This window comes from Solanum stenotomum, chromosome 5, assembly GCF_019186545.1.
Source record: "Solanum stenotomum isolate F172 chromosome 5, ASM1918654v1, whole genome shotgun sequence".
Lineage (NCBI taxonomy): Eukaryota > Viridiplantae > Streptophyta > Magnoliopsida > Solanales > Solanaceae > Solanum > Solanum stenotomum.
The window spans coordinates 38215770-38287858 of record NC_064286.1 but is presented as its reverse complement, the minus strand read 5'-3'; the positions used below and the strand labels follow the sequence as shown (position 1 = coordinate 38287858).

At 32.5% G+C, this 72089-nt stretch overlaps 4 protein-coding genes across 4 annotated transcripts; all 4 read right to left on the bottom strand.

Annotated features, from left to right (window-relative positions):
• Positions 1-439: 439 nt before the first annotated feature.
• LOC125865869 (beta-ureidopropionase) lies at positions 440-3673 on the bottom strand. The gene is made up of 6 exons (XM_049546123.1): positions 3523-3673; positions 3289-3396; positions 2241-2429; positions 1923-2150; positions 1633-1857; positions 440-1102 (listed from the first exon to the last, which is right to left on the bottom strand). The coding sequence occupies exons 1-6, from the start codon at positions 3640-3642 to the stop codon at positions 740-742; spliced, it is 1233 nt and encodes a 410-aa protein (XP_049402080.1). The 5' UTR covers positions 3643-3673; the 3' UTR covers positions 440-739.
• Positions 3674-19271: 15598 nt separating this feature from the next.
• On the bottom strand, positions 19272-23000 carry LOC125863920 (exopolygalacturonase-like). Its single transcript, XM_049543891.1, has 4 exons — positions 22869-23000; positions 21710-22006; positions 19610-20125; positions 19272-19508 (listed from the first exon to the last, which is right to left on the bottom strand). The coding sequence occupies exons 1-4, from the start codon at positions 22998-23000 to the stop codon at positions 19272-19274; spliced, it is 1182 nt and encodes a 393-aa protein (XP_049399848.1).
• An 8961-nt stretch (positions 23001-31961) lies between these two features.
• LOC125863919 (exopolygalacturonase-like) lies at positions 31962-34277 on the bottom strand. Its single transcript, XM_049543890.1, has 4 exons — positions 34146-34277; positions 32876-33175; positions 32273-32794; positions 31962-32189 (listed from the first exon to the last, which is right to left on the bottom strand). Exons 1-4 carry the CDS (start codon positions 34275-34277, stop codon positions 31962-31964), a joined length of 1182 nt encoding a protein of 393 aa, XP_049399847.1.
• Positions 34278-51786: 17509 nt separating this feature from the next.
• LOC125865860 (uncharacterized protein At4g38062-like) lies at positions 51787-55472 on the bottom strand. The gene is made up of 2 exons (XM_049546115.1): positions 55366-55472; positions 51787-54665 (listed from the first exon to the last, which is right to left on the bottom strand). Exon 2 carries the CDS (start codon positions 54543-54545, stop codon positions 51975-51977), a length of 2571 nt encoding a protein of 856 aa, XP_049402072.1. The 5' UTR covers positions 54546-54665; positions 55366-55472; the 3' UTR covers positions 51787-51974.
• Between the last annotated feature and the right edge of the window lie 16617 nt (positions 55473-72089).

Here is a 72089-nt window from a genome sequence, read left to right as displayed (position 1 = left end):
ATTACCTCCACATTATGATAATTTTCATCATTTGCTCCCCCCACCCCCACCCCCCTTGTCAGATTATTTTATTTAGAATCGATTGGTCTATCAGACTTCATGCATATCGTAGACTTAGTCTTTCAGGAACTTTCAATAAGAGCATCTCCAACTCTTGATCGTTTATTATCCCCCGTTTTGTTAGACAAACTAACATAACATATTTCTCAATCTATTTTGAATAATTCATCTTTGTGCATCATGGTATATTCATTAATTTTATACCGCCCAATCAAAATTATGAGATAAAAAATATTTGGCCTCTGACCATAAATCAATTGAGAGAAAAATTGATCTGATGTTGATATTAATCAGGCATGGTTACTTAGAGGGCTTGAAAGCACAAATTTTAACATGTTCAGGTGCTTTGATGGAATTGTAAAGCAAGAGGGGAAAAATATCAAAACAGAATAAGTAGAAGTTTTCAATTAGGTTCTTTGACCAATCCTTTTTTTTAACATAACCATCCTTAACCAAGGCTATGTTAAAAGTACTGATTAACACAAGTAGTTATTCCAAATTGATGATGTTAACACCACTGTGAATTCAGTATTTGTACAAATTCCACAACTTCTTTTATTGTAAATATGTTCTTGAACGTACACTTCATGGTCATGAAACATGGAAACTTTGTGATACTCAACAGATAGCCCGAAAGCAATTTTACCTGTTTCTCTTCCTTAATGATCAAGGTAGAGCTTTAAGCACTCTTATGTAACAAGGGATCAGAAATGACTTGTGGCTCAAAATCCTGTTTCACATAACGACCAAGTAGATCAGCATAGACGTCATAACGAGCAGTCATTCGAAATCCCCACTTGTCCTTCAACTGCCGGCAAAGGTTGAGATCCATGTCAGATATCAACAATCCATCCTTGTGACGGGCCAGAGACGGTGTACATGAAGCATCTGGTGCAGAAAAATGACTCGAACCATAGAAATGCCCAAAATCTGCATGTTGTGGCTTTCCATCTCCTGAAGTGAAGGGATTAGGGAAAACTTCTGTTCCGACACGGTTAATTGAACCAACAAAATAACTATTTGCTATTGCTGCGTTGCGAGCCTGTTTCCAACACAATAACAAACAAAAAGTCAAGAAACTAGATGTTGTTTACCAATGCCCCTGTTTCCAACATAATAACAAACAAAAAGTCAAGAAACTAGGTGTTGTTTACCGACGCCCCTGTCAAAAAGTGATATCATTCTTTATACCATTTCACAACCCAAGTTTAGGCATTGGTCAATATGAGTATTTATTACAATTTCTTGTCAAACTCAGATTTGATTCTCTGTAACTGACAGTGTTATCATTAGTTAATCATTCTTCCTTGGAGTTTTAACATCTCTCTGCTCAAACTACTGTGATCCCTAAGGCTAAACACTAACTGAGTACAGTTGTAGCCTTAGTTGCGCGGACTCTTCACTTTTGATGCTGCACCCGTGTCGGATTCACCAAAAATACACTACTTTTGGCGAATCCGACACGCACCCGTTGACATTNATCTCTCTGCTCAAACTACTGTGATCCCTAAGGCTAAACACTAACGGAGTACAGTTGTAGGCTTGTAGCATAACAGATAAAGGAAATAGTACCTCTATGGGCCACATTGGTTCACTAAGTTCACCAACAGTAGCTGACGGGTTGAAAACAATTTCTGCACCGTTTAACCCAAAAGCTAACCAGTTCAGAGGATGGTGCCTTCCATAACATATATTAACAGCAATCTTGCCATATGCTGTCTCAAACACGGGATGGCCAGTGTTCCCTTCCATATAATATGTACTCTCGTTGAAGTCCCCAACTCTAGGTATATGATTCTGCAAATTTCAAAGTATTAGTTCCTGGAGAATACCAAATGTTGTATTTGGTTATCGGGATTTACCTTCCGATGTTTCCCTATTATGTTACCATGATTTCCAATTATTACTGCTGTGTTCCACAGGGTTTCTCCATGGTTCACGTCCCTCTCAAGAATTGGACTAATGATAACCATGCTATATTTTTGTGCAAGTTGCTGAAGAAACTTTGTTGATTCTCCATCAATCTCTTCAGCAAATTCACACCATTTTTTTTCGCGAGTACAAAATGCAAATGGCATCGTCCATGCCTCCTACATAGGAGTAAAAGAGAATATCAAAATGAATAAACTTTGAAAAGGACAATAAATTCATCACACTTACAAAACCAAGTCATAACTCACTTGCAAGCATAGAATGTTGACTCCTGAAGAGCCTGCAGCATCAATCATGGGAATTAACTTTTGAAAGATGGCCTCCCTTTGGTTTAGGAAAGGTTCAGTTGTGGGTAGAACAATAGAATTCTGAATGAGGCCAACCCTCACAATCCGAGGTCCTCTAAGTGACTCTTCGTCCGCAGAAAAACTAAAAGCCTGCATTTATGTGAAGAAAATTGATGCATTAAACTATGTAAGATAAAAATAATGGTGAGAACTGAGAAATTTTAGTCATGGACCAAAATGGTGATTTTGTTCCCTCCTCCGAGGCAGTTGTCCTGTGATCTGCCCAATCAGCTTCATGCATACTACCATAGAAAAGATGATTTCTCATTCGAAATAACAACAAATCGGTTAAGGAAACACAAATCTTTTCATTTTTCCATATATATCCACCACTGATTGTCATATCTACTTGAGTTGTGGCAAAGCTAGAAATTTTGCTAAGCACATTCAAACCCTTGGTATATATTTCTAAAAATTTGTTTAAAACCTATAGACACAATATAATTTTTCAACGAATAGCGACCACCCAAGGGGTCAATGTAGCTACACCAATGCTTGAGCATAAATAAAACAATGTAAGATTCAAGCCACTATGAAATCCCAGAATCGACTGTGCTTCTGTTATTTGAAACCAGAAATCATTCCATATATCCCTTATCCATCCTTTACTTTTCTTGTTCTCGTGATCACCGGAAGAATCACTACCCATCCTTTCCATTATGCTAATTCTGAAAATTAGGTGTACATAATCCCCTTTTCCTAATCTTTTTTACCAAATAGATAATGTTTTTCAGGTTAATTTTTTTTACTACGTTATGCACATGTTCGAAAACAGTAATGGGAGGAATAACTTAACATACTACTTGAATCTACACACTTGAATGTTTTAAAGCAAAATCCGACTCACTACCATTTAATTGAGTCAAATTCAGCCTGCTTTTCTTCCTACTAAAACAGAATTTAATAAACCTAAAATACTAGCTATGGAAGTAGAGATGTAAGTGGCCACCTGAAGATCAAAGTCGTGATTAGCAGAGAGAGCTTTGACCGGCTGCGGAAGAGCAATAGACTCAAGTTTCTTTCCACAATTTAGGCCCAGAAGTATTCGATTGACTTCCTGCAGAGATTTGAGTTAGTCCTTGGCTAGACAAATCACAAAAGCTTCAATCTCAAACTAGTTTTCAATCCCCAAATTTCATTCGCAAAATTATTTTCATATAAAATTTGAGAAAGTGGATCTGACCTGGAAAAGTTGGGGGCTGAGAGAAGTTTGAAGGAGATGATAAAGAGAGTCAAATCCACAAATGGAACCCTTCTCTTGGGTTGTTCCATTTTCTGTCTCTTCGCCCTCTCTCTTCTCCATTTCGGCTCTTTCTTCTTGTGATGATGATGATTTACTCAATCAAAAACAAGTACATATAGTTTTTAACATTTATGCAGTGTTTGAATATTTTAATGAACACACATGCCCCCAACGCCAATCCCTTTTAGCTTTTTCGCGTCTTCAAGGAATAAGGGGAAAGTGAGATTAAGGGTGTGTTTGTTAACGATTTTTTTTTTCAACTTTCTTATGTTTGATTGGTTTAAATGTTTTGGAAAATATTTTTCAAATCAACTTATATTCTTCGAATTTAAGAAAAATAACTTTCCCTAAAAAAGTAAGAAAATATATTCCAAAATCATTTTGAAACTCACACCTCAACTTGCCATTTTAACTTTAAGTCTCGGATATCGATTTTCGATACTAATCCTAGATCCGACTCATAATTCTCGATTTGAGAATCGAATCTCGACCTCGATTCAAGACCTAACTCTTGAGTTCTGGATTGGGGTGGAGTCTCATATCGGGTGAGGGGATCAAATTCCATTTTTAAGTCAAGACCTGAGTCGAATTAGATCTCAGGTCGGGTGTTGAGGCTGGGTTCAAGTCTCGTGTTGGAGACTGGTCCAAGGTCGGGTATCAAGTTAAGGCCTCGGGTCTCGGGATGGGGTTGGGTGTCACGACCCGATTTATCAAGTCATGATGGCACCTACTATAACCTACCAGCAGGTAAGCCAACCCGTAACCCGGAACAACAAGTATTGGGTCTGAGGGTAGAAATCAAACAAGAGTAGGCAAATAGCAATATAAACAGGCAGAAGCAAACCAAAAACATATATACAAATAAAGATCCCTCCCAGAACCTGGAAGTCACTAGTATAGAGCTACTACAAAATGAGTACAAGTCCCAAAAGTGGACAACAGAGACTGGACTGTCTCGAAAGGAAGAAGACAAGTCTATATATACAGATGGAGACTGAAATAGTACAAAACGCCATGTGCTCACCCCCGTCTCCAGATAAGTCTACTCCAAGCTCGATCAACGTTGACTACTAGTGCTCGGACCTGCATCACGAAATAGATGCAGAGCGTAGCATGAGTACCAAAACAACAGGTACCCAGTAGGCATCATAGGCCGACTGAGCAAGATAAGCAAAAGTGAACTGAAATGCAAATAAAGGGTCACATCAAGTGCAAAGAGTAGTAAATGTGGGTATGTACACGAGCGTACAGGCAACAAAGACAAGTAATCTAACTAACTCCGTCTGGCTCCCATAAACCCGACAGGTACGCTCGTGCACAATAAAAGAAACCACCTGCACGGACCCCCATAAGCCCGGCAGATTCACCTGTAGTTGAAGTAAAATAATGGAGCTAGAAGGTCTATCACAACATTACCAATTTCCGGACTTTTAACTGAACCATTCACAATTATATTCCAAGATCTCATTACGTCCCGGACTTTAATCGGAATCTCTCCAACCTCCAAAACCTCAACCTACAGATGAGAATAATCAAGACTAACTGAAGCTTTAGGGAGGAATTGGGAAGACACCACGTGCAAGCTGGACCACGGACTCGAACCGGGTACTATAGCTAATGAGTCAACCTATATGGACTGGACCATGGACTCGAACCGGGTGCTGTAGCCAAAGGTCGGGCACAGGTGGGCTGGACCACGGACTCTAACCGGGTACTNTTAAGTCATTTTTGACTTATTTTAAATCATTTTTACCTTGCCAAACACTTCGTAACTTCTTTTAGAGAAAATACATAAAATCCCCCCTGAACTTGGCAACAAAACTTACTTTAGCACTTTAACTTTACATATAATTATTTACCCTCCCTAATTTCATTTCAAGTTAATTTAAATTCACCCTAAGTTTAAAAGACCAATCTCACAATGGCAAGTGTATTCCACACGCGTCATGTCATCAACACGTCAGTGCCACATCACTGCCATGTCAGTGCCACGTTGATAATTATTTAAATTTTGAGTTTTTTATTCCTTTTTTGTTTTCTTAATTCACAATTTTAGAAAGGAAAAAATAAAAATAAAATTAATTCAAGATTATAAAATAGAAAAACAAAAAGTAAAAAATTCTCAAAAAAGTTCAGACTCTATAAATCCAAAATTCTCAAGACATTTTCACTAAAAACATTCAATCTTTAAGGCACATTAATAAGTTGTTGATTTTTTTCTTTTTTTTCGTTATTCATCACATCTAAAAATAAGTGAGAATAATTTGAATTTAGTGATGGAAAATAAATGGGGGTATGAAGAAGGAGAAGGAGAAGGAGATAGTGGAGTTCGAAAAAACAAGAAAGAGGGGTGCGGATGGAGGGTTCGAAGAAGGAGAAATAGGGTGAAGGTGAAGGATTTCGAAGAAAGAAAAAGAAAATAGAGAGTTCGAAAAAGAAAATGAGGAGGTGGTGCAGGTGGTGGTTGAGGGTGGCAAGGGGTGGTGGGGTGTGAGGAAGAAAAAGGGCTAGGGTTGTTGGTGGATAGGGATGGTGGGGTGTGAGGAAGATGAAGAGAAAAATTCTTATTGGCTAAAAAAAAATAAAAGTAGCCCAATTATTTCTCTTTAATTTTTAACTTTTTACGCGTTTTTTTTTAATTATTTGCCACATCAGCCATTAAAGAGGTATTTAATTCACTTGAAAGTTGTTTAGGGGGTATTTGAACGCCCATGTAGTTAAAGTACTAAAATAAGTTTTGCAGCCAAGTTCAGGGGGGATTTGATGTATTTCCTCCTTATTTTAAGTCATTTTTTACTTATTTTAAGTTATTTTTTATATTTGTCAAACACTTTCAGAAGTCAAAAACGGACTTAAAAGTAGGTTTGACCAACTTTTAAGCCAATCCAAACGGGCTCTTATACTTTCCTTTTTAGTCAGTCCCAAAAGAATGAAACATTTATATATTAAGCAACAGTTTGACTTTAAAATGCTTATTATACCCTCAATAAAATGATTTATAGTCACACAAATATCTATCACTCACTACTAAAAAATTGTCAAAAAACGACGGCCAAAAGCGACAGACTGCATCGCTTTTTTGGTCAAAATCGACGGAAAAGCGACGCAGTCACTTCCGTCGCTTTTTAGCTCGACACTTTTCAAAAAGTGACGGACTGCGTCACTAAGAAATCGACGAACTGCGTCACTTTTAGAGATGGACTGCGTCTCTTTTAGTGACGGACTGAGTCGCTTTTCTGGAAATTTATTTTTTGAAAATCCCAGAAAAGCGACGGATAAAAGGACACTGTCCGTTGCTTTTCTGGAAATTTTATTTTTAAAAGTCCAAAAAAGCGACGGAAAAATCCACGCTATCCGTCGCTTTTATGGAATTTTTTTTGTTTATAAACCTAAAAAAGCGACGGAAAAAACCACGCTGTCCGTTGCTTTTCTGGGTTTTTAAAAAAATTAAAACCCAAAAAAGCGATGGACTAAACCACGCTGTCCGTCGCTTTTTCTGCAATATTTTTTACAGTAGCAGATCTCAGCTTCTGCTGCCCACCTGCAAATTCAATTCAATTCAATTCTACACTATTCAGCCCAATCAAACACACACAATTATAAACAATCTAAACAAAACATAAAATAACAAACTTAAAATAACATTCAAAAGAATCTAAATCATAAATTAAAGACTTATAAAGTCTTTTAAAATTCGTTTTAAAATTTCAAAAAGTTCATAAATGTCCAGAGATCTAAACTAGGGAGTGAGATCTACATAATCATCCTCATCACTCTCGTCGTCGGTGTCATCGGGAGCCGAAGTAGTAGGTCGACGAGCGAGGTTCATCACTTGTTCTTTGATTTGCTGAACGGTCTCACTCATGCTTTGNAAAAAAGGGTCTCAATTGCGTTATACTAACACATTACACATAGATAAATATATATTCAAAAGAAAGTATGAACAACTCCTTTAGTTAATCAATTATATTTCAATCAAAATAGAGTAGCCAAAGTTTTAACTTCTAAACATTTAATTTATACTAATACTCAGTTGAATATTTGTTAGTATTTTAATACTCACTCTAACCAAGTTTATATGACTTAGAGCCCGTTTGGATTGACTTAAAAAAAATAACTTTTAAGTTAAAAATAAATAGTCAAACTTAAATGACTTTTAAGTCAAAAAATAAAAAGTAGGAGGAGCCCTACTTTAGGTTTCTAACTTATTTTAAGTCATTTTTGACTTATTTTAAATCATTTTTACCTTGTCAAACACTTCGTAACTTCTTTTAGAGAAAATACATAAAAACCCCCCTGAACTTGGCAGCAAAACTTACTTTAGCACTTTAACTTTACATATAATTATTTACTCTCCCTAATTTTATTTCAAGTGAATTTAAATCCACCCTAAGTTTATAAGACCAATCTCACAATGGCAAGTGTATTCCACACGCGCCATGTCATCGACACGTCAGTGCCACGTTGATAATTATTTAAATTTTGAGTTTTTTATTCCTTTTTTGTTTTCTTAATTCACAATTTTAGAAAGGAAAAAAGAAAAATAAAATTAATTCAAGATTATAAAAAAGAAAAACAAAAAGTAAAAAATTCTCAAAAAAGTTCAGACTCTATAAATCCAAAATTCTCAAGACCATTTTCACTAAAAACATTCAATCTTTAGGCACATTAATAAGTTGTTGATTTTTTTCATTTTTTTAGTTATTCATCACATCTAAAAATAAGTGAGAATAATTTGAATTAAGTGATGGAAAATAAATGGGGGTATGAAGAAGGAGAAGGAGAAGGAGATAGTGGAGTTTGAAAAAACAAGAAAGAGGGGTGCGGATGGAGGGTTCGAAGAAGGAGAAATAGGGTGAAGGTGAAGGATTTCGAAGAAAGAAAAAGAAAATAGAGAGTTCGAAAAAGAAAATGAGGAGGTGGTGCAGGTGGTGGTTGAGGGTGGCAAGGGGTGGTGGGGTGTGAGGAAGAAAAAGGGCTAGGGTTGTTGGTGGATAGGGATGGTGGGGTGTGAGGAAGATGAAGAGAAAAATTCTTATTGGCCAAAAAAAAAATAAAAGTAGCCCAATTATTTTTTTCTCTTTAATTTTTAACTTTTTACGCGCTTTTTTTTTAATTATTTGCCACATCAGCCATTAAAGAGGTATTTAATTCACTTGAAAGTTGTTTAGGGGGTATTTGAACGCCCATGTAGTTAAAGTACTAAAATAAGTTTTGCAGCCAAGTTCAGGGGGGATTTGATGTATTTCCTCCTTATTTTAAGTCATTTTTTACTTATTTTAAGTTATTTTTTATATTTGTCAAACACTTTCAGAAGTCAAAAACGGACTTAAAAGTAGGTTTGACCAACTTTTAAGCCAATCCAAACGGGCTCTTATACTTTCCTTTTTAGTCAATCCCAAAAGAATGAAACATTTATATATTAAGCAACAGTTTGACTTTAAAATGCTTATTATACCCTCAATGAAATGATTTACAGTCACACAAATATCTATCACTTATTTTAGATCACAAATTTCAAAACTCTTCATTTCTTTCTTAAACTCCGTGCAAAGTCAAACTAACTAATATGAAATAGTACATGGGGAGTAAAACAAATGTGCTATTTCTGTAACTTTATATTTTGGTATTTTGGTATGTTGTTTCTAAATACCAGATATCGTACCGAATACCATTTTTTAAAAATGTATACCATATACCATACCAAATATCATATTAACAAAATCACAGTATCAAAAATTTCGATATGGTATATTAATTTGGGATATACCATATCATGCCCATTCTAGTCTCGGGTCAGGTTCAAGTCTCGAGTTGAGGTCAAATTTCAAGGTCGGAGTCTCGGGTCGATTGTCAGAGTTATGTCTCAGGGTCGGGTGTCGGGGTTAGGGTCGGGTCTCGAAGTCGGGGTTAGGTCTAGGGTCAAGGTTAGGGTCAAAGTCTCGGATTGGGTGACAGGGTTAGATTTCGCTTCAAAAGTTAGATCCTGAGTCTGATGTTGATGATGAGAGTCGTGCTCGAGTCAGGGTCAGTATCATATTTCATTTCGAATGTTGGGTCTTGGATTGGGACTAGGGGTTAGGTCATGGGTTGGGTCTTGGGATCGTGTCCCGATTCGGGGCACGGTCAGGGTCGTGTCCTAGTTCGAATGTTGGATCTGTATCGGGAGTAGGGGTCATGTCCTGGATTGGGTGCCGAAACGATTATTTCTTTATTTTCAGGTCATAAATTATTTTTCCTAAAAAGTATTTTCTACACTCTAACCAAAAATAAAAGATATTTTCTAAAAAAATATTTTTCATTCACTAATAATACACTAGAAAATATTTTCTGGAAAATATCTCTCACCCATCAACCAAACATGAGAAAAAAAGTTTGAAACCAACTTATTTTTCAAGAAAACATTTTTTAGAAAAATATTTTTCTTGGAAAACATTTTCCTTCATACCAAACACACCCTAAATTTCTTAGATATTCACCCATATTTGAAAATTTATTGAATAATATCACTTTTGTTTATTTTAGATCATAATATAACCTAGTTATTCATATTTTTCTTAAAATATACCTGACACAATAAAAATAACCTTCTCTTTCTAAATGAACTTTCATGTCACATTATTTTTATTTTTTTTAATAATAAGTCGATATTTTATAATAAATTGATCAATGCTTCACTTCCAAATTAGTCCGTGACTAAGTTTGTGAATTTTATTTACGTAAATTCTTCTTCTTGGATTTCTTGTTAATCATTGTAAAAAAAAATAAATTCACAAGCTATAAACAAACAGCAAGAACCATCTGATAAAAACAAGTAAACAAAAAAATCCTAAATTTTAAAAATTTATATTACTCCAATACCAGGTTGAGCATTCAAATTATTTCATAGTTTACACTTCTAAAATAAAAGAATCAGAAGAAAATTTTAATTTTACCTCGCGGTGATCTCTTTGATCGACATCAAGCGTATATAGCAGGTCAAGGAACAACTCCTTCTGAAAATTCATTAATTTATTCCTCGAAGAAATGGAAGAACCCATATTTTTCCTCATTGAACTGGAGGAATCCATGGTTGAATTTATCCTGAGAACCATAAAGTTTTTGGGTAGAAAATTATTGCTTCTCTATAATAAACTTAATTTTACCATATAGGATATGAATGATTAAAAGATTTGTAATGATCGTCCATGTCATTTTTTTTTCCATTTTTTGATCTTTTTGGTGTTTAGAGCTTTCATGTAGCGATCCTAAATCATTTATGACTTGTTGGACTGACAGTTCAGTCACCGGATCGTTCATATGAGTTTTGTGCAAGTTTCTGTGTTTTGGAGCCTTTGAAACTTGAACGGTTGACTTCGGTTAAAGTTTCTAAAAGACGGCTTCAGAATGCAATTTTGACATTTCATCGGCTCCGAAAGGGTCATTTTTGGCTAGGGACATGGTTGGTTTGGGCCTCAATACTTTCGATGCGAATTTGCATCGTTAGGCGTTTTAACTTGGAAGCTTAAGTGAAAATTTGACTTCGGTCAACATTCTTGGTAAATATGCTCAAATGAGAATTTTGTTAATGTGGTTAGCTTCGGAATGTCAAGTTTGGTCTAGGAAGAGTACCTTTTGTGCCGAGACTTCTGTCTCATTTCAAACCCTTTTTATTGATTTTAGATAAAAATGGAGCTTGAGTGAGAGACCTAGTTTTCATCAATACGACCTCGGATGGAAGTTTTGATGGTTCTGCTGAGTCTGGAATGTCAAAATTTGTAGGGTTGCATAGTTCATTTGCGTTCACTGGGTTCTGAATGATGAATTCCGAGTGTCCATTAAAAGTTTGGAGCATTGTGCTCCAAACTGTTGTCCAGCAGTGCCGATGCGATCATGCGACTACTTTAGCGCCCCCTTAACCGTTTTCGCGATAGGAGCCTCTTAGGGTTGATTCGCTTTAAGTGGCCTGGGCGTTGCTTTACCAATAGGAGCCTCCTGGGGCTTGGCCGCTTTCGCGGCCTAGGCACTGCTTTCGCGGTCATCGCTAAAGGTTTATATTGTTTTTCAATCCGTTTTTCAACATTCATCCAAATATTCATACTTTGATTTCCGTGATAGAAAGCTCCATTTTAGGTGATTCAAGTTGCATTTCGTCTGAAATTGGCATAGATCCATGTGAGACTGACCGGGGAAACATGAGAGTCAATGAATTGAGGTAATTTTCACCCGTAAATGGCTGTCTTGTCTCTTTAATTTGAAGACTTCCAACACGTATGAGAAAGAGAGTTCATGATTCTACAAGCCTTAACAAGGTTTAGAAGTGAACTTGCCTTAATTCAATCAAAAGTCAATCCAAAACTTGAGATTTTTCCTTCCGAACAATGTACAAATCACCACAATCTAGTAAAACAAGTATTCACAATGAGATTTCGGAACTAACAACACTCAAATCAAGCAATTGGAATAAATTAATCAAATCAGCTCAAAAATCCAATTCTGAAAACAAGGTTTGAATCTGAAAATTGTTACATGAATATGTTACCTGAAGTATTCAATATCCATTGATGAAAACTATTTCGAAAACGGAGTTGTATTCAACTCATAATCGTCATTTTTCTTAAATGCCCAAGTTCTTGAAAAGCCCCAAGGGTTTTGAGTTCAAAATAGTAATTTAAGTGATAAAATATTGCCATAATCAAGGAATAACAATGAAGGGGAGTTAAAATTCATTACCAAAATGATTTATTTTGAAAACCCACTTGAAATCGCCTCAACCGAATCCTCAAAGCTCAAAAATATAAAATGGGGGGAAACCCCCAAAATTTCAAACCTAAAAACCCTCTCAAGTCTCGCAAAAGTGAACTCTACTTTGCTTTCACGAACATCTCGATCACGGCTTTTGGTTCGCAAAATTGAATGCCAGAAAAATGTCTCGCCTAGTTTTCGCGAGCCAGCCTTCTCTTATCAAGCTCGAGACCTCTAAACATTCAACCAAGACCTCTCCTAAGCCTAAAATCATCCCACGAATCCAACGGAACTCTCGAAATTTCAATCCAAGCACCCAAACCTCGAGTGTTGACCAAAGTCAACCCAAAGGCTAAAGTTTCACAATTTTCTAACTTCGGACCTCAAATCCTCAAAAAGACTCGAATCTGAAACCGACAACTCTTCTTAGACCAATTTTCACATTTCGGGACTGATTGAATCGATGGAATTCCATTCCTTCACATAAAACTCTAAAAGATACCAACTGTTGATATCCTTTAAAAGACTCAACGTCGTGGTGACTAAAAAAAAATAGGCAATTTTAGAAGAATAAAAGAATTTTAAAGGAAAATGGTTGAAAGGGAGTCGCCACCTAATATTAGGAAAACTAGGAAACCAATTAATAATTCAACTTAAAAGAATGTCTACGAAACCAATAGATTCGACGTAGGAGGTTCAAGTTATTCCGAAGGAAAGGTGTTAGGCATCCTTCTCAATCCACAATTGTGGGTTCCGACTGAATTCATTTTTTCAAATTGAGGAGGAGACAAGTATAATAAACATGCAATATACACAAATAATAAAACAAAATAATAATATAGTAAACGGCCTAAGATTTGGCTAGCGTCAATAATATATACAATAACAAATCAAAATATCATTTGAACTCCATTGAAGTAGCTTTCTCGAAAAGCAACTCCGGGTACGACACTTAGTAAAAGTGTTAGTAATGAATAAAAATAATAACTTATAAATAAAACCCGTCTTATTAACATGGGGATACCTCGAAAACCGACGGATAAATTTTTTCATTGGCCATTTTTAAAATACTTATCAAACAATAGTAACAATAACTATTAAAAGATAAAAATGGTAAAATAATAATATAAAACCACATTTTAACATAGAAATAGAGATAATGAACCAATAACACAATATACAAACACAGGACAAAAAAAACAAAGAATGGCAACATAATCTAAAATAATTTCCAAGTAGCAATAATGAAGCCTGAACATATAAATAATAAAAAATAATAGAGTAATAAATAATCCAAATATTTCCTATAACACCAGCAATAGAGTGAATAAGTATGAAATTAAGCAAAGTGGAATAATATAAAATAGCAAAACAAGGAGTAATAAGTAAAACATAGCAAAATGGTAAAAAGAAAAAGTGAACAAACGGTCACCACAAGGACGTGCAAACAGAAAAATAAAAAATAAAAATAAGTTAGCCAGCCATTTGATGGATTCTTTGATTCAGTGGAGGTCAGCGAGTCCGGTGGTTGTTTGTTGTTGGAGCTGGTAATTTTATCTTCTCTCGAAGTTGGTGTCGTACCTACAAAACATAAGCAAACCGTAAATTAAAGGGAAAGAGAACCAACTATATATATATTGGGTCTGATTTGCTCCTCGAAGTGGCAACGTAGTGAACTTTGGCGAGCTCGAAGAGTTTGTAGTTGTTATTGTTTCTGCTGGCAGAAAACAAATTAAAGAGAGAGGGGAAAGGAAGAGTTTGTAGTTGTTATTGTTTCTGCTGGCAGAAAACAAATTAAAGAGTGAGGGGAAAGAGGCTACGGTTCGTTGGAAAAAAATGGTAGCTAGTTTCTCCGGAAAAGCAAGAGGGGGTGGACTTTGTAAAGCAATATATATATTCGTCATACGAAAATATTCTTGAGCCTTTAATTTCAGATCCCCAAGTCATGAAAGAGACAGCTTTAGCTGCTGCCCGTGCTGGGGTATATGATATCCGGATGGCGGATTGAAGTTAAACCCACGAGGTTTGTTCACCTCATAACTTGATGCTTGATGTTATTATGTGTCTCTCTGAAAATTTGTATGATCAAAGTATAACGAGATATATGTATATTTGCACTAACCCTATAACAAGTGCTAGTATATTTAAAAAATTAATTTAATTGGATGCATTCAATTATGTAGATGTTCTCAAGATTTCAGATTGGATGAAATCGGCCGGCTCAAGGGGAAACGGAAGCTGGAGAAGAAGGTGCGCAAGTTTGAGGTGATGATGAATTATATATTCAGCTTTACTAGATAGGAACCTCTTGACACAACTACAAGAGTATAAAGCTGAGTTAAAGGACATAACAAGCCACTCTATAGACAGTAAGAAAATTTGATGGTTCTGCTGGACATTAATTTAAAACTACCTAACACTTCAAAAAGGCTTAGCTGACTAGTAATTTTCGTTTTTTGTCTCTCAACCTTTTTTCTACTGTCTATCCAACTTTTATGAATATTAGAACAGACATAGTCTTTTACTTTTTTGTATCTTCAGTAAATCTACATGGTACATGGCAGTGTATCTTGTGGCTAATTTTATATTCCCTCCCTTTGTTTTAAACAATGTCCTAATTTGACTAATTAATATGAAGTTTTTATAATAAGTAAAGAAAGAATTCTTAATCTGGTTAAAGTTATGACAAATATATCAAAATATCTTTTTGAAAGAAAAATATTACCAAAGAGGAAAATGGATCATTTTTTATTTTTTTTTTGAAACAGATTAAAAGGAAAGTAATTGTTTTTTGGAAATGAAGTGAGTAACATTTTCTCAAAATAGTCTTGCAACATGGAAGAAAAAAAGAACTTTATACAATCATAAATCCTAGTACGACTTAGAGCGGTGAAAAACTAATAAGCATAACAATTGTCGAAAATGGGCATCACTATAGTTTGTCATGATATTTGGTCATTAATTAAGTCCACCTTCTAATCTCATTGTACCTTCTACTCATAAAACAAGTAGAAATCTTTAGTGCGAGCATGTCGATTTATCACTATTTAAAATCTTCTCTTTTTATCTTTACGTTTTTAGTTGGCTAAATATATATGATGTCTAAACATATAATTGGCTATTCTATCAACTAAGATATATTGTCAATTGCTTGCTCTTCTTCAATCTTGATGCACAACTTAGAGGGGCTCGGTACATAATTTTGTTTGGATATATATTTGATGGAAAGATTCGTAAGTCCATATAAATGCATATAAAAAATGGAGGAGTTATTTCTTTGGAGTAAGTACAATTTTATTATAGATTTTAACATTTTGATATTCGGATAACTATATTATTTTCGTTCAATAAGGATACATAAGAAATATAAAGGTTGTATGTAACAAACTTTAGTACTCTCTCCTCTTCATAATAAGGTTCCACTTAGCCTTTAGCACACCCTTTAAAAAAATAACTTCTCCTAGAAAAAATAGATATTTTAATTAATGAGGAACTTTCGTATATAGCCACTCAAAAATAGTCTAATTACGCTCCATAGCTTTAGTTTACTAATTACAATAAGTAGTTACATGTTATAGGGAGGAGAGTGACGAGCGAGATTGGGAGAGAGAGGAGAGAGGCGAACGAGATTGGGAGAGAGAGGAGAGTGAGATTGGGAGAGGGGGGAGAGACGCAAGCGAGAGAGGGCAATAATTTGTATAATTCGCATCTTGTTTATATAATTCACTAGTACATTTGTATAATTTGGTGTGTTTTGTATAATTGAGTGACCTAATGCTTGGATTATACAAATATGATAAAAATCGAAATAACAAATTGATACAAACATAAACATATGAACTTTAAACAGTTATACAAAATATATTATACAAATTACATTATATAAATTATATTATACAAAATTCAAAAACTACACGTTAATACAAACTTTTAAAAGTTATACACAAAAAGATTGAATGTATATGGTGACAAAATCGAGAAACCAAAGGAAATCATTGTCATATACAAATACAAACGATCGTATACAAATACAAATACAAATACAAATCAAACGAATAATTGTTAGTTGCGAATTATACAAATGTGGCAAATTATACAAACGTGACTAATTATACAACTCGAAAGTCAGCCCGCATAATTAATGGTTAATGTCAGTCGCGAGTGGCAATTATAACAAACTATAGCTATGGTGAGTAATTAAGTAATATATGTTTGCTTAACCGCGTAATTTATCCTTAATTAAATTATCCTTAATATAGAACCTATATAAGGATATCATAAACAATGATCAATTTACAATACTATCTCCGTTTAAAAATAGTTGTCCACTATACTAAAAATAGTTGTCCAACAAGATTTGTCCAATTTAGAAAATTAAGAGATACTTTACCTTTTCGTCTATTTTACTCATGCTATTAAATACTATTTATCATCTAACACATTTCTCAAAATATTAAATTTAATAAAGTCAAAGGATAATATTGTAATATTACCCCTATTATTTATTATTACTCAAGGGGGTGTGCCAAGTCAATAGTGGTCAACTATTGTTTAATAGAGGGAATACTTTTTAGGGATATGTAAATAAGAGAAAATCTAGAAAAAAAAATAAAGTTAATTTGTTCTTGATTATGTAGATAGACACTTAGAGCTTGTTTGGCAATTTTGTTGTTGGAAGATCAAAACCATTTATTTTGAGATTTTTTTTTTTTGAAAAATTAAGCGTTTAATAAACTAGTAAAATTGTTTTTAAAAAAGAAGCAAAATATAAAAAGAAGAAGGTAGATGAACATTTATTATGGAAAAGAGGGTGTAATATGATATGTTTTACACAGTTTATTTTTGAGAAAACACACAAAAATTTCCCTGAATTTGGCAGCACAACTTATGTTAACACTCAAACTATATGAGTGTTTAAATACCCCTCTTAACATCTTTGAAGTGAATTTTTTTCAACCCTTCGTATACCAACTTGGTTGAAGGCTGGATGTTGTTAAGCATTTTCATCCGTCCACGTCGCTTATGATTTAAAAAAATAACTTACTAAATTATATATAACTCCCAGTTTCCAAAATAAAATCCAACCCATTTCTAAACAAATATCCACTAAATTTCAAATCCCATTGTCATTCTAAAACAAAACCTAACTCAGTTTATTGTGAAGGGATCTTCAACGCATATTGTAAAGGGATTTTTTTCGAATTTCTAGTGTTTCTCGATGAAAAAAAACTTACCCAAATTTCATTCGGATGCATGTATGGTTGTAGCATTTGAGTTTAGGTTTTTGCCTAAAGCTTATTTTTTAAAATCTTTTTAGTTTGACAATGGATGTGTACGTCATCTTGAGGTTTCACCATGAAAAATTACAACAAAAACCTTGTATTAAGTACGGCGGAGGTAATGTCACTGATTGTTTTGGTCATGTAGACGTTGATAAATTTTCCTACTTTGAATTTGTTGATTATGTTAAAGAAATTGGTTATAACTGTTGTGGTTATATTGTTTATATTAAGGCCACTAAAGATCATCACGTCGTTGAAGTTAAAAGTGATAGATATATTGTGGATATTGTACCTCAGTTAAAAATGGAGATATTGTTGAACTTTATGTCACTCATTTAGTTGAAGAACCTGTTGTAGTCTCACCTGAACTTGGATATGAAGTGGGTGAGGAATCTAATGCTACTTTTGATAATAAAAAAAATCTAGTCAAACCTTCGAGGATAATGAGGGTTTAGGGTTTGAAGAGGTTGCACAACCTCAAGAACCTGTTGTGGATGATACATTTGTTAATGTTGGGGAAGAGTTGGGTGAAGACTTGAATAGAACTTCTTCTAGTGTTGGAGAGGACTTGGATAGGACTTCTACTAGTGATGGAGAAGACTTGGATGGGACTTCTTCTGCTACTGCTGCCAGCTGATATTTCAGTAGTTGGATCTGATTGGGAAAGTGAAACAGAAGCAAATGAAGATTCAGACAATTAAATTTGTTTGATTAAGGAGATGATAAGTATGGTAGTGATGTTCATGAGGAAGTTATCAATCTTAGGAAAGACAAAAGGACTGCTAAAAAAAAAAAGAGAAAATAAAATGACCCTAGATCTGAAGGAGTTGATTTGGGAAAAACAAGGGACACAAATGCATCAAAGAAAGTAAGCATTAAAACTGGTCTCAGAAACTGGCTTGGGAAATGCAAAACAACCAATAACTCCTATTGATAACAATTGCAAACTGACCTCAAAACACCAACTCAGATGCTACTGAAGGTGATCCTCGAGCTTATCAAGGTATTTATCAGAGGTTGATAGGAAAGCTACTCTATCTTACCATGATTTGGGGTGCAAACCTTTAAGTCAATTTGTTCAACAATCAAAAAAGACACACATGGAAGCATATATATCTGAGAATTGTTAGATACATAAAAGTTCAACCTGGCAAAGGGGTCCTATTATCAAGCACACAAGATAATAATATCACACCCTATTGTGATGCATTATGCCCTCTCATAAGAAAATCTGTAACTAGATACTTTATTAAACTTGATTTAAACTCATCTTGACTAAAATATTAACTCCATGCATGTTCATCAAATCAATTACTAAACAAACCAATAATCCTCACTCTCAATGATCACCTTGGTATTCATGTGAATCCTCTGACTAAGTCAACAATGGACATAATAAAATACGTAAACTCAAATTTGAGTTTGTGAAATTCTTCACTGAAATGCACTTAGCTTGTTCACATTGAAAACCGCACCACAAATCTCTTTCAAAGAAAAATAAAGGTTTAAGGAGGTTGATATAGGAGTTCCAAAACAGAAAACAACCTTTTGTAATGTTACAATAAATACAATGTTCGTATAGACTATAGACATTGTTGCAACAAAAATAGGCTATTATTCTATATTAATAACACAGGACAACCTGGAAAACTATTTCTATTATTAAAATATATAAATTTATGCTTATGACTTTTTTAAACAACTTGGAGGCAATTCGATACCCGTAGCTTTTCCTATGGCGTTTTCACACGCTGATGACGTTGCAGGACCATCACGCTCATTATATACCAAATTGATATCTTTAACTATGATTCCATTACAAGGATGTGAATCACTACAATCAAATATAACTGCTACTTTTGAACTTGAAGATCCCCTTATGTTTTTGTATGTCACCTCCTTCACTTGCACTGAGCTTCCCTAATATGTTAAAAACAAATTAAATCATCAACATGACCTTCCGACATATATATATATACCTAACCAACCTAATAAATTTAAAAGAAGGGAAATGCAACTACCTGTTTTTTACAATTACCCGTTGGACAATATTGTTGATCAATTAATATAGGATTTGATGCTTTTATCATGATAATATCCTCAAATGTTATATTTGTAGCCATACCAGTCATTGATGATGCCCAAGTCTTAATTCTCACACCATTTTGAGTATTGATGAAAGTGCAATTTTTGGTGTGTATATCCTTCACAACATCATTTTTAGATAGTTTTCCTAAGCTACCTATACTTATTCCATGGCCAGGGCCACAAGTGACTCCTGAAATGTTGATGCTTTGACTGCCTGCAACCATAGATATACAATCATCCCCGGTGCCAATGTTCGAATCCACGATATGGATGTTGTTTGAGTACCCTATACGAATACCATCAGTGTTAGGGCTGTCATCTGGTGCCGTTATTTTAACATGCCTAAAAAACCCATTTGTGCAATTGAAGACGTTGATGTGTACACCCTTGCTATTGTTTGAATGTATGTCATGCACAATCAAATTATTGATAAAATAGAATCCAACTGTCTGATTCAAATGTAAAACAAGGCATCATCAGAAACAATATTATATAATGACTTTGTGACCTTATAATAGTAGAAGCTATCTATCTCAATTTCCACTATAACTTTTATCAGACAATTAGGGCACAAAAAGGACTCAACTAAATAAAGGTAGTATTATGTAAGCAAAATGATTTTACTGACCAGAATCAAAATTTCAATTACGTCAAATAACTAATGAATCAATATTAGAATACTTTTTTAAAAATCTTACGTCATATAAGTTGAATCAAAATTTGAATGTTATTGGAATAATAATTTAAAGTTAGAGTAGGAATTTGAAGTTGTTTAGCATTTGCTATTTTTTATATTTATTAAATTAATGTCTAGTTAGAATTTGTTTGTCCTAGTTCATATAGGAATATGTTTTCTAGTCATAGTAAGACTATTTTCCTTCAAATTGATATTAGAGCTTTTACGATCCTGGTAGAGAATGAAAGAGTTTCCGCTTCTGACGGGCGTCTATGATCCATATATACGTCGTCCGTCTGACCAATGATCACATTGAAAAAACGCCGAAAATGATATATGCGTGAAAAAAACATATTGGGAGGAATGACTTACAAAAACATTGCAGATTTAAAGAAGTGCAAACAAGCACGAGAGGAAGAAGCTCTTCTCTAAATTAAAAGTTGGAGAAAGTAAAAATTAAAAAAAAGAGTTGATGGGAAGGACATCAACGAGAGTTGGTGAGAAAATGCTAAAAAAAAGGAATTGGTGGGAAGAGAGCATCAATGAGAGTTTGAGAGAAAATGCTAAAAAAAAAAGGAGTTGATGAGAAGGGCATCAACTAGAGTTGGAGACAAAGTGCTTCAGCACTTGAAAGTTGGAGAGAAGTGCTTCAACGCAACCACCACAAAAAATATTGTGAGTTGGAGAGAACATGATTCAACACTTGAAATTTGGAGAGAAGTGCTCCAACACAACCAAAAAAAAAAGTGAGTTAGAGAGAAACTTCTCTAAATGTTGAAAGTTGAAGAGAGAAGGTGCTCCAACACAACCAAGAAAAAATAAATGAGAATTGAAGAGAAGTAATTCAACCATTGAAAATTAAAGATAAGTTCTTCAATACAACAACAACGACACGAATGAAATTGAAGAAAAGTGCAAGAGTATACAACTTTAAATTATGGGAGAATATTAATAGAATAATAATCCAACATTGGAGTAGAAACTCGAAATTGTTTAGAATTTGTTATTTTTTATATTTATTAAATAAATATTTAGTTAAGATTTGTTTGGTCAAGTTCATATAAAAATATATTTTCTAGTCCTAATTTAATTTGGTTTGTTACTATTATAAATAGAGATGCTGCTAGTTATTTTCAATATACAGAAATATACTATAGAGAAATAGAGAGAAGTTAGAATTTAAATTTGAGAACTTATGAGAATATAAATAAAATATTTTCCTTCAAATGGTGTTCATATAATCCCTAATCAAACAAACAATTTTTACTAAGAAGAAATATAGTTAAAGTGGAATTCATCAAAAATATAATAATTTTAGCTGAAATTATAAAACATATCATAATAAATTAAAACTTACAAAGGGAAGGGGGGTTGCACATTGATGCTTTCCCCAAGCACAAGCCCCTTGTCCATCAAATGTTCCATGTCCTTTAATCTTTAAGCCATTCATATACTGAAAACGAATCCAATACTCATTGCAGAATATCTTTGGATCTGTTGGAGCTTTAATAACTCCTTTCATTTCGAAGGTCATGGACGATCCATTGCATGGTCCTTTAAAGATTGCACCATTTACCATATATTCCCCCAAAGGTATCAACAATGTGGCTTTTCCATTCCACTTGCATGCATCCCTCCAACCATTCAAAAGTGCCTTTCATTATAAATAAATAAAACAAGACATAATTAGACAATAAATTTGTCATGATTATTATTTTATTAGTAGCTTGTAACGATCTAGTCCGCTAGTGATATTATCTATTATGGGCCTAGACTCACACGACTTTCAAATGCATCACTAGAATGTAAGAGTTGCTTAATTATATACCTACGATATCACCTTTGGTTTGCCGACATGGGACTTCTTATAGTAAGATTGAGGTTTGTCCAACCGCATGAAATTTGTCTATACTCAACACTGAGGTTTTTCCCTTTTTATCAAGATTTTCCTAAACTCAGTTGAATTTTAGTCCACATCGACAAGGCCAGCATAGAAAGTGGTTCTGATATCATTTGTAATGACTTAATCCACTAGTAATATTGCTCGTTTTGGGCCTAGGCCCGCATGATTTTTAATGATGTTACAAAACCTACTTACTTATATAGCCAACATTATATTTTGCCAATGTGGAACTTCTTATTCTACTATGGGATCTCATTTACCTTAGCAAATGGGACTCTTTTATACATGTAGTAATGCCTTAAATGAAATGGATCTACTAATAATGAATGAATTTATAGCTAGTAACTTTTTCGATCTTTTGTGATATGTATTCCTTATATTAAATTTTTTTTATAAGACAAGTTAAATTATACTTTTGGTTAATGTTTTCTTATGAGGAGTGCAAAAGACAATTAAGTAAAATCTACCCAAGGAATTAGTTTCTCAAGGAGCTCCAAGCCAATTAGACAAGTAAAAAGGGGTAGAACGAGTTTGTAAGTGAAATTAATATTTTTACTCGTGTGAATTCGATAATAACTAAGAACACATTAAAAAGTATATTTTTGGTTCTTACCTTGCTATCGTCCGTCCTTCCATCTGCTTTAGCACCATAGGAATGGACATTGAAGACCTTTTCTTGAGCATTAGTGTATACAAAAACAAGGCCTAATATAAAGCCTATTTTGAAACAAGAGTTTGAAGTCATTTTTTTGTTCTCATTTTGCTTTTTTCACTTGTGGTTATATACACCTTTTTTTTTTTACAAAATATATTTCCTTCATAAATTTATTTAGATTTGGTTACTCCAAAAATTAAAGATTTTATTATTGACTAATAAGAAAGGCAAGTAAATATAATATCATGGTAAGTTTATTAAATTGCCAGCTAAGCTTATTAGCAAATTCACACTTCCATTCTTAGAAAATGTCCCAACCAAAAATTTATGTAGGTCATAATGACATTTATCCTTAACTCGCTAGTAAATTCAAACCCCCATTAATTAATTTAGAAAAGTTCAATATTTAATACGAAAATATAAATTTATAAGTCTAAAAAATCCTTTGATAGTCATATGGACCGAACTAAATATGCTCAAGAATCGAAGTTTGTTTACAAGAGCATCTACGATTTACTCACTATAGTAGTTTGGAAAGAAATACCTTGTACAAACAATAGAGACAAAGAGTAAATTGATAAATCTAACCCAAAATTCATAATGACATCTATCCATATCTCGCTAGTAAATCAAAACCCCCGCTCAATTGATTTAGAAACTTTCAATATTTAATGCGAAAATATAAACTTATAAGTCTAAAAAATCCTTCGATATAAAAAATATAGAATGAACTAAGGGATCAAAGTTTGTGTACGAGAGCATCTACGATTTACCATAGTAGTTTGGAAAGAAATACATTAATTGACAAACAATAAATAGATAAGAACATCTTTGCTGATCTACAAATCGACTAAACAACTCACCGAGAACTCTCTATTTGTCTTCACCCATTCTTGATCTATAACACTCCAAAAAAATTAAATCAATATTTATATTTTCAATTGATCATTTATCGATAGTGAGAATATGTTTTATTTCACACTTTCAGATGAAGTAGTTGCAACAACTATGATAGCTTTTGTAATAACTTTCATAGACTACAATAAAAATGGTATTTAGTGACAATACAAATCGTCTTTAGCGGCAATAAATATTGCCACTAATTCATTTACCAGCCATTGAATTTTGGCCATAAAAATTAGCGTCGCTAAAGCCTTTAGCGTCTATTCAGTGGATTGCTGGTAAAAGGTGTTTTTATTGTCGTTACAAGTCACACGTATTATTTAGCGACAATTAAAATGACGGGTAAATTTATTCTGAAATGTTTTATTTAACGACAATTGTATGGCTATTGAATCTAACAAAAAAATGTGAATGTCCACAATTTTCAATTGTTTTTATTGCCGCTAAATCCAATTAATTGTCACTACAAATTCATATTATTAGCAGCAGTTGAAAAGTAGAATATACCATTGTAGAATATTCAAATTATAATGGCAATTAATAGTATATTTGAATTTTCCCTTTATCTAATTTATAATTACATTTTATGCACTAAGACAACATCCACGAAAGAATGCTACTGTTAATTAAAATATTAAAATATTTTGTTAAATCAAGTACTAATTTATAATATTGATGTATCATCAACATAAAAAATAAAACTACACTACTTGAGCTAAAATGTTATCTTTTAATTGACCTTATTGAAATCTTGCATGCTAAATCTTTGAACATTATAATTTTAGAGGGAGGGGACACTATTCTGGACAATATTCAAGCAAATATGAAAGAACTTTAAAATCAACTACTTATAGTAATTGACGGATTTTCAACCTTAATGGCACATACATACTTGATATATGTAGGTTATGCATAGCCATAGTATAATCAAAGCTATGGATGGACATGATATTGATATGATAGATATTGAATTGTCATATCGATTAAAAAAAATTTGATACCATAGTTTTTGTATCATGATTTTTTGAATGATATATGATATACAGTTTAATTTTTTTAGTATTGGAGTTTTATAAATAAAATATCAAAATATTGAATATTGTACTGAATTATATAGTGAATAAAATAATTCATATATTATTATAATACTAACAAATAATCAATTGAGTATTAGCATAAAACTAAATGATCGGACATGGTAACTTTTACTACTCTATCTTGAAATGTTTTTTGTACAATTGATTAACAATGGGAGCTACTTGTACTTTATTTTGAATAAATATTTTTACACGTGTAAGGTATTAGTATGATATAATTGAGACGATTTTTGAAATACTTAAGGGCATCTCCAACCCTAAACTTTATTTTACTCTCAAAATATAGAGTTTTCTACTGTTCCAGACAACCAACTCTAACCCAGTTTTCTATTTTACTCTCTAAAAAAATCTTTTTCTCACTCCTCAATATTATATTATTATATCTATTTCATTCTTATTTTCTTATTTATGTGATATAAAATTTGATTTTTCTCAATTTTTTATTTAATATAAAATTATATTTTATTCTAAATAACATAAATTGCAAGAAAATAACATATAATATACAAATTAATAGACAAATTCAAATAAAAGTGAAATACAATTACATAAACATCAAATAAACACTCAACTTTCAAAATTATTACGTTGCTCCCATCAATGTTCTATTAATACATTACGGAGTTCAAAATAAGTATTTTTTTCCTTATTTTTTTATGTCTAGCTAAAAATTGTTCAAACCGGAGATTTTCATCTACCCTCATACCCTATTTTTTTTTAATAGTGCTAAATTTGAAAAACAACCTACCGGATTACTAAATTATTGTTGTGATAAATTAATTATTATGTTATGCATTGTATTTTTAATTTAAATTTTTCATCTTATCATTTTAATTTTGTGCATTCTTTATAGGGAAAATCAATAATAAAATAAAATTAGAAAAAAAATTAAAATACTTTAATTCGGGATGAAAGTAGTATATATTAAATAATATATTTTTAAAAATATTATATTACATTTAAGAAGAATTATGAATATTAGATATTTAATTAATGACATTATATTTAAAATAATATGTTAACTAGAAAATAATAGTAATAATAATAAAATATTGATAAAAGTGAAATAAATAGTGTGAATTGTAGTTCTCCATTCAACTCTCTAAATATGAAGAATAGAGAGTAGTATGGAGAGAGGTTGGAGTGTCCATTCTGTATTTTACTCTCCAAATATAGAGAATGGAGAGTAAACTAGAGATGGGTTGGAGATGGTCTAATTCTCTATTATATGAGTATATATAAGTAAAAGTTGAACAAATTATAGCAACCGATTTACCATACCGTGAAATACCAAAACCCAACTTAGAAATACCGAATCATAATTAATTTTGTATGGCAATGATATTGTATTATTAGAAATCAAAAACATAAACCGTAACATAGCATGCCCGCCACTCCTAATTAAAACTAACAAAATTGTAACTATAAAAAAATATGAAATATTCTTATAAAAAATGGTTCATGTCAAGGAAGATATGAAATTGAGAATCATTTATCATAAAAAAAAATCATGGGAAACCAACCAATGTTGTTTGAAGCGATCAATTAGTAGTTGTGGAAATATCATAATTTTAGTTAATAAGATAATGTTGCAATCCATTTAGATCAAGGGGCTTTGAACTTTTATGTTTCAATTAACAGATCACTGTTCTTGTTACTAAACACAGCACTAATTGGGAGCTCATTTATAAGCTTGAAATGATTGTGAAACCGCGAGGAAACGATAGATGAGATTGACCAATTAATTAGTATCTTCTGACCAAATTGGATGTTGCAGCTATCTTGACATTTCAGCGCTTGAGACGTATGGAGTGAAAAATTAGTTTTTCCGAAAGTGCTCTAGAAAGACGAGATAATTTGGTGTTGTATTCACTAACAAAATTTATTTTAGCTTATAGACATTCAATTTCTGTTTGATTTATTTTGTAGAGTAAGGTTAAGAAAAAAATGAAAAGGTGGGGTTGGGTTGGGCCAGTAATCTAGTTCTATGTGAACTATAAGTCAACTTGTTTCAACTTAAAAAAATTTGCTTTGATTACAGGGTTGAATTGTTAGCATCCCGTGAATAAAAAACAAGCAAAGTCCTTCAATATTTTTGATTTTTTTTTTATTTCAAGGTGATCAAGAACAAGAACATCACTATTGAAAGGTTGATAAGATTGATCAAATGTAATCAATTAAGAAAGGAGCAAAAGTTGAAGTGTGTTTTAGTTTGGTTCGTGCACTGGTGCTGCCGACAAGGGATAATCGAAGAAAGTGGGTTCAAACCAAATCAAAATAGTGATTGGTTTAAATTTCTTAGAGAATTATCCATTAGGAAAAAGTCGTTTGGGCTAGCATTGAGTTGTTTGAAGAATAAGATTGATTTGAACAAACTATTAAAAAAAAAACCTTTTAATAAGAAGAATAATGCCTTATACTCTTATACAAATTTTTCTAGACATTTCTGGTACTTATTATCTATCATCTTATCGATTCATCATAAACTCGTATCTATTAATGCAGTAATACATAGACTCTATAAATTTATCTATTCTTCTATTGATTGCAGGGTTGAATATATGAGACTTTTCCTCATCTTGAAAAGTATGCCGAAAAGTCTATAGATTCTCCTTTGCACATTCCTTGTTTACTTAGATGGAGCGACAACATAACAGAAGACACATACTTAGATGGAGCAATAACTTTTTTGCATGATGTTTGAGATGCTTGAGACATTGTAGTTATTTAAAATTGAATAAAAAATGAAGTCAATAAAACAAGGGAGTTAAAACCAAGATTATCTTCTTTTTTGTAATAGTCCTGAAACGTGTGTTGCACGTTTGACCCCCTATTATTATATTAAATTTATACTGCCCCAACTCATGTTTGTAATATCTTTATCTTATTGTGTGCCATCAAGTTCGTCCATTGAGTCCATGTAATGCAAGAATTTTTGTAAAATTAAATTATATAAAATAGAGTTAGAAAAACTCTTTTTATAATTTGTAGAAGTGTCATTACAGGTTTATTTCAAAAGCATATAATAAAGTTCAATATTTTAAGATAACCTTTCTAATATATAATATATTAATTGTCATTATTGATTTGATTATAAAAGTTAGCAAAAAGTATTTTATTTAATTAAAAAAAATAGAGAAAGACATTTTCGTAATTTAACTTTGAATTTAAAACCTTCCACTTTTAACATAAAAAACATTTGTAACATCATCTCAATGTATGTGAATAGAAATAAGATGAACCTGTCATCATACTAATGAAAAAAAACTTAACTAATAAATAAATTAATGCAAAATATATCTAAATGTGAAAATTTTATATTCAACAAATATAAAAATATTATAAAAGTGAAACGATAGATAACTAAACATTAAAGTACTATATAGCACACAAGAATCAAGAATCAAAATAATCTTCTTTTTATATTACGACTAACTTATGAAAATGGTTTTCCTATTCTAATTAATTAATTTTTGAAAATAAAAGAACCGCAATGAAGGTTAAATATAATAATTTCAATTATTTGCCATAATATTAAATCACAAATTTCATTTTTATAAAATAGAAGCTACAAATAAAGTATATATTCACTTATTATAGTTGATGCAAACTTCTTTTCATTACTATTAAATTGAATAAATAAATAAAAATAAACTAATACAGTGTGTTGACATAACAAAAAATGATAAAAAGAAAAGAAAAATATCTTCTTCTTTTTTTTGGATTGAATGCTTGAATGTCACCCATGTCAAGGAACAAACGTATTCGATCCAACTATTGTATATTACTTTATTTTTATCAGATTATGTTATAAATTTAATGAAAAAGTTATTTAAAATTTAACGAAAAAAGTTATTTAATATTTAACTAATTTTGTGTAAGAAATAATCATATCTCATTCTAATCAACTTCCGAAAATGGAAGAAATGAAAAAAAGAGTTTACTTTCAGTTCTTTGGCATATATAATTAACTTACAAATTTCAATTATATATAACAATATAAATTGTATCGAAATTTAAATTTTAACATCTAAATCTGCCAAGTATTTAGCTTACAACTGAGACATCTATTCCTTACTAACAAATGGTAAAAAAATAAAATAAAAATTTACAATAATTATGCCAAAAAAAAAAACAACAAAAGTTATAATGATACATACAAAAATATACTGTATTTATTACTTCTACGTATGGCTTTATTGGTGCACAAGGTGTAACATTATTTTTCTTCAGAATAATAATTAAGTTTATTTGTATCTTATCAAACAAAAGTAGAAAAGAAAATTACTCTTTATGTAATAAAGAATATCAATGCAACTGAAACACAAATTAAATCAATTCCATATGTGATGAAGCAAACATACTTTGTCAATAGCAAATGAAAAAACAAACAACTCAGAAAAGAATCTTTATTGAAAGCCTGATAATCAATGGAACAAGAAGAAATTATTATGAAAAATTACAAGAATCAATATAGCAAACAAATTTTATTTATTACAAATGAAACAATACCTGATACAACCCAAATAGAAAAAAATCAATAGCTTTAAAATTAAAGTTTACTAAAAAACTGAAATGAGTTTAGAAGCTATAAGTATATGATGTAGTGATAGATTGGATTGGGAGGCCAAAAGTTTGGAAGTTAGAAGAGCAAAAGCCTGATGGTTGAAGAAAAACAATGAAGAGTCGATATTTATTGTGATCTCTTAAACAAAATGCCTTAAAGGTGTTTTTACTTTTAATTGAAATTTTTTAATGCAAATAAACGGAAGTAGTTAGAGAAAATTTAACATTTTCTAATATATATATATATATATATATTAAGAAAAAATGTCAAAAATTTAAGAAAAAAGAGAAATGTCATTTAATTATCATTATTGATTTGATTTTAAAAAGAGATATTTTTTTAATGAAAAAAATTAGTGAAGGGGTATTTTTGTAATTCAACTTTGACTTAAATTCTTCCCACTTTTAGTAATATATGATATGATAAAACAGAATGTCAGAAAGTCTTTAGGTTCTTTTTTGCACATTCGTTATTTATTTAGATGGAACGACAACATAACAAAAGACAACCCATTCCTCGTTTACTTAAATGGAACAATAATGATGATTTTAAATTGGATATTTTACGTGCTTGAGACATTGTAGTTAATTTAAATTGAATATAAAATGAAGTCAATAAAATGAGGTAGTTAAAACAAAAATTGTCTTCTTTTTTATATAAAAAAAGTAAGATATTACGATTAGGTGTAATTTGAGTTGTACTTTACTATCATTGCAAAAAGTGAATTTTTAAATTTTATTAGAATTGTACATCAACTAATATAATCAATTATTTCTCATGTGGCTGGTAGATGATGGATTCTATAGATTGACATTTCATCATTTATAAGGTATATGCGGGTTAGTGTAATGATAAAAAGAAATTTAGCATATAACAAAAAATACTACATAAATTAGATTATATTGAGTACCATCAACTGAATTCACTATAAATTCTAAACTAATGAGTATTTGTTCCAGGCTAAGGTTGCTAATGAGTTAATATGTTGGTGCGATTCTGATTGGGTTGCATGCCCTAATACAAGAAGGTCAGTTGCAGGCTACGTGATCAAGTTTTGGGGAGTCCTTGATTTTCTGGAAGTTAAAGAATTAAGCAACACACTATTTCAAGGAGTTCTATTGAGGTAGAATATAGAAGTATGGCCTCATCTGTAGCTGAGTTTACTTGGCTGCTAAGCTTGTTTAAAGAATTGGAAGTGGTCCTCCAGTTACATGTTCCATGAGTGATACCAAGTCTGCTATACATATTGCGGCTTGTCCAATTTTTCATGAGCATACCAAACATATAAAAATAGATTGTCACTTCATTCACGACAAGATCAAATCCAACATGCTTTACACTTTGTATGTTCCTACTCAACATCAAGTTGCTGACTTGTTGACCAAAGGGTTGGGGCGTGTTTAATTAACACCTATACCTTCTAAGCAAGCTCGGAATGCTCAATATTTTGCACCCTCCATCTTGAGAGGGAGTATTGAAATGTAACAATATTACAACTAATTTTCCATATGGCTTAGTTAGTAAGTGTTACTAATATTGCTAGTCTGTTAGATTACAATTAGTGTAATTAGTCGATAGGTTGGGTCAATTACACACCTCTATATATAGAGGAGTTGATGTACAATTACATGCAGTTGAGTGAAGGTATTTTCAATACACATTTCAATTTATGTTCACTCTTCTCTGTTCCAATCTTTTGAGCTCATTTTCTAATAGTGTGAACCCTGACAGATCAGCTTCCAAAGGCAAAATCATTGCCTAATGGTTTTGTCGGAGGCAACTCAAGTACTGACCTAGTGCCTCCAAAAAACACCACAATATAAGCAAATGAAAATTCATCTTCACAAACTCGTAGAAGAAAATATATATAGATGTATTGAAAAAACCTTTTTGTTTCTTATGTGTAAGTTCATTGATAATTTTCTTGCTTGTAATATTGTTAAGTCAGACATTTTTTATGATTTAATAGAATTTTAGTGTTGTAGTTATAAAAATACTTCTAATGCTTTTGTTGTTGTTGCTGCTGCTTTAGTTATTAATTATATTAAAATTCATATTAGTTGTAATCTAATTATATAAGAATTGAAATGCTAAATTTTAGCAAAAAGTTGGGAAGGTTAATACCCCCACAAAAAGAGTGCAAGAATATTGGCAAACAAATAGCGGAGGTTTGCAAGTGGATAAAAATAACCGCCTCTTTAAAAAATCCTCGCAAATTAGTTGCGACATGCATATTTGCACGAGTTTTGAGAACCGTCAAATTGCGGAGGTTAGAAACTCCCACAATTTGCAAATTTTTTTTGTAGTGCCTAATGCTTGATTTTTATCATTTTAATATTTAGAGACAAATGTAATAATAGAATGATTAGTAATTTCACCAAAAATGATGAGAGGATAGATTAATCAAATTTTAAACTTGACAAGTTTACGGTAACATAGGAGTAAAACTTTCTATAATCAAATTAATGTTTATGAATAAAGAGACTACTTTAAACAACTTGGAGGCAATTCCTTGCCTGTAGCTTTTCCATTGGCATTAGCACATGTTGATATGGCAGGAGCATCAGGGGCATGATATTCCAAGTTGATATCATTAAGCATAATTCCTTTACAAGGATGTGAAGCACTACAATTTAAAGTAATTGCTGCTTTTGAATTTGAAGATCCCCTTATGTTATTGAATGTCACATCCTTGATTTGCACACAGCTTTCCTAATAACGAAAGGAAAGTAAATTTAAAATGACTTCTGACGTACCAAACACAAAAGAATTTAAGAAGGGAAAGGCATGGATACCTGTGTGCTACCGCTACAATTTCTCTCCGGACAATAATGTTGATCAATAATTATAGGATTCGATGCATTTATAATGGTAATATCATCAAATGTTATATTTGTAGCCATACCGGCTATCGATGATGCCCAAGTCTTAATTCTCACCCCATTTTGAGTATTGATGAAAGTGCAACTTTTGACTTGTATATCCTTCACAACTTCTTGTGTAGGTACTTTTCCTAAGCTACCGATGCTTATTCCATGGCCAGGGCCACAAGTGATCCCTGTAATGTTGATGTTTTGACTACCATCGATAATAGCTATACAATCATCTCCAGTGCCAATGTTTGAATCCGCGATATGGATGTTCTTTGAGTAGCCTATATGAATACCATCGGTGTTAGGGCTGTTATCTGGCGCCGCTATTTGAACATGCCTAAATTTGGCATTAATGCATTTGTAGACGTTGACGTGTACACCCTTGCTATTGTTTGAATGTATGTCATGCACAATCAAATTATTGATAAAATATAATCCAAGTGTCTGATTCAAATTTAAAACAAGCTAAGGCATTAGAAACAATATACAAGTTTAGAAAATTTAGACAAATAAATTAAAACTTACATAGGGAAGGGGGGTTGCACATGGATGCTTTCCCCAAGCACAAGCCCCTTGTCCATCAAATGTTCCATGTCCTTTAATATCTAAGTCATGGATATATTGAAAAGAAATCCAAGACTCCAGCTTGCAGAATATATTAGGGTCTGTTGGAGCTTTAATAACTCCTTTCATTTCGAAGGTCTTGGCCGATCCATTGCATGGTCCATTAAAGATTGCACCATTTACCATATATTCCCCTAAAGGTATCAACAATGTGCCATTTCCATTCCATTGGCATGCATCCCTCCAAGCATTCAAAAGTGCCTTTCATCATAATAAATAAATAAAAGAAGACTTAGTGAGACAATGAATTTGTCATATGTACAATGATAATTATTTTATTAGTAACTTGTAATGATGAAATTCGCTAGTGATATTATCCATTTTGAGTCTAGGCTTGCACGATTTTAAAATGCATTAGTAGGATGTAAGGCTTTGCTTAATTATATACCTATTATGTCTTATATGTTTTACTGATATAGAATTTCTTATCCTAAGATGGAGTGTCGCATACACCCCTCTTATAGACTCAATGTCGTCGTTGAGGTTTGCCGAACCACATTGGATTTGCCTTAAATCAACATTGCGGTTTGTCCCTTTTTATCGAGATTTGTCTAAACTTAGTTGGATTTGCCTTAAATCAAGATTGCACCTTTATATTAGGCCTTGTTTTTGTATGCACTAATGCCCCCACCGCGTATAAACCCGCTCCGCATCAATCCACCCCGCATAATTTGATAATTTTTATTTTAAAAAATTGCTAAAATAGTTCACGTCATCTAAATTCTTCCCAAGTGAATTGGTTTTCCTACTTTCTTCATAACAATTGTTTTTACATTTTAAATTAAAGTTTCAATGATAATCTAAAATAAACCCAAATCAAAATATCAAAATTCTTTTTTTCTCATATGAGAAATACTACGATGAAGTCAGAAAGACCACAAATATTTCTCCCATCTATTGCATCTATTAACTCCTCTATGTACTCCTCATTTGTTTGCCTATTTATAGATTCAATTGGATCCTAATTAAATAAATTAAATATAAATAAATACAAAGTTCTTAATTAAAAATTTTAAATAATAAACAATGGTGTTTGGGAATTAAAAACAACCCCAAAATATTGCATAACCATCAGATTCAATAGCTTAAATATAAACTTTTAGTTTTTTTTAATCGTATGAATTGAATAATAGCTAAGAACACATTAAAAAGTTAATTTTTTGGTTCTCACCTTACTATCGTCCGTCCTTCCATCTGCTTTAGCACCATAAGAAAGGACATTGAAGACCTTTTCTTGAGCATTTGTGCATACAAAAACAAGGCCTAATATAAAGCCTATTTTGAAACAACACTTTGAAGTCATTTTTAATTTTTGTTCTCATTTTGCTTTTTCAACTTGTGGTTATATACACCTTTTTTTTTTTCTCCAAAATATATTTCCTTCATAAAATAAATTTATTTAGATTCGGTAACGCCAAAGAGATTTCTTTAGATTTTATTATTGACTAATATGAAATGAAGGTAAATATCTATGTTGAATGAATATCATTTTAAGTTTATTAAACTGCCAGCTAAGCTTATTAGCAAATTTACACTTTCATTCTTAGAAAATATATACTTCTCTCTCGCAAGTACCTCAAAAAAAAGTATTCATATAATATTATCTACATTTATTCTATTAAATGAGTCTTACTTTCTTTTCTTATAATCGGAAATTATCATTGAAGTTAGTCAAATATATAGAAGTTGGAATGTCTCATTTGACCAAATTAATTATCTTCAATAGTCCAAAATAAATTGTCTTGAATGTATTTAATGACATTCATTCTTATACTTTTAAATTGTCGTTTCTGAGATGTTAGTAGCTTATTATTTTTTGCTATATATTAGTAATGTGTTCTTTTGTAGAGTGGGTGGAAAAAATAGTGAGAAAATCCTATCTTTTTCTTCTTACTCCCTTTGACTCAATTTATGTGGCGCTTTTCGTTTTTTAGAGTCAAACAATTTAAGTTTGACAAAAAATTTGCACGTGGAATCTTTAAATTTTTTGAAATGAAATTTATATATTTGTAAACTACGTAAAAAGTACTATAAGTCACAATAATTGAAAATTTAAAATAATTAAAAGATATATATGATAAATTTATGGTCAAAGATAGACTTGTTTGGATCTCGAAATCCAAAAAGTGCCACATAAATTGGGACGGAGAGAGTATTTTATTTGGCCAAGTCTATATTATTATTTAATCTTAGTTAGATTCTGAGCTTGTTGAATTCTAAGAATACGCCTATACCGAGTGAAATATATATCCTTAAGAACAATGTATTTGACACGCCTCAAACTTTGAAGAACTCCTTATAACAATATTCATGATGAAGTTTTTTCCTTAAGATATTTCAACAATCTAAATGATATTTCTCTTCTACTTTGTTCTTACTGAAAATACTACCTTCCTCTTCCAAAAATGATTTTGTGAAGATATTTCATAAATTACTGTGATCCCACATTCCTATCAATGATCAATAATTTGTGGGTAGAGACAAAGCTAGATGGTGTTTATGGGTTCGGATGAACCCAATAATTTTTTCATAGATTTGTATTTGTATTAAAAAAAATATATATATTAACTTGTGAACCCCTAACAAAACTGATTGATAGCTTAGTGGTAAGAAATGCAACAAAACTGATTGATAGCTTAGTGGTAAGAAATGCATTGTGAAAATGCTTTTCACGCTAGAGTTTGATTTCAGAAGATGAATTATCGGAACCTTGAACTGTGCTCTGAAGATTTTTTTAAAGTAACCCCGTGGGTTCGAAGCCCACTTTAAAAGGAAATTTAGAATCTCCGAATTAATGGGTAAGGAGGAATAGAAATTGTGATGATTAATATAGAGGGATTTCAGACAAGTATATGTGCGTTTGTATTCAAAGTGGAGTTTGACAGCCAATAAAGAGATGGAGAGTATTAGCACATCAATCATAGTAGTCTACATTTTTTCACTCATAAAGATAAGTCTTGATACTAAATATTTTTTTTGTGTGAGACATATTTATTTGCTTAATTTTCCAATTTTTAAACTATGCTAAAATTGATATGGATGTAAATGTTGTTATACTATATCAACAGGGGTATTAGGAAATTACAGTGAAGTAATTCAAATAATAAGATGCAACACTGTAACCAGCATTTGGTGTCAAGGGTAACCTATTTATATTGAGATCTTTCGGAGGCTCGATAAAATAGGTATGTAATATAGTATTATATGTCTATAGTTTGGTAAACTTGTGTGGGACAAATTAAGCTAACATGCCCCTCAATATAGAAAGAAGATTTGGAGAAATGAGGATCCCGCTAAGTAGAAATAAAAAATTTAACTAAGTGAATATGATAGAAATTATTGTGGTAATTTCTCATGAAGCGAATCTTATAGCTAATATGTGAAAGTGAAAGTGAAAGTGAAAGGTTGACTTTGGTGTTAGCATATTTGTGCTAACTAAAATTATTTTGTGTTCAACACCCAAATTGGAGAAGAAGGGAAATTTATATATGTTGGTGATTCTAAAAATACTCAAGTTCATAGAGACTGTGATAACTCTTTAATTATTTTTTTATATGGATGCTCCTGATTTCTAGTTCATGTTATAGTACTCAAAATAACTATCTAGGTTATTATTCTAGACTTTGACGTTATCAAGTGGTTTGTGTAAATATCAATCTCATGGAATATTTTAATAATATTATTTTTCTAGAAACCGTCAATACATGAAGTTGTTTTTATGTCTGATGTTTTTTATTATTAATTGAGAGATACTTTTTATTATTAAAAGGGTGACATACCACAATACAGTGGTACTGGAGCTAGATAAATGCGTTTTTTTTATTCATATAAAATTGAAATCTTTATAAATTGTGAAAAAGTTATCTCTATTATGAAATATTTTAAAGTGTAAGGATATCTTGTGAATTAGGTTGATTCTATGAAATATTTGAAAGTGTAAGGATATCTTGTGAATTAGGTTGATTCTATGAAACAATCTAAGTTTTTCTTTTATTATATGTTGTTATAGTGTTGTACATAGGGGTGTACAAAATCGAACCGAAAATCAAACTAAACTGCAAATCGAGTCAAATCAGAAAAAAAATTCGACTAGTAGTTTGGTTTGACTTGGTTTGATATTGAAAAAAATCCGATTATATTTGGGTTGGTTTGGTTTTAACTAAAAAAACCAACCCGACATTATATATATAATTTTAAAATTTTATTTTATACGTAAAAAATACTTTGATATAATTTCTAAATATTTCTTATACTTTTTCATAATTTTTATATTTTAATATATTATTTCATGTTTGAAAGTTAGAAATCTTAATGGTTCAATAAAGATTATAGTCCATAGATGTTGGTAATTATAATAAAGCTTAAATCAAAATCAAATTAATACTAATGCAAAAGAAAATCAATTCAACACTAAGAATGACAATAATATTGAATATTTGTTCTTTAGTTTTACATATGTTTAGACAATTACAATACATAATCTAATTTTAATTTCCTTCAATATTTAGTCATGTAACTAATACTTATTAAACTTATTTTAGCATGATTTAGTACTTTTAAATTATGATCATTTTCATTATGACTTATTAATTTGCAATATTTGTTTTAGGAAATTTCATTATTATTTTTTTGTTGGATATTTTAGTGTCATATTTTGTCTTATTTTCTTAAGAAACACCTTAGATAGTTGTATTTTGGTAGGACTAAAGAAATATTTGAAGTACAAGTAAATTATATGTTTGTATGAATACTTTATCGGAAAAACCCGAAAAAATCCTTAAAAACCCGAAGTTGAAAAATCCGAGTTTTATTGGTTTGGTTTGGTTTATAAATTTGAAAATCTAACATAAATAATTTGATTTGATATTTCAAAAACCCGAACCAACCCGATTATGTACACCCCACTTGCACATATATAGATTCATGATAATCAATATTCAATAGTAATGTGATTGAATACAACGTTTATAGTTAAAAAATTAAATGTTGTTAAATATGTTGAAGAATGTTTTATAATTTTGTTTGGTGATGATATGAATTTTGTACTTTACTAAAAGGATACAATGATGCAATGAGAATCTCAAAATTTACTACTTAGTAATTATGATCAGTAATTGTTGGTGATGGTGCCATAATATAAAAATCAACTAAATAGAGTTAGTTGTTGTGGAGTTGATTGGTGATGTGACTAAGTGATTTAGACAACTCTTAGTGTCTATTCAAATTGGGATAAATAAACATTTTCTGTGGTAAAAACTAGATATATGTGCTTGAGACATAATGTGATAAACAAAACGAAATATCAAGGGGAGTAAGAATTTTCGTTATTTGAGAAGATCAACAATGATGGTAACCCAATATCAAAGGGAGTAAGAATTTTCGTCATTTGAGAAGATCAACAATGATGGTAACCCAATCTATGTGATTGGAGATTCCATGGATTAGGCTCATATGGGCAATAACAAGTCATAATTAGTTGGTCAAGTAAGCACTATAAAATTATGTCCCTCCTATGATATGTGAAGCTTTGAAGAATTTCTTACCAGTGGCGGCTCAACATAATTCGAGGCCTAAAATTTAAGGAAAATGCATAAGTACCCCCCCAGCCTATACCCGAAATCCCAGAGACACACCTAACCTTTACTAAGGTCCTATTACCCCCCCAAACTTATTTTATATGTAATATTCTACCCCTTTTTGGCCTACGTGGCACTGTCTTGTGGGCCTAGCGCATGTTGACATTTTTTTCGAGGATAGTGCCACGTAGGTCGAAAAGGGGTAGAATATTATAGATAAATTAAGTTCGAGGGGGTAATAGGACCTTAGTAAAGGTTAGGTGTGTCTCTGAGATTTCGGGCATAGGCTGGGGGGGTACTTATGCATTTTCCCTAAAATTTAAATAAAGTCTATCTGTATTTATTTATTTTCTAAATTTTTAGATGTAAATTATTACTTAATATCTTTTTGGGATAAGAGTCTGAAAAATACCTCAACTTTGGTCGGATTTGCTGTTGCGATACTAAACTTTCATAAGGATCTATTACCTGCTTAGACTATTTAATACCATATTTTTTACCTCTTGAACTATTTAATAGTGTATTTTAAATGTATATATGTGCCCACATGGACACATTACTATTTATAATTTTGCATTATCTTTTTATGTCCACATGGGCAAATATATATGTTTAAAATACGGTATTAAATAGTTTAGGGAGGTAATAGGTCCTCATGAATGTTTAGTATCGCAACAGCAAATCCGACCAAAGTTGAGATATTTTTCAGACCCTTATCCCTATCTTTTTTTATAAATGATTTTTCAAATACTTTTTTAATTATTATTTTTAGGTAAGATTTTATCAATTCAACATTGAAAAACATCATTTTATTGAGACAATTATTATATGAATTGATAACATAATTTTACAAGTAATAAGTTGATAAACTTTAAATAACGAGAAGAATTAGAATCATAGAATCTGATTCAAAAGGTTTATAAGTGATATACCCTACTTTAATATGAAAAGTAACGAAGAAATAAAAAAAAATTGTAATTCACTTTGTTCAATACTTTTCGACTATTGATTCATATTTTTTGACAAAGTATTATTCTAACTATCAGAGATCTGAAAAAATAGAGGGCAAAAGGAGTTAAAAGGGATAAATAATGTGAGTGCTAGCGAAGAAAATGTAAGAATCTAAATCAATGTTTTCTTGATTTCTTCTATTTTAATGGGGTTAAGAAGATTTAAATAATATATATATATATATATATATATACACACACAACTAGTTTTTCGACACGTGCAGATCATCATATATATCTCTTATTCACACGAACCTATGAAGATGGACAATGAAAAACTTTATTAGTTAAATGCAATAATGTATATATTTCAATTTGATGAGGTTCAATAAACTTTTCTTCGTTGAAAATACTGAAATATTAAGAAATAGCAAATCAGTAAAACAAAAAGACAATGTTTCTATAGTAATAAATATTTTGAAGGAAACATCATGACAATCTAAATCACATAAGTAACATTGATAAATAAAGTCGTACTTTTGTCTTGGGCATTAAAAAATAAATCGTGACAATTCTCTAACTCTTGAGAAGTTTAATAATTTTAGAAAAAGATATTCAATAACATATATCTACATCACAAGAGAAATTATTAACAAAAACAACTAAATTTAGACTACAATAAAAATTAAACTAATACAAATTTCAACTGACGTTATTACAAGTCATATAAATTTTTCTTTCTCGAAAATACTTACATATTAAGAAATAGAAAATCAATAAAACAAAAGGGCTATTTTATATAGCAATAGCTATTTTGAAGCAAACGTCCTGACAATCACATAAGTAACATTGATAAATAAAGTTATTCTTTTGCATTGATCATCAAAAAACAAATCGTGATAATTCTCTAATTCTTGAGAAGTTTAATAATTTTTGAAAAAGATATTCAGAAACATATATCTACATCACAAAGAAATTGTTAACAAAAACAAATCAATTTAGACTACATCATGTTAACTTCATATATTGAAACTTTACATACTAATGTATATACTAAGCAAAAAAATAATTATTATATCATCAGAATTATTTTCCTCAAATACTCGAGGTTAAAGAATTAGAACAATTTACTTCATCAAAATATTGGTACCTCATATTCCGCTAAACTTCGAACTCATTCAATGACAATAAATCACACGAACATTTTTAAAATGCAAGAAGACAAAGAGTAGAAGATTAAAAAACATGTGGTTGAAAAATGAGAGAAAACCCTTCTATTTATAGTCAACAAAGGATAGTATGAATAAGTGTTTTTTGTGTCTTATCTGAAAAGTCGTGACCTTTCCAACAAGTCACAACCCTTTGAAAAAGTTACAACTTATTGAAAAACTCACAACTCTTTGGAAAAGTCCAACTCATTTGAAAAAAGTTATAACTTATCAGAAAAGTTACAACTCATAGAAAAAGTCACAACCTAAGTTAGGAATATTATAGTAATTTAACATTCAAGTTAGGAGATCATGCTTTTAAAGTTATTATTATATATATATATTACTTTTTAACATTCAATTTAATATATATATATATTACTTTTTATTATAAATAATTAATTTTTTTTCATGAAAAAATTAAACAATTTATTATTTGTAGAAATTTGAGGGCCCCAAGCATTAGCCTTAAAATTTATAGGCAAGAGCCGGCACTGCTCCTTACAATATTCATCATAAAATAATTTTCCGTAATATTTTCCAACAAGTCATATAACAAAAAGTTCGGAATGAATCAAAGTTTGTTTATAAGAACATCTACGATTTACCATAGTAGTTTGGAAAGAAATACCTTGTACAAACAATAGAGAGAGAGTATTCTCGATTGTGAGATCGAATATGTTTTATTTCACACTTCCTAACCTTGAATTTATGACATCTAACAATTTCATACTTTAAATTGTGATAAATTTATGAGGAATTTCATGGTGTAGTTATGTAAACTACACTTGTTATTTCTTAAGTTAATCATGAGATAGAATATATATTTATCATTTTAGGAATCCTACTTATCAATTTGGGCAGCCACCTTTTCTACTTTAACCAAAGTGATATATATGACTTTTATATATATAGTTTTGGAACCTCCTCTCCATATGCCAATGAAAAATCACTATCTTCTTTTCTCATCATATTCATTCACAAAATCATCCAAGAAGAGTTGTTTCTAGGCTGAAACTCAAGTTGCTACTCTTTGTGGTATATATATATACTCTGGTACAAGGTAAGAAAAATTATTTGAGCAAGTTGGCAAATTTATTGATCTATAGAATAGAAGATTTAAATTCCTAATTATTTTGTGGTAGAACTTGCTATGTGCTAAAACATCAAGGTTTGTGTATGAACTTGAACTTGAACTATCTTAATTTTGTGTTGGTATAATGAAGTAATTTGCTCGAGTTTTGTGTACTTTTGTCATGCCTCAAACTCAGGTAGGCCCGACTGGCATTACGTTCCTTACCTGACTAAGAGAATCAACTGAAACGAATTAATCAAAACAAATGTGCATCAAGGCCAACCCAAATCAAAAGAAACGCAATGGAAAACTCAAAATATTATCAAATGAAAAACAAGGTAATCTAGACCACTGTCTATAACCATAACCAACTTACAAAACCCACAACAGACATCTAAGATGGCAAATTGCTAACACCTGGTTGGAACAACACCTTGACATACCCATCAACTACATAAATAAAAAAGAAATAAGAAGCGAAAATAAAATTAGAACATAACTGCGCGAAATCATTAATAAGATATAGAATAGGGTCATAGCATATATGTGTACATAAACAAAATATAAAATAAATGCCCAAAGTGACATAGGTAGATGAATATACAGAACCCAGCCCCAGACCTAGACCTGGTGTTACCAATACAAGAGCATCTAAGTATTGAAAAGGACTGCAAAACAACATATTTGTTTCATCATATTACAAAATACATAGAGAGTGCAAAAGAGGAATATGAGTAAGTTAGAAAAAGATGTGATGGCATTGAGAGATCTGGAATCAACGATGGTGGCTTGTTGCCTTGTTCTAGGTGTTGCATAAGAAAAATGTACAAGTGTATAGTAGTAGTAGTAGCAAAGGAACCTAAGATCAAGCTCAAAAAAATGGAGGAAAAGGGGAATAAAATGAGAGATCCATAACTATAAAAGCATATCGCATTCACCGCTCAAGCGGAGTAGGGGCCATCGGAGCAATGTTGCTGAAGAAATGAAGCTCCGCAGAAGAGGAGATTAACGAAGACCCCCAGCTTCGTGGGTGTCACTCCATGAGCCTAGGCGTGGTCGACACTTGAGAATGATTGTTGTCCCCAAGCGAACCCTTGGCCTGACTGAATACTTAATTAGCGGAAGATTAACTCAAGCATTGAAAGGCTTAAAACAGAAGTTAATCATTAAGTAAAATGCTCAACTTAGACAGTCTGAAAAATACTCAATGCAATAATAATAGTTTGCAAAACATCTCAAACGAAAAGAGAGTAATGAGAGACTCCACAACTCTATCTATCTATCTATGAAGCCTCTATAGTTTAATATGGATATCGGGACAAGACCCACAATTCTCTAAAATGACTAAACTGAAAAGAAAAATGGAGTCCTCCAGAATGCAAGGAGGCTCACCAAAAGCTAACTGGAGTGCAAAGTGATCTCCACGAATGGCCTGTCGATGATCCCGAACACTTGTGTCTGCATCATAAAGAGATGCAGATCGAAGGGAAATTTTGTATTTGAGTCAACCGTCGTAGTTGAATCACATTGCCCTATGATAGATGAATGACGATCATCTTAAGGGTAATTTTCATCATTGAGTATGTAGATATGGTGTTTGTGCTAAAGTTGAAATCTGGAAGGGAAATTTTGTATAAAAGCATGTGGATGAATATCTTCGAATGCCTTTGAATTCTTGTGTTTGCTCCTAAATTAAAACTTAAGCTTAATTTGAAATTTTACATGAGCAGAGTGTTGTACTTAATGATAAAGCTTACTTGAACTGAACTTGAGCCATGAGTGGTGAGACATCGTGTATTTCATGTATTGCATCTTAGTCTAGAACTTGACCTGCATGTTGTTGAAACGAAATCAAAAGTATGGCTTTGTTTAGGAAAGGATAATAGGCCTCCTTTGATATGTTCAGAAATTTCAGCCTTATCAAATATACTATCACTAGCAGCCCATTTGAGTCTGTAGCCTTTTGTTGGTAGCCGCACATTTACTTGAACGATTGTATTGAATCCTTAGTTGTTTGCACCCTCCTTGCCTAAGCACTGTAACATAGGCTGATTAGAATTAGTAGCATTGAAAGTCAATAGATGGTTTAAATGTTAAAAGGTGACCAATGATAGCTGCAAGGTGATGAAAAAGCTCTCATTGAAAGAACGAGCTCCATATAAAAAAAGGCAAATGTAATAAAGATTTTGGGGAATTCGTGAAATGATGCGAGTTACTTGTGACAAGATTGTTAAGGAGAGGGCTAAAACTAAAGAAAAAAAGAAATGAAGAGGTGATGAAGTCTAAAACATACACGGTGCTTAGGGAAGTGTAAGTCACTATTACATAGTTTTTTCTACCCATTTCCTAGCCTACATTACAATCCGTGAAAGTTCTATTTGATTCTTTTCAAAGCATACTTAATTAGTGGAGATATACATAATGGGAAAGTTTATGGGTCTATGTACATACATGTTTATTTTCTTTGTGAGCGTGAGATTTGATTGTTTATGCTTAGTCCATACTTTATACTAAATCTTGTGAGTGAGTTGTGGACTACTTTCTTTGTGTGAGAGGCACTTGTTTGATGATGGATAGGTGACATCTGATGGCCGGCATGAAGCTTTAGGAGTTTTTTGGTAGAGTGTATTAGGAAATGTAATGCATGCATTAGATGTGTATTAGTAGTACCTTGTTTGGTACATTTTTTCTTGCCATGTATAACTAATATTTGCATTAGTTATACACTCTATTGTGTATTAAGTTGTGTATTACTAATACCAAGTAATTCTAGGTATTAGTAATACATAGCATTTTAACACTTGCATTAGATTAAATAATTACAAAACTACCCTCAAAGCCTTTTTTTTTTGGTTTCCCACCTGATATCCGGAGCCCACATTGGAGCTCCGACTAAATTTGAATCGCGCACTGTAGGGTCCATTCGGGGGTGACGCTCCCAACAGGATTTTCTCCATACCCATGGCTCGAACCCGAGACCTCTGGTTAATGGTGAAACACTCCCTTCAAAGCCTTTTTAAAACATTTTCTCCTCTTTTCATTTTCTTTCTTGTCATATGTTTTTACTTTTATTTTTTATTTGTTTTTCAATGTCTTTTAATTTGTTGATGTCTTAATAGACTTTGTGGCCTCTTAAGTATCTTTTTGAGAAAACAACCAAATACCCCTCAACCTATTACGCAATTCTCAACTACACACTAATACTTTACGGAGGTTCTATTACCCCCTTGAAGTATTTTGAACATAGATATTAACACCCTTAAGTGCTGATGTGGCACAACAAGTGTGTTCACTTTCCTAGAGGCAAGTGTAAGGCAGATAAATAGGTCAAAATTAAATGATTTGACAACTGTCATTTCTTAATTAAATTCAATACAATTAATAAATAAATTTAGTTAATTACAATCACACACTCTCTCTCTAACCATTACCAACCTCTAAAAATTAAACCTCTACAATTGAATTTGCCATGGCTTCCATGGACAATTACCTATACAATAATTTATTATTTTTATTTTTTTCACTTTTAATCCACAATGAACTTTTTCATGACTAACACCTTCAAATCTTTCCTAAAAATAGACAACATAACCAAAAGAAAGAAAATGATAATCCTTTAATTTCTTTCACCTCAATGGAAAATACTTTCAATCCGATATTGAAAAATGATATTACAACTTCTGCTAGAGAAATCTTTTCGATTATAGTAGCAGCCCAAATTTCTTGTTAGGAATTGAAAGTGGGTATTAGAATTTGAAATTTGTGAGTTTCTTGATTGGAACTGAAAGTGGGTATTAGAATTTGAAATTTGACAAGGAAAAAATCATCTTCAAATCCATTAAAAAAACAACTAGAGAACCCAAATGCAGAACTAGACAATAATGGCAATAAGATACCATAATAAAAAGATTCAACATTCATGTTAGTTTATTGAATTCAACAATAACAACTAGATTTTGTGCAAATAAATGATCAAAAATATAGAAGAAAGACGGAGGATGATGGGTGTGATGGAGATGAATTGGAGAAGATGAGACATTGGGAACAATGGAGAAAAAATAGAATGATTTAGGAAGATGAATAGAATGGTGGAGAAAAAATGAAAAGCATTAAAATTGATGTATTTTGGTGATGATTTTTTTTTTTTTTAAATTATTCTGAAAAATAGGTGCGTGCGTTACACTCAGCAACAAAGATTTGGGGGTGACATTTTAAGGGTGTCAATATTTGTGTTTAAAATACTCTAGGGGGGTAATAGGATCCCCGTGAAGTATAAGTGTATAGTTGAGAATCGAGTAATAGATTGAGGGGGTATTTGGCTGTTTTCTCTATCTTTTTTCTTTAAAACTCTTTCAACACAATTTAATAAAAAAATTTACTATTGTGACAATAATTTGATTAAAAAATTCTTTGCCAACTTTTCACAAATTTTTTTGACTCAAATAGTACAACTATTTAATATCATTTTTGAAAAAAAAGAAGAGAAGAAGATTTAGTGATGTTTTAGCAAAGAAATCTTTTCTAATGTTTTAGCAAAGAACTTTGTTGCAAAGGAAGTGTAAAAATAAATAAAGTGTGAAGGTATTTTTGTAAACATATATTTTTAAATAGAAACTATGCAAGATTTGTTATTTCTAATACATGAAATCAAACCGTGTATAAGAAATAATGCTTGCATAACTAATACAAGCAGTACTAATGCAAACACTATAAATGCAAGCATTACTAATGCACCCAATTTTGCATTATTCTTATACACTCTACCAAATGACCCCTTAATGTTTAAGTTGCTAAAAGTTGTTGAGTCAACATTAGAAGTCATGTGGTGTCTATATGATGGTCAAGTGTGAATGGAAACATATATGCTTATTGTGAATTGATAAAAAGATTCCTGAAAGCAAGTAGTTGAAGCAAAAATGCTATTGTTAGTAAGTCTAGGTCTAGGAAATAGGCATGTGCATTGTTCGAAGATGAACAAAGCTCTAAGTGTGGGGTGGTGATCTTGAGCGTATTTATATGCCTAGGAGTAGGGGTGTATATGGCCGGGTTGGTTCGGGTTTTTCAAATATCAAACCAAAACATTTGTGTCAGATTTTTAAATTTATAAACAAAATCAAACCAATAAAGCTTGGGTTTTTTGGGTTTTTCCGGTAAAGTATTCATACAAACATATAATTTACTTACTTGTACTTCAAATATTTTTTTAGTCCTACCAAAATACAACTATCTAAGAAGTTTCTTAAAAATATAACACAATATGATATAATTAATGACACTAAAATATCCAACAAAAATAATAATAAAGAAATGGCGTAAAACAAATATTGCAAATTAACAAGTCATAATGAAAATGATCATAATTTAAAAGTACTAAATTATGCTAAAATTAAGTTTAATAAGTATTAGTTACATGACTAAATATTAAAGAAAATTAAACTTAGATTATGTATTTTAATTGTCTAAACCAATGTAAAACTAAAGAACAAATATTCAATATTATTGTCATTCTTAGTGTTGAATTGATTTTCTTTTTGCATTAGTATTAATTTGATTTTGATTTAAGCTTTATTATAATTACCAACATCTGTGGACTATAATCTTTATTGGCTCATTCATAATTCTAAGTTTCAAACTTGAAATAATATATTAAAAGATAAAAACTATGGAAAAGTATAAGAAATATTTTAAAATTATATCAAAGTAAATATTTTTATCTATAAAATAAAATTTTAAAATTATATATATAAAATCGGGTTGGTTTGGTCTCGGGTTGTTTTTTTTAGTTAAAACCAAACCAACCCAAATATAGTCGGTTTTTTTTTTCAAAACCAAACCAAGTCAAACCAAACCACTAGTCGGGTATTTTTTCCGGGTTGACTCGGTTTGCGGTTTGGTTCGGTTTTCGATTCGGTTTTGTACACCCCTACCTAGGAGCCAGGATTTTCGTGGAGGGGGTTCAACTTATAAGAAGTAAATAAGAAAATGGAGCAAAACAGATCGGGAAAGAAAAAATTTATCCTTAATTCATTAAATATAACTTGCCTTGTCATGCCACATTTAGCGTTTCTTCCTAATTTTACTATGCTTCATTGATTCGTTTTTTTTAAATGATTTTTTTCTTTAATTTTTTATTATTTTACTTTATTTTGAATTTTTAAAATAAATTAAATTAATGTTCATTCAATCATATGTTACTTTAAAAATTGTTTAATACTCTTTAAAATGTGTAGGGATTGAGTTACTAATATTATATGCATATTAAAAGGATAAATAAATGGCATTGCCAATTTTTTGTTCATTTATTCAAATTATAAGGTTTTCCATTGGTAAAAAACATGAATAAATCATATCAATATAGTTTATGTCTCTCTAGAATAGAACTGAAAAAATGAGAAAGAAATATGATGAATAATCATGTCTTTCAAATTTATTCGTTCGATTAAGTTTAACTTATCTTTAAAGTTTTTTTTCTCTATCTCAATTTCAAGTTTAAGAATAATTGACAGTTTTTTAAAAAGTTCCTTTTAATTAGTATATAAAAAGAGAGTTACGTAAAAATAAAATGAGCAATGGAGACAAAAATAATAAAATACAAAATGAAAATAATGTGCCTTAGAAATTCGAAAAAATGAATATTGAAAAGGAGAAATAACATTAAAAAATGAAAAAAAAAAAAAAACAATAAAGCTCCAGCCCAAAAATGTTGAGCCCATCTCAGCCTTGCTATTTGATTTTCCAAATGAAGAAAACAAGAAAAATTTTAGGAAAGTGATATTGCGCAGAATTGAACCCATGACGTCCAAGGGAATTCTTGAACCCCCTTTACCACTGAGCTAGCCTCTTTACATGTGTTTAGGGGGTTCATTTTAATATATACACATAAAAACCGAATTTGACCTTATATATACCGTGTAATTTTTTGACGAGAGGGGTCGGGTGACCCCCCTAACCTTCATGTAGATCCGCCCCTGGAGCCAAGCAACACCTATGCTTTAGCCGAGTTTGAGGACAAATTCTTTAGTTATTGATAGTGTTAAGTCATGTTATTGCATTTTGAGTAACCAATATGATTAGTAATCGCATGTTGGGAATCAAGAGAAAAAGGGCAAAATCGACAGTATGTAGAGTGAAGTGGGGTTCGAGCACAAGAGCACGAAGGATAGGATGTCAAAAGAGAAAAAAGAAAGTCAAAATGAAAAGAAAGCCCAACTCTGTATCCCCTCTGCGTCGCGGAGAGGGAAATTATTATTCCATGTTCAAGGGCTACTGAACCAAAAGAGTACGTATCCTCTCCGCGTCGCGGAGAGAAGGAGTTCAAGAAAAATCGAATCTACAGATCTTCTCCGCATCACGGACCTAGAGCCTAGTTTTCTTTTGTCTTTTCCTAAATTATAAATAGACTGGATTTTATTATTTTAATTATTCTTTTTCTGGCTTTTGGAGAATACAACTTGGAGAACTATTTCTTAAATTTTAGAGTTCATTCCTACTCTTGAACTTTAATTTGATTTCTCTTATGCTTATTGAATATTTATAGATTGAGAATCGTATTATGAGTAGCTAAATTCTCTTGTTCTAGGACTGTGGCTACAAGAATATTGTATATTATTGAATTTGATGGATTGATATTGGTTATTGGATCAATTACTCTTTTGTTCTAAATTTTGTGGTTCGTGGCCTCCTTTAAAATAAACTCATTGTCCGAATTAAACTTGGGGGAGGAATAGGAGGATAGAGCGTGGGAGAAAAGGCGCATGATCTTCTCTAGACTTAGGATTGATTTGTATCTAAGATAGGGATATATCTAGAGACCTTGCTTGGTTAGTAGACAAGATGAAAACGTAATGCTCGGTAATTGGTTAGTTTATACCCGCTCAATGATGTAGTTAGACTACCAATTAAAGTAGGTGATTAGAAGTCGGGAGACCATAATCATACATTTAATCCCGTAAACCAGTGATTTAACTAACTGACATCCATTAAAGGAATTAATATGCATGAATCCAAAACAGGCTGCAACCTTGGAATTTCCCAAGTCATTATTTTAACTCCAAGTTGAAATTGAATCATGGTAGTTTGTTTAGTTACTTTAATTAATTGATTATTTAGAATAATATATCACTCTTTCTAGAAACACTTGCTTTAAGTTATAGTTATTGGAAGAATCAAAGATAATCTAATTTTAAGTCTCTGTGGGTACGACATTCGGCTCTTAAAATGAGCTACTTCATTACTTCCACGACCACATACACTTGCGTGTGCGTTTGGGCGCAACACAAAGCTTTAACGATTAAAACCTATAGACATCATTAGTTTGCACGAGCAAGTCTTCAGTTGCTGAAAATGAAAGCTTCCTTGGAGTTGTGAAAAATTAGACTTTGCTCAAGTCGCATCCCCTTGTATAGATGGAGTGAAAGAAGCAACCTTAACCTCCTGCTATTGGTCCAGGCAAACAGGCCTTTCTGTAGTTCTGCTGTAACGCTGCCACGGAGCTATCAGTACCGCTGGAGAGTTGACTTTGCATCATAACGATGTACATACCAAGTTCCTTATAGTGGGTTTGTCATACATCAAAATTGAGAGTGCATCATGCTTCAAATTACTTGACCAAGAATTCAACATATTATAGGTAACCAGTGTCTAAGTTCCTCTGCACTCTTTCAATCGCTTGGCTTGTTACCTAATATTGTTAACAGTATATTTGAGACTTGCTTGCTTTTGATTTTTCTTTCAAGATGCTAGTAGTTATTAGACTAGAGTGGCACTCTATTGGCCAGAAGATGCTTTTATGCGCGGAGATATTCACCTTCTCTAGTTACTTTAGCCTAAACTTTGATGTTTTTGCATGCTATACTTCACAAATGTTGTTGATGGATAATAGTAATATAACAGTAATACTAGTATAGCAGTCATTTCAAAATGTATAATGAAAAACTTATGAGAATGTGGTTGTAACCTTTGCTTCTGATTAATTTGCAAATCAGTTTCTTTTCAATTGCTATGAGGTGTTGTATTTATGAGTCAATTAAAGTTTTTCTATCTCTTTTTATTGCACTGTTTCTTGGTAATGAGAATTTGTTTTGTACTAGTAAGTTTTGTCCTGATAGGGAAAATGCATAAGTACCCCCCAGCCTATACCCGAAATCCCAGAGACACACCTAACCTTTACTAAGGTCCTATTACCCCCAAACTTATTTTATATGTAATATTCTACCCCTTTTTGACCTACGTGGCACTATCTTTGTGGGCCCAGTGCATGTTGACATTTTTTTCAAGATAGTGCCATGTAGGCAGAAAAGGGGTAGAATATTATAGATAAATTAAGTTTGGGGGGTAATAGGACCTTAGTAAATGTTAGGTGTGTCTCTGGGATTTCGGGCATAGGCTGGGGGGGTACTTATGCATTTTCCCGTCCTGATATTTTGATAGTTACAGTATGGATTTTGTGCATACATGTCTATGGTTGTATCTTTGATGTTTGAAAACAAACACATACGCAAGTCTAAGTTCATCGTTTTAGATGATTTTACTGGCAGTTTTTCAATGGATATCAAGTTGAGATACTTGTTGTCACCTGCAACGGCTAATTCAGATATCATGCAGTTGTAGCATAGCAAGCTCAACAATGTAACTGTAATGTACATGGTATAAACTATATTATGTTAATTGATGCTTCCTTTTATTGGATAATTCAACTACACCATAAAATTATTTCTTACAATATTGGATCTCATTAGTACGACAATGTTCAGGAAATGCCTAGTATTAACCTAAGGGCTTTAGAATCTTGGTCAAGCACAAACTGTTCTATATTATTAACAAAAGTACTTTTAAAATTAATTAAACATAAATTGTTACTCACCAAAAATATTACTATTTTGACAAATATTTACTAAAACTTTATTCTAAAGTAAATAGATTTTGAAAGCTTGGTCAAACAAGCTATTAGTCAACAACGCATGGAACCGCTACACAGTTATAGGCTTATAACATACTCATTTCTTTTAGCAGCAAATGAAGAATCATTGATTACATTGGGAAGAACATTGTAAAACAACCACCCATACAACAAAAGACAGAAAGATAAAAAATCCTGTCAGTAACAGATTGCCAACCAGAGTTGCAGATCTTGGAAAACGCTAAAGAAGTTTGTGTTTGGAGTATAGAATTGCTCCCAGTTGAACAATCAGCCTAACAGTTGAGCTCTACCAATGGAGTTCTTTCATCAGTTCCTGTTTTGGCAGTTGATAAGGGAGTTCTAGAATGGTGGTCTCTCCCTAAATTACTATGTCGACGCTTATTCTCTTCCTCAGGGTTCTCCAATATTTTCTCCAAATGTCTTACAAGTTCAACATCTTCACAGCATAATTCACTCATTCTTCCATGTATTCCTTGCATTTGTACTAGTAATTCCTCCCTATCAACAAAGAGTTTCTTATTTTCTTCAAGCGCATCATTTTTGTGGGACTCAAGCTCCTGAATTCGGGTCTCCAAGTGCATCCGTTCATTGCCAAAATGAGTGTTCAGCTCTTCCGATTCCTTTTTACTTTCTTGCAACAATGTTTCCAGCTGCCCCTCCTTCTGTCTTGAATCAGACAAGGATTTATTTAGGAGTTCCAATTTCTGATGTTTATCACCCAATTTCAGCTCTAACTCGGCAATCACCTTGTTTTTCTCTTTAATCTCAAGTAATTTTAAACCCTCAGCCGTTATCAGAGCTGTAAAAGCAACTTCTTTACATGTCATATCTTCCTCTAAATCTTTGGCCTGTTTGAGAATATCTTGTATTTTCCTGTCTTTCTCTTTCAGATTCAGCAAGAGGTTCTCCTTCTCCTGATCAAAAGCCTTCCGCACATCTGATTGTATTTGCTCATTCTGAAGGTCTTTATCAGCCAACTTTTGCTCCAAGCAAGAAATCTTAGTTTGAAGAATTTCTATGGTGTTATCCTTGCCTACTGCAATTTGATAGTATTGAAGCTTCTCCTGATTTAAATCATTCACTGCCTCTGTTCTTTCAACAATCTTCAACTCTGCTTCTGTAATCTGTTGCTGTAGCTCATTAATTTTGGCTTCTCCCTCCTTCAAAATCCCAAGTAAGATCTCCTTCTCTTGCTTTTGGGAAAATTGCTTCTCTTCAAGGTAGTCTTTAAGATTTCCTGCTTCAGCTTTCCACTTCTCTAGTTCAAGTTTGCTTTCTTTGACTTCTTTCCTTGCTTTGGCCAGGTCATCTTTAGCTTCTTCTGAAGCAGCAGAAGCATCTTTGAGAGCATTACCCAATTTCAGGACCTGTTCCCTGAGGTGAACTTGGCAATCAGATGACTCTTCAAGCATCTTTTTGTACTCACTCAGTTCTGCCTCTAAAACGGTTGCTTGTTCATTCTTTTGATGTACTGGACTTTTGCTATTTGGCTCTTGTTCCGTGTTGGCTCTAGAGAGCTCCTTGATACCAGTATGAAATTCTGATTTTAAAACCAAGATTAAGACAGATATCTCTCCAGTAAGAACATCACATGCATCACGGCGATCTTCCAGCTCCTTTTCTAGCTCGTCTATGTGTTTTTCTTTACTTTTTAACTCAGACATGCATCTTTTCATATCTTCTGCCACTTTTCCTATCTGTGAGCTCCATTCAACTTCCTTTTCTTTGAGGTTTAAGGAACATTTCTTGTGTAATTGCTTCAAATGCTGGAAATTGCTTTGCAGTTTCTTAAGTACAGAAGTGGAAGCAGTACCCTGGAGTTGAGACTCTTGAAGCTCTTTGAGAGATCTTCGTAAATCTTGATTTTCCTGTTCAAGCTGTATACTTTTGCATTTTGTATCCTTGAACAGTGCTTCTTTCGTTCGGAGTAAGTTTCTTAACTCTCCAATTTCTTCATCCCTCTTGATGGTCAAGTTCTCAAGCTTTGAGTTTGCTTCTTGGCACTCTAAAGAGATATCATGGAATTGAGATCTAAACTCAGACACTTCAATTTCCAGAATTCTCTTTCTGCTTTCTTGATGAGCTAAAGCTTGGTTACTCATCCTCAATTGGCTTTGGAGGTCTTCTGAGATTCGAGTCTGAGAATCCAATCTTGCTTGCAATGAAGAGATCTCTTCAAGCATTGCTGACTTTTCCTGGCCCCACTCCACCTTACTGGTTTTGAACTGATCATGGTTTCTTTTGTGAGCTTCTTCAAGGTGTTTAAATTGTTCACCCTTCCATTTCAACTGATCTTTCGCAATCCTATTTTCTTCATCAAATTTTTGGATAATGGCATCTCCATCTTTCAGATCTTTGGATGCCCTTGTTTTTAGCTCTGATTCAACACAGATTTCCTGCCTAACTGACATGATTTGCTTAAGAGCATTGATTTCATTATTACTAGCAGATATCTGCATTTCCAAATCTTGAATTTTGGATGTTGCTTCATCCAGAGCCAACACCAAATCCTTGTTTTGTACTTCCAACTTCCCAATTTTCTTCCCATAATCTAGTTGCAGCTTCTCATGAGCAGAGCTAAGATTCTGGAGACATGTTTCTTTCTCATGTACAATGGACTTGATATCATCGTAGAGTTTCTTGATCTCAAATATTTCCTCAGATTCAACAAATAGTTCATTTGCCTGTCTACCAATCTCCAACTTAGCTTCTTGAAGTTTTGATAATTGATCAATATGGGCTTTCCTCAAACTCTCCGTCATCTCTGTTTTGGTCCGGCATTCTTCTCTGAGCTTTTCCACCTCGCCTTTAACAACATCTAGCTCCGCATAAACTTTGTCCATTTGTGTAACTTTTTATGTTGATGATTACCCTTCTGATGCACAAACACAACAGTTCACACTTAATAACTTGAGCTCCATAAATTTTCTGTGTTGTTTTTCCTTGACATTAATCTGCTTTAGCTGAAAGGATTAAAAAAAAAAAAAGAAGAAGCTATTTTACCATCCTTGAACACTCTTCCAAGGGGAATTATCAATCACAGACAAAATAATGCTTAACAGAAACTAGGGCATGTAGAACCATTAACGCGTAATCGTGTGCAGATTAAACAAGCAATAGACAAACAAAGACATAACTATTTATCCTATTCTCCGTCTCTCAAACTGTCTAACTGGAGTCAACAATATGAATGTTCTTCAACATTTCTTCCCTTTCAAAAGCTCGTATATGCGGAATTGTCTGTATCATCACTCCTCTTACAAAAATGGAGAAAATAAAAAGAACTTCTCAATACCCTTACTACCATATCGATCACGAAAGAAAAATTGCACAATAATGAAAATCTTGAGGTTTAACAAAATTTTACAGGACACCCACGAGTTAATTGACCAAATCAAACATTTCATCATCCTTTTCCCCTGATTTCACCCTTTTTTTCATTTATTGCAAGACAGCCAGATTGATTAGGAAAGAATCAGGAAAATCTGGAGGTTTAACTAAAATTCCACGAATCGATTGACCAGATGGAGAAAAGGGGTGGACATAAAATTGAAGATACATAGAACAAAGAGGCATTTCTACAGCAACTGCGGCATGATAATGTAGAATTTTACAGATATATGATTCCATTATCAAATAATTTGACATATAATGAAGCGTTACCTTAAATTGGAAGCAAACCACAGGTGAATTCACCAGTATAATCGGCTGTTTTAATCAAAATATTAGGGTTTTCTCACTGAGGGAGATCTGGAAATAGAGAGGCTTTGAAGCGGGAACTTGTATAGGATTGATTTTGAAATTTGGAAAATAGCACTGCATATTTGTTTATTCCTTCTTTTTTTTTAAAAAATTGGGAAAATGCATAAGTACCCCCTCAGCTTATGCCCGAAATCCCAGAGACACACCTAACCTTTAATAAGGTCCTATTACCCCCCGAACTTAATTTATCTATAATATTCTACCCCTTTTCGGCCTACGTGGCACTATCCTTGAAAAAAATGTCAACATGCGCTGGGCCCACCTGATAGTGCCACGTAGGCCAAAAAGGGGTAGAATATTACATATAAAATAAGTTCGGGGGGTAATAGGACCTTAATAAAGGTTAGGTGTGTCTCTAGAATTTCGGGTATAGGCTGGGGGTACTTATGCATTTTCCCCAAAAAAATTTAAAGACATTTGTTTATTCCTAAAACAAAAGAGAAAAAAAACATAAAGTCAAAAGTTGTCCCAGATTTTCTAAAAGGCATCTTAACTTTGCAAACGTCCTATCACTCCACAAAAGTTTTGAATAACTTAGTAAAGAGCTATTTTGACCCATATCCCTCACCTGGGACAACGCATGTGATGCTCACTCTAGTTCAACCCGATCCACTTCATTTCAAAAATAGAAAAGTCTTCATCTTTTGTTATTTCTCAACCTTCGAGAGTCTCTTCGTTTCCCAAGTCAAACGATAGTGGTGATCATCTTTCTTTTTGACGTTTCTTGGTCAATATTCTCGGAGGAACAAGGAATTGAAGGTCTAACAAATTAGGATTTTCTTACATTATTTGATAAATTTTAGGGATTATTATAGTGTAAAAAGTGTTGGAATCGACAAATTATAGGTTTTATTGTTAGGATTTTTTAGTGTTTCGTTGTGTTATTGACTAATTGCTACTGTTAGGATTTTGTGTTATCAACTTAGTGCGACTGTTAGTAATTGTGTTTTGGGTTAGGATTTTGTTTTATCGACTTAGTGCGACTGTTAGTGATTGTGATCTAAGTTAGGGTTTTGTGTTATCGACTTAGTGTGACCGGTAGTGATTGGGTTGTACTGTAATATTATATATTTGTAGACTTCAATTTGTTCATTATCAACTCGTTTACAGGTTTTTTTTTGTTTTGATAGGGTTTTTGCTAAATGTCTGTTAGTGATTATGTTTATTGTGTACATATGTATGACTGTGTTAGCTTACAGTTTGTTAGAGTTTGTTCTTAAAATGTATGATTGAATCGTCTTTTATTTGTCGTGTTTACATGATTTTCATGATATTTTTTGTGTTGATAACTTCAAGATGGTATCACAGGGGGAAATAGAATTTGGTCCCCCACCTAAATATATTGGGGGAGAAGTGACAGAATTCCTAGAAGTAGATGTTGATAGGAGTCTTACTTTGAGTTGAGGGACTACATAGAGGAATTAGGATATACAATAGATTGTGACTTTTTCATTAAGAATGATAGGTTGTTGGTCCTTGTTGATAATGATAAGGTTATATTTGACCTTTTCAATATGATAAAAGATGGGGATGAAATTGACGCATATGTTTCTCTTGGGGTTAATGAACCTAATCAGACCCCACTTGAATTAGAGTTTGTCCCCAATAGGAGTGAAAGTGGGATAGGTGAGGAGTCTTTGAATGAGGCTTCTAACCCTAATAATCATCCTCCCTCTTCTACTATTGTGCCTGCTCCTTCTACTTTTACTTCCAACACTACTAATGATCCTTCTGAAACTTCCAGCACTTCATTTAAAGTTCCTCCTAATATTGTGCCTCCTCCTTCTACTTTTCCTTCTAACCCTACAACTGAGACCTTATTTGGTCCTTCTAACCCCCCCTGTCCTTCTATTGTGCCTCTTCCTTCTACTTTTCCTTCCAACATTACAATTGAAACCTCATTTGATCCTTTTGAAGCTCATCCTTCTTCTTCCATTGTGCCTCCTTCATATGATCCTATAATAGATCATGATCCAGGTGATGATGAAGTGAAAGATGAATCAAGATCTGAAGGAGATACAAATGAAGATAGTGAGGTTGACAATGATGTCCATTAAGAGTATATAGATATAAGGGCAAGCAAGAGGCATTTCAAAAGGTCACAAGGGAGAAGTAGAGGTACTACTTCAAATCAGATTCATGTTGGTGAGAAGGGTCCAGATTTAGGGTATGATGAGACAAATATTGGTATTAGGGAAAGCTTAGTTGGTAAGCTAAGGAGGTGTTAAACCTTACTATCTAGGTGATGAAGTTCCTAGCTTTGAAATAGATGATGAAACAAGCTGGGGGATGGTGAAAAGGTTGACCAAGTAGTGCATAAACCTGTTAGAAGGAAGAAAACCCCAACTAGAGTTGTGTTTGATGAAACTTGTGAAAAATTTCTTTGGGAATTAGGAGTAGTTTTTGGAAGTGTTGAGAAATTTAGATTGACAGTGACAAGATATACAATTCAAGAAAAGATTCAAATTGAAAAATATGTGAATGTTCCAAAGAGACTTGTCCTTGGTTGTTGTGTGCAAGTAATGATAAAACTAGCGGAGATTTCATAGTTTAAAGATACAACCCTGTTCATATATGTTAGACATCAACTTTTAACTATCTTTGCAACTCAAAGTTTTTGGCCACCAAATATAAAGACAGAATAACTCAACAGTCAAGCATTAATATTGTGTTGCAGGAGATTATTATAAAGGAGTTGGATATCCATGTTGGTATGACAATAGTGAGAAGAGCTAGGTCCAAAGTGTTACAAGAGATCATGGGTGATCATATTGTGGAGTATGGCAAAATTTTTGAATATAAAGATGAGATTTTAAGGAGTAATTCAGGAAGTACTTGTGTAGTCAAGGTTGGAGAAGAAGATGAAACTGGACAAAAAATATTTCAAGGATATTATGTTTGCTTCCATGCTTTAAAGAAAGCATTCTTTGGAGGTGCTAGGAGGTTTATTGGTTTTGATGGATGCTTTCTCAAGGGTGTGTGTAAAGGTCAATTGTTAGTGGAAGTTTGTAGAGATGAAAACAACCAAATGCACCCTACTGTTGGGGCAGTTGTTGAGGTTGAGAAGAAGTTCACCTGGACATGATTTCTTGAACGAGTGAGGAATGATATTGATCTTGGAGAAGGGCATCAACTATCTATCATTATTGATATGCAAAATATAAGACCTTTATTGTCTTACTGTTTTATTGTCTTTTTTATGTTTGATTTTCAGTTTTGCATTTTAATTATTTTTTTTTGTTTTGTTGCTTTGTTAGGGACTAGAAATTATTGTTCAAGAGGTATTGCCAATGGTTAAACAAAGAAAATGTGCAAGACATGTTCTTGCAAATTGGTGTAAAAGCTGGAAAAGAATTGAAAGAAAAGTATTTTGGGGGATTTCTAAATCCACATTTGAAGCCGAGTTGAAGAATAACATACAGGAAATGAAGAACTTGGAAGAGCATGTTTGGATGATCTTTTATGGTACAACCTGGATACATGGCGCAAGAAATATTTTCAAGACAACAACAAATGTGATGTTGTGGACAACAATATGGCAGAGAGTTTTAATGCTTGGATACTTCTTTTAAGGTATAAAACAATCATCACAATGCTCGAGGAGATAATGGTGAAGATGATGAAAAGAATTGGTAATTTGAGATTGTTCTCAAACACTTGGATCACTATATATCTCCTATGTCTTTGAAAATTTTGCAAGAAAATATTGACAAGTCTATGCAATGAAACTTGTCTTGGAATGGAGAAAAGGTTTTGAGATTAAGCACTATGATTTTACACATAGTGTGGACATTGTTAGTCGGAGTTATAGTTATAGATCTTGGCTGCTTAGGGGCATTCCTTGTCCTCATGGTGTTGTTGTCCTTCATTACAATGAGTTGGAACCAATCAATTATGTGGCTAGTTGTTTTAACAGGAAGACCTGCCTCAACACATATGCCCATTTTATTCAGCTAATGAATAACATGAAAATGTGGCCAACATCAAATAATCCAATTGTAAAGCCACCAAAGATCAAGAAGATGCATGGAAGACCAAGTAAGGTTAGAAGAAATGAGGCAAATAAAAGCAGAAAAACTGGAAGCTTAGAAAAATTGGTGTTGTTATGACTTGTAGCAAATGTGGTACACAAGGACACAATAAATGAGGATGTCCTACAAGAAACCAAGTTGGTCCAAGTCAATCAACTGAAACATCTTCTCAGACAGAGGTATTTTCAATTTTTACTTTCTACTGTTATATCTATATGTACCGAAATATCAATATATAGGTTATTGGTATAGCAATGAGCATAGCAAGAGGCAGTGGTCCAAGTCAATCAACTGAAACATTACTTTCAAATGTAAGTTATATGTACATGTATATACAGGCTACTGAAAGAGCAAGGGGTAGTAGTTCAACTCAATTACCTGGAGCTTCTTCACATGTATATGTATTCATTTTTAAAAGATTTAGTTGTAATTGCATGCACTAATATGTGAAAAATTAGGCCACCACAAACAATGAAAGTGGTAGAGGAATATGTACAGAAAGAGGTAAAGGAAGAGGCCGTAGTTTCTCAAGTTCTCTAGGTATTTCAATTCAATTACATGGAACTGCTACAAACACAAAGGTAATTTATCTAATTATCCTATCATTTATAGACAATATAGATATACTCTAATATTTGAGTTTCAAAATACAAACTATAAATGGTAGAGGAATAGATAGAGGAAAAGCAATGTATCAAGAAAGAAATGTGAATAAGGCATGGCTAGAGGAAGAGAAATGCCTCAACATAATCAAACTACATCTGAAGTAACTTGCAGTGCAAGAGGCCTAGAAAGATAGAAGAGACCAGTAGAACATGAAGACACTAGTGGAGGGCAAACAATACCTTTTAAAAGGCCAAGAATGGTAGGTGTTGGCATAGACCAAACTGAAAATGGATTTACAACTCTTAATGTAAGTTTATGCAAGCCTAAATGTGTTTTAATTAGAATATATATATATATATATATTTGACTAAGCAGCCTGGATTGCCAAGTTGAAAAGTCATCAATACTGGTACAATATTGACATAAAGGGTTGATGTTGTTACTAGTGATATTGGCTACACGCCAAGACATGGATTCAAATAGAAGGGGAAGACAACTATTATTAGTAGCAACCTAGAAGGAATGAGGGATGAAAAATTTAACCAAACTAGGTCTGCAACTACTGCTAATAATCAAAGCCAAATTAGTTCAAGTAGGAAGACCCATGTGTCATGGAAGTAGTACATTCTGATGTTGTGTTGTTGATTTTGACAAACAAATATTAATTATGTATATTTTGGTGCTGTTTTTGGTTGGAATCAAACTCAATTTTGTGTGTAACCAAACAAAACAAGATCAACTTAATAGTTGTAGTTCAAATTGAATGATTATGTTGGAATGAAGTCTTCGTTTTGACCAATTTGCTTTCAGTATATCTTCTTCTCATCTATTTTTAGTTGAACATATTTTTGAAGTTTCTCAAATAGTTACCATAATAATATAGACACAAGCAAATAAATTAACAACTTGTTAAAATAATAACTATTTTGACAACATTCGACAACAAAAACTTTAGCATTCGATAACAAAAATTACCAAAAACTTGAAAGTAACTAAAGATGTCTATGACAATTTTGGTTGCACACACCTACATCTTCCATCTTTCACATTCTTGGTTAAGCTTAAAAATAGGAAAACACTACAACGATCATGTCAATTAGCTTCAAGTTACAACATGAGCTCTTCTTCTTCTCCTTCGTCACCCATTTGTTACTTTCAACATGACTTTCATAACATGACACTGCTTCTTCCAATTCCTTAATTCTCTTCGTTAATCTCGGAATAACGTACTTGAATCGTATATCAACATCTTCACGATCCCTCCATCTGAAGAAGTTGCCTGAATTCTACTAAAATACGCCATAAACAAATTAAAGAAAAACAAAAAGAGACAAACATGCATAAACAAAAGATCTCCAAAAACATGTAGAGAGCATACACGATAGCGTGGACAAGACCAAAATCTTCGAGCTGAATTGTGCTTCGATCATGAAGTTTGCATTAAAAGTAAGTCTCCATGTTTGCATCATAATTTCACTTTCAACATCGGATCATTCTCATCATTACAAATAAGATTCAACATTGCATTTGACATTTTCCTTCAAAACCTAATCACAAAAATATCTTCATTTCTCAAAACTAAATGAAATTAAGAAGAAATTAAACCTTGAAAAACTTCAAATTAACCTTTTTGTACTGGAGATTAAAAAAGAAGACGAATTCCTACCTTATTGTGCTTGGGGAAGATGATGAGTTCGTAAGAGAGATGCCAGCGACTCTTTTTTGAGCTTTGTTTTGGGGAAGACGATGAAAAGGAATAAAATAATTAATTAATAAAGAAAACAAGTGACACGTGTCACTTTTAAATTGGTTATTCATAGTGAAATTCACGTTTCACGTGCGGTTGTGCGTGTTCACAACCCAGGTGAGGGAATGGGTCAAAATGATCATTTTACAAGGATATTCAAAACTTTTGTGGGGTAATAGGATGTTTATAAAGTTAAGGTGTCTTTTTGAAAATTCGGGACAACTTCAGTGGTGAATTCATATCTTTTCTCAAAATAAAATAATGGGCAAATACATAGTTAACTCATTAAACATATGATGATATCTTATTTAGACATTCAAGTTAAGTCTTAGAGCCTGTTTGACATTATTGTTGGGAGCCCAGAAACACTTATTTTGAGAAAAAAAAAAATATATATATATATATATTTTTTTTAAAAAAAAATAGGTGTTTGTCGAACTTGTAAAACTACTTTTAAATAGAAGCAGAAACAATTTTTCCATTGTTGGGAAGAAGCTAACAATTTCTGCTTCTTAAAAATAACAGAAGCAGAAAATTATTTTATTCAAGACTAATATATCTCTTATTAATTAATTGACATATCTTCTATTTAATAATTTTATTTTTATATAACATATTTCATATTTTATTTTGCGTTTATGTATTATTATTTTACAGAATTAGAAAAAAAAGGTAATAACAATATTTTTTTAAGATTAGAAAAAAAAATGAATTAACAATTAAATATTTCAATCCTTCAAAGAAATGTATAGTATTGATTGAAAATTTGAATATGAACATTTTAATTTAATAAAAATAAAAATTTAATCTAATATTTGGTAATAGATGTTTAAACTAGTTTCTCTCTATAAAATAATCTTAATATTAAAAGTACATTAATATTTGCCCTTGATCGGAATTTGACTCTCAAAAGCACTTTTTAAAAAAGATTAGTCAAACACAATTTGTTTATAAAAAAACACTTTTCAAATAAATTAACCAAATACAAGTTGCTTCTTTTTTTGTTTTTCAAAAACACTTTTCTGAAAAGCTATTTTAAAACATTGCTTATGAAAATAAACAGTTTTTAGCAGCAACGCCAAACATGCTTTTAATCTAATTGCATATCTCAACTAGGGGTGAGCATGGTATGGTATATATCGAATTATCATACCTTACCAAAATTTGTAACACTGTAGTTTTAGTATTATGGTATTTAGTATGGTATATGGTATACATGTTAATTTTTTGGGTATTCGGTACGATATTTGGTATTTAAAAATAACATACCGAAATACCCAATATCATACCGAAGTATATAGTTATAACATAAATAACTTATATATTATTAAAATAGTAAAAAATATGCAACCTAGTATTAGTATAAATTAAATGTTTAGAAGTTGAAACTTTGACTACTCTATTTTGATTGAAACATATTTGAATTGCAATTGATTAACAAAAGGAGTTGTTTGTACTTTATTTTGCATATATATTTCTACATGTGTAACAAGTTAGTATGATACAATTGAGACCATTTTTTAATTGCCAAGTCATAAAACTCTATGATACGAGCATATATTAATTGAAGTTAAACAATTATGGTTATCGATTTACCATACCGTAGAAGACTGAAACCGAACTTCAATATATCGAACCATACTGAATTAAATTGGAATGGTAATGGTATAACGTTAAACCCAATGACTAAACTACGGTATCGAAACTTTCAAATATCGTACCATACCGTATCATACCACGCCCACCCCTAATCTCAACTTCTACTAAAATGTTTCAATAAGATGTTTTTATTCAAACTTTGAAGAAAAAAATCCATATTTATTTATTTGTTCATCTATTATATAATTAAGTAAACCACATAAAACATGTCATCCTCTTTAATTATGCATATCAACCACAAGTAAAAAATATTTGGGGATTGGGACGAATGCATATAATTAAAAAAAAGACATATTTTATGTGGTTAACTTAACTACCTAATAGATGAATGAAAACATAAAAGAATAAAAATTTGAATCGCTTTTTTTTATACATAAAATCACATGCAATATATGTATTTAAGACCCTATATTAGAAGATATAAATGTACTTTTAAATATTTACTAAAATATGATATTAATTACGAGTCTTAGCATATTAGAATTATTTTGGATTTAAGTAATTTTTCTTTGTTGGACTTGTCTTTATTATATTTAGGCTCAAGGGGGGGGGGGGNNNNGGGGGGATACGGATAATAAATACAAATAATTACTCTCTCCGGTTATTTTTATTTGTCATTGTTTGACTTGATACACCCATTAAGAAAATAATTATTAATATAAGTATTTTACCAAACTATTCATATTAAATGATGTTAGTATTAGGTCTTCGAAAATGATTTGGAGAATAAGTACTTAGGGCATGTTTGGAAAGTCACCCTGATAATTGGGTGTAATTACACTATCTGTCCTGTTTGGTTGGACAGGTAATTACTTGGTCAGCAGATAATAAGTGTAATTGACAGGGAGTAATTACATTCTCCAATTCACAGGGAGAGACTATGAATTGTTGGTAATTACATGATGTAATTACCAGCTAATTACTTTTTAATTTCTTCTTTTTATTTTTATTTTTTATTTCTATTATTTTAAGTTCTTTTTTTATTTTTATTATTCTAAAAATTTCTAAAAGTTTAGTTTTTAATTTATATTACTATATTTCATTTTCTTCTCATTCTCAACCTTACTTCATGTTATTCTATGCAACTTTTTCGTATTATCTATTTTTTTATGCCATGCTTATTTTCACATTTAGCATAATTTTATTAGTATTCTAATTTTTAAATTAAAATAGAATTTATTGTTAAGTAAGGTTATAGACCTACATTTTAAAAAAACAAAAAAACACAAATCATATTTATGTATGCTATGTTGAAATTTGCGATAAGAGTATTACGTTAATTTTTTTTGTTTTGAATTTATAAGTTATGTTATATTTTCAGTTTCATTTGTTTTAGTAATATTGAATTCACATTGCAAGTCATTATTTAATTAGACTTGATAGATTATCTTTTTGTCAAACATTTAAATAATTTATGACATTTTATTTATATATTAATCTTTTTATTAAATATGCATTTCATGATGTTCGTAGAAACTTCATACTTTTAGTTTTTATGATCAATTCAATTGAAATATATTAATTTGAAAAAATATAAATCAATTATTTTTTCATAATATTAGTTAAGAACATATGTATAATGATTAATATATTTTCAAAAAATAATATATATCTTAAATATTTACATTAATATCATTTATAAAGTTTTTTATTTGTCTAGTATAAATTTTAAATAATTAATTTTTATTTTTAAAAATTTAATATAATTTTATGGTTGCAATTGTGTATCCAAACAGAACATGTGTAATTACACTATGGTATCCAAACAGGAGATGTGTAATTACAGTGTAACTGTAATACACTGTAATTAAATTGAGGCAAACAAACATGTCAGTGTAATTACTAAACTGTGTAATTACTAGGCTGGTAATTACTACCCTAGTAATTATACCAATTTTAGTCACCAGGTGACTTTCCAAACAAACCCTTAATGTAGGGTAAACCATGTAAAAAAAAAATTGTCTTTTCTTAGTATGTCACTTTGTGATAAGTAAAATTGAAAATTTATTTTAAAAATAAGCGAAAAATAAAATTAAACGGGAGAATATTAACTTTCTACCATCTAAGAATTGATGAGCACGTTCTCTAATTTTCAAAAAGGAAAACAAACACCCTCAACCCCCCCCCCCAAACCCCATTCTCTCCCCCACCCATAGTTTCTTCAAAATTTTCAAAAAGGAATACAAATCTCTCATTTCGTTCTCCCCATAGTTCTCCCCAAAAAATCAATATTCTCTTAATAAATTAATTGAGGTGGTGTTCAATTCTACTTTGAGTGTTTTGATCTTATATTTTTCTGGGGGTTTTCATTCATTGATGAACATGTTTTCTTCTTATTTCTTCAACTATATTCGATTTGTAAAAAGAAAAAAAAATCATCTCCTTCTCTCTCCCATTGGTTTATCGTGATTAGAGGGTCGTCACTAGTGTATTTTCAAATGTAGGATGATTTAGATCTCCTAAAGATGTGTTTGATCTCCGAGAACATAGAGTAGAACTTCACTGTTTCGAATTGATCTCCGAAAAGAACTTTGTTGACCACTCTGTCAAAAGAACTATTTAATCGATGTTATCTTTCTCCAATGCTTGTTGAATGTCCCTTAAGAAAATTATGTAACTATAGAAATCAGAAGAACAATGAAGAAAAAGATAAGAAATTTTCCGAGTGATTTTCATTGATGAAGAATCAAGTATTTAATCAAAATATAGAGGATAGAACTGCCAATTAAATAAAATTCTAACAAACTTATGTAACTAACTTTGTACACCTATAAAAATTCTAAAAGAATCCAAAAAAGGAAAATTAAGATATTGTAACGACCGGGTTCCGTCGTTATAGAAATGCCAACGGGGAAAAATTTGGGGCCAGAAAAACTTTTTCGTAGTATTTGAATTTCCCAACCTTGTCCAGATTTGGAGAAAGTTGGAGTCACCAAGGTGTAGGGAAATCTGGTAACAATCGGGTGGAGTAATTATGATTTTGATTGCATGAGTAGATAGCTAACTTGTTAAGAAATCCGTATGACTTTACGGAACTGAATTCGAGTGAGTAGAACTCCGAGAATTGATCTTAGCGCAAAGGGTATTTTCTGAGTGTCGTGTTTTAGAAATGTGTTGTTAAAGGGGAATTTTGGAATTCTTTAAATAACTCTCTGTTTCTTTTTGGCCATTTTGGCGGGAGTTATTGCCGCTCTGGCGGGGTAGTGGCTGCTGTGGCGGGTTCGACGCGAATTAAAGTCGTTAATAAACCCCTAAACGGCCTCATTATGCACTTTTTGACTTTTAGAGCTAAGGAACGAACCCAGGTGATTTCTACTCGTTTTTCACCATTCTTGAGGCTAAAGGTAAGCTTTTCACTCCCCGAATCCATAAAACATAATAGAATGGGTGAATATTGATGGGGAAGGGTTTTGGTCTTGAATCTATGGTGGAAACAACCCTTAATTGGATAATTGGGATCATGGGTTGATCTAGGGTTTGTTAAATTTATTGGTAATTCGGGTAATTAATAATTGTTTATTGATTCCTGCATTATATTGATTGTTTGTAGACCAAGAACAAGCGGAACGAATCTGGAAAGGGAATGATCAGGTTTCTTAGGGTTTCAAGTTTGTTTCGAGGTAGGTGATGGTTTTGATTATATGTTTGTGTGATGTATGCTTGTTCTTGCTTCATTATGATACTTGTGTATGTATGAATGTTGCAATGTTGATAACACTTGTTGTAAATGAGATAGATGAATATCATTGCCATGAAATCATGACTTAAATGTATGATCTTGATGATGTACTTGTGTTTGTGATTGTGGTGTGTGAATGAGATCGGATTGCGACGTTCCGAAATAACTAACTTGGATCGGATTGCCACGTTCCGGCATAAATATGGGATTGGTTGCCACGTTTGTCACACCCCAAACTCAAGGGGAGCAACTGGCTCCTAATGCCAAAACTCAGGCCCGAGCCGACCCTACTGAACCATTTGTTACTAGCGCGTGGTAGCCGCACACAATCAAGAAAACAAACAAGTATATCTTGGCTTAAAACTAAGCCCTCGGCCGGCAAAGCCCCTGTCAACTAATTTGTAAAAGAAACAACTACTCACAGGAGATCATACAAATAAATAGCCATCTAGCACAGAAGTCTTGATTAGGACGTCGAGGCCACCATGATATCTATACCAAAACTGAAAGCAGGTATATATCAAGACAATACATCAATAACTCACAAGCTTCAACAAACCAACAAACTAGGCCAGTATGGCCATAACGTAGCAATACACCCTACACACTAGTCTGCAAGCCTCAAGAGTAGTAAATATTGGCGGGACAGGGCCCCAGCCTACCCATAAAGATATATACAACAAAAGGTAATAAACCTCCCAACTCTGGCAGCTCCGGAGGAAAGGGGCTAGCCAATCGGATAGAACTCAGTCTTGCTACTGAGGAGGTCTACTGGTTCATCTGTCGGGACCTACATGCATGAATGAAGCGCCCCCATGACAATGGGGCGTAAGTACAAAATAATGTAAAGAGTATGAAAGGCTATAGACTAAGTGAGCAAGTATCATAATATACCAAAAGCAATCACGTAAGGAAATCAAAATTTTAGATAAGCATGCTAACCCGCTACTGAATCTAAAAAATACAAAAATGATCAAACATCAACCTAACCAAGCCCCCATAAGCTCGGCAGGTACAAACAACATGCCACCTACCTAGGCCCCCATAAGCCAAGAAGGTGCCAAATCAATCTACATACCGCTATTGGTAGCCCCTTGTCTTTGTAAGAAGTCACATAGCCCTTTTTGGCAACTATATAGCCCCGTAGGCAGCACATAGCCCTCTTAGGCAACATTATAGCTCTGTGGGCTGCACATAGCCCTCTTTTGCATCAACATAGCCCTGTAGGCAACACATAACACTCTTTGGTGTCAAAATAGCCCCGTAGGCAACACATAACACTCTTTGGCATCAATATAGCCTCGTGGGCAACACATAGCCCTCTTTGGAAATAACATAGTCCTTTTAGATAACATCATAGCCCCCATAGGCAGTTCATAGCTTAATTACTAACCACAATAGCGCCAAGGGTGACAACAAATAATTGAATAGACTAAAAGTGAGCAATTTAGCTATAAACAATATATAAGAATAATCTCCAAGTCGTTCCTCACTTAGAGTCGTTCTTAACAGATTGTGAGTCCCTAAAATGAGGGTTTATAACCACTCTATCAGCCAACCACTCACAATTACATCTACAAGATCACCAACATTAACTACATCTAAGGAAACATGTCGAACGAAGGAAATAGCCTTAACATACCTTTCCAATGAATGCTCGAAAGACCGTAATTTCTTCACGAAAGTTGTTCCTTATGTCCTAAGCTTCACAAACACTATATATACACAACTGGTACACACCTAAAAACAGTACATAATTAATCTTAAATCGACAGATTTGCCATATTGCCCCAACTTATCGAAATGTCCATAGAAATTCATAAAAACAATCATAAAATAGTCCCGAGATGATTACCTTAGTTAACCAAGTTTAAACCTTGAAGAAACACCAATAATTACAAATTTATATATCTTCAAAAATCAGCTCCAAATGAAGCTAATATAAGGGAAAAACGATTTCCACGTGTAGAGATCACGTTTCTATGAACGGGGGCAACGCTTAATGGTAGAAATCGTCAAAAAATAACCTTCATCAAGCAAGAACTCCATAGGAACCCTCTATTAAGCTTTCTCTCTGGTTTGAAAGTGAACATAAATGTTTTCATGGCTTAAAACGTTGAGTAAGCTGACATACCACATTTTTGACCCGACCCGGATCCAACCCGAATTCTGCCTCGGCAGTTCATAGTAAAACCCTCATAACTTTCTACTCCGATGTCGGTTGGATACGGGGTTTTATGCATTGCAAACTAGAATCGTAAGCCTTCGATTTAATGGTTGATAGGCCTTCTAACTCTTTATATATTGGGTGAAAACATCCAAGACATTTGACCCAAATTTCAGAGAAATCTTTAAAACGGAACTTACGATAACTTTCGCCAACTTTTATTTTGCCACTTACCTAACTTCAAAACTTGAGATACAACCCTTGAACACTTAAAATATGACATACCACATCATTCTTAATTTATTACCCACCTTACTTGTCTTTCCATAATGATACGAGTTAATTTAGACGTTTTGAAAAGTCGGGGTGTTACATCCTTCCCCCCTTAGAAACATTCATCCTCGAATGAAAAAAATCTGAGTCACACGGTTAACTCCTTAGGAGTTTCAAAAATTTAGGCAAAATATCCTTTGTAAATGTGACTATCCAAGAACGTGAAACGCAAAAATTCTAACCTAGGCATCTCACAAAATGACATAAATAGCTAAGCACTATGTCTTTCCACAAAGATACGAGTTAATTTAGACATTTTGAAAAGTCAGGGTGTTACATCCTTCCCCCTTTAGAAACATTCGTCCTCGAATGAAAAAAATCTGAGTCACGTGGTTAACTCCTTAAGAGTTTAAAAAATTTAGGCAAAATATCCTTAGTAAATGTGACTATCCAAGAACGTGAAACGCAAAAATTCTAACCTAGGCATCTCACAAGATGACATAAATAGCTAAGCACTATAGCTCCACAATAACAGTGCGAGCAAATATACAACAAAAACAAATATATTAATAAGCAACAATATAAAAAAATCAGATTGGGATCTAACCTCACTGCACTAATATAAACTGATATGCCATCACCATAGGGTATGAAACAAGTGAGGATATTTGGACCTCATGCCATCCTCAGCTTCCCAGGTCACCTCTTATCTATTCTTGTTTCCCAACAATACTTCAACTGAAGCCACCTCTTTGGTCCTCAATTTATGAACTTATCGATCTAATATGGCAATTGGAGTTTCCTCGTAGGACAACTCCTCTGTGATATGAACATCCTCAATCGGGACAACTTGAAAAGGGTCTCCTATGCACTTTCGTAGCATCGATACATGGAAAACTGGATGAACAAATTCTAGCCCCGAAGGCAATTCTAACTCATAAGCTACCCGTCCTACCCTACGAAGGATCCGGTATGGCCCAATGAATCTTGGACTTAGCTTGCCTTTTTTGCCAAATCTCATAACACCCTTCATATGTAAGACTTTTAAGAATACCCAGTCATCGACACAAAACTCTAAGTCCCTTCGTCCTACATCTGAGTATGATTTCTGTCGACTTTAAGCTGTTAGCAACCTCTCCCGAATGAGCTTAACCTGTTCCACTGTCTGTTGTACTAAGTCGGGTCCAATCAACCTTGACTCACCTACCTCGAACCATCCGATGGGGGACATATATTTTCGCCCATACAAAGCCTCATAAGGTGCCATCCCGTTGCTTGAATGATAACTATTATTGTATGCGAACTCAATAAGAGGTAAGTGGTCATCCCAACTTCCCTTGAAGTCTAGCGCGCACGCCCGTAACATATCCTCGAGTGTCAAAATTATGCGCTCTGCCTAGCAATCTTTCTGAGGCTGAAAGGTTGTATTAAGATTAACCTATGTCCCCAGTCCTTTTTGGAAGGACTTCGAGAAGTTAGTGGTAAATTGTGCTCCTCTATCAGAGATAATAGATACTGGGACACCGTGTAACCTAACAATCTCTTTAATATAGAGCCCTGCATACTCTTTGGCCGTAAAAGTAGCTAAGAAGTGGGCTGATTTTGTTAGTCTATCAATAATTACCCAAATAGAGTCAAACCTGCGACGCGATCGAGGTAACCCTGTAATAAAACATATATTAATTACTTCCCACTTCCACAAAGGAATGACTAGCTCCTGAACTAGCCCAACGAGCTTTTGGTGCTCAACCTTCACCTGTTGGCAGTTAGGACACTGTGCCACAAACTCAACAACACCCTTCTTCATCCCGTGCAACCAATAAATCTCCTTAATATCATGATACATCTTCGACTAACCAGGGTGAATAGAATAACGGGAATGATGTGCCTCTTCCATAATCCGATGTCGAAGCCCTGCGACATTTGGAATACACAATCGACCGTTATATCTAAGATCTCCATCTCCTGCTATATCAAATGCTAAAGACTGCTGATCCTAAGCCTTGGCTCTGAGCTGCTCTAAGCTAGGATCCTCTTGTTGCCATGATTTTACTTCTACAACTAGAGATGATACGGTTGCGTCCTGAATTGTTACCTCACTATCTTCTGCCTCTAACAATCTGACTCCCAAGCTAGCTAACTGATGAATCTCTCGTGCTAGCTCTTCGCAACACCTAAATAGGATAAAATACCCATAGATCTTCGACTGAGGGCATTAGTTACCACATTCACCTTTCCTGGATGATATAAAATATCCACGTCGTAGTCTTTCAGTAACTCAAGCCATCGACGCTGTTGGACATTTAACTCCTTCTGTCTAAATATATATTGAAGGATTTTATGATCTGTGAAGATGTCAACATGAATGCCATACAAATAATGTCTCCAGATCTTTAACGCATGCACAACTGTAGCCAACTCTAAATCGTGTGTCAGATAGTTCTTCTCATTATTTCTCAACTG

Excerpts from the sequence above, each read along its gene's own strand:
- LOC125865869 (XM_049546123.1), bottom strand. The coding sequence starts at position 3,642 with ATGGAGAAGAGAGAGGGCGAAGAGACAGAAAATGGAACAACCCAAGAG. Across the intron at positions 2,430-3,288 it reads ATCACGACTTTGATCTTCAG|GCTTTTAGTTTTTCTGCGGA; the intron begins GTGGCCACTTAC and ends ACATAAATGCAG. Across the intron at positions 1,103-1,632 it reads AACCAATGTGGCCCATAGAG|GCTCGCAACGCAGCAATAGC; the intron begins GTACTATTTCCT and ends TGTTGGAAACAG.
- LOC125863920 (XM_049543891.1), bottom strand. The coding sequence starts at position 23,000 with ATGACTTCAAACTCTTGTTTCAAAATAGGCTTTATATTAGGCCTTGTT. Across the intron at positions 22,007-22,868 it reads GAAGGACGGACGATAGCAAG|GCACTTTTGAATGGTTGGAG; the intron begins GTAAGAACCAAA and ends TTATAATGAAAG. Across the intron at positions 19,509-19,609 it reads CGGGTAATTGTAAAAAACAG|GGAAGCTCAGTGCAAGTGAA; the intron begins GTAGTTGCATTT and ends TTAACATATTAG.
- LOC125863919 (XM_049543890.1), bottom strand. The coding sequence starts at position 34,277 with ATGACTTCAAAGTGTTGTTTCAAAATAGGCTTTATATTAGGCCTTGTT. Across the intron at positions 33,176-34,145 it reads GAAGGACGGACGATAGTAAG|GCACTTTTGAATGCTTGGAG; the intron begins GTGAGAACCAAA and ends TTATGATGAAAG. Across the intron at positions 32,795-32,875 it reads GTGCAACCCCCCTTCCCTAT|ACACTTGGATTATATTTTAT; the intron begins GTAAGTTTTAAT and ends AATTTGAATCAG.
- LOC125865860 (XM_049546115.1), bottom strand. The coding sequence starts at position 54,545 with ATGGACAAAGTTTATGCGGAGCTAGATGTTGTTAAAGGCGAGGTGGAA.